The sequence below is a fragment of the Jaculus jaculus genome, chromosome 5 (assembly GCF_020740685.1).
Source record: "Jaculus jaculus isolate mJacJac1 chromosome 5, mJacJac1.mat.Y.cur, whole genome shotgun sequence".
Lineage (NCBI taxonomy): Eukaryota > Metazoa > Chordata > Mammalia > Rodentia > Dipodidae > Jaculus > Jaculus jaculus.
Genome location: NC_059106.1, coordinates 69,574,322 through 69,635,257, shown reverse-complemented (window position 1 = coordinate 69,635,257; position 60,936 = coordinate 69,574,322). Strand labels below are relative to the sequence as shown.

The window sequence follows — 60,936 nt, the reverse complement described above, 5'->3', positions numbered from 1 at the left end:
ACAATAATTCCACTTTACTATGTGCAGCTTGAGCAGTTCCTCAAAGATGCTAAACTGCTGGTGATATTTGCTCAGGAATTGTGTGGATGTGGATTATAAAGTACTCCTTACCACTATTTTCCAATCTGAACCAGAAATCCTCATAGCTATGATTGGTGGGAAAAATTTAACAGCACTCAATAGAATGTATTAGATATAAATTATTTTGTGTAACCTTTATGGCATGTGTATGCACACGTCTACAACTGCTTACATCCCATGCATGTGTGTGCACCAAGAGCGGAATGTCCAGTATCCTTTTGTTCCTCATGTGCATTTTTCCTTGATGAGTTCTCTCTCTCAACCCAGCACTACTGTCCCTCAGTAAGGCTCACCCTACCATAGACTGGGATAACCAATGTGGGTGACCATGCCATATTTTTGTGTTCTGGGGAGCTGAACTTGGAGATCTCTGGCCAGAGACCTAAATTCTTAGGCAACAAACACTCACCTTTTGGTTTTTCAAGGTATGGTCTCACTGTTGCCCAGGCTGACCTGGAATTCACTATGTAGTCTCAGGTTGTCCTCAAACTCCCCCATCCCCCAATCCTGATAACCCTGAGTGTAGTGGAATAAATGACCCCACATGCACATAGAAGTCAGGGAGTCCTTGCCTTCCACTTCATTGGAGGCAGGGCCTTAGGTGTACTTGTTCACCAGGTAAGCCCAACTCCCAGACCCAATTTTTAAAATATGTACTGGGCATTTTTAGCACATGCCTTTAATCCCAGCACTGAGAGCTTCTGGGATTCTGTCTCTACCTCTCATCCCAGGCACTTGCTATTGCTTCCAGCTTTACAAGGGCTAGAGATCCAAACTTTGGTCATCAAGCCTCCTTTCCTTCCCTCCCCCCACCCTTTGTAAAAATTTTATTTATTGAGGGAAGTATAGCGCTAAGGAAAGGCACCCATGTGGCTAGCGGTCTCACATAGAGGGCTTGGAAAAAAAGCATAGGAAAAAAGTTCAAGGAGCTCCTGCCTGGAGGGGATAAAGGAGCCCATGTGGAGAGAAAAGGCTTTCAGGTGGGAAAAACTCACAGCTGGAAGTTCGATCCCAAATGGTCAGAGCCCCTCTTCCTTTTCACCCCCCTCACCCCATGTATCAGACGTGGGCTGACACCTTCTGCTTTGAGGTAGGCTGTTTTAGCTAAATGCTTGTGAAAATTGTCTGCCTCCCAGTCTCCTAGGTTCATGATTCTCTTGCCTCTAAAGCCTCTTGGAATAACTGAGACTATGAGGACTGAATATTTGATTTTTACATGTACATTTATTTTGCTAACCCATTGACTGTTTTTTACATACCCATGGGGGTTTAAGAGGTAGCAAGTTCAAAACCCAAGCGCAGATAGTTACTGCAACACGCCATGTACTTTTAGGTAAAAACTTTCATTTCTTGGATATTGGAACTGCAAGTCTAATCACTTACAAAACTCAACTTTTTCAAGACAGCCTCACCGCTGTTTTACATTCCCACAGATCAAGAGTCCATAATACACACTATACTATGTGCACATGTGTGGGTACACATGGCTTTTACTGAGGCCTCTCCAGTTAGTCTTGCTTCAGGACTCTTGTCTGTCCCACCTGGCATTAAGTACATGCCAGAGCCAGACTAACCCTCTCTCTAGCCCTTCTTTGTCGTATAATCTATGGATAGTATTTGAAGTTTTCTTTTCCCAATGAAAAAGAAGCTCCCTTCAAAACAGGATGTGTAACTTGTATTATGTGGACTGACTTCAAATTGTCATTGACATTTATGTAAATATAGTGCTTTGAAATAAGTACTTGTGAAATATCTGTATCAAGCAAACATTCAATTTAGAATTTCCAAGTTATTCACTGCATCAACTTATTTAAGTACATCTTCAATTTATTTTCTGAAATTACTATCCTTTCACCTCCACTATCTATACTCGCTAAACTTTTATTAGCCTTGGCTATTTCTGAATTCATAGCAACCCAACTGTTTCAGTCTCATATACTGGGATTATAGATAATGGCACCAGGACTTCCCAAGTAGGTTTTCGAAGGCTATGTAGTCTCAGGATGGCCTCGAACTCATGGTGTTCCTACCTTTGCCTCCTGAGGGCTACAACTTTCCAACTTTGATGACACACTGAAGCTATTAAATTTTAGTTAACCCTTTGTCCCTTCTTTTTTGTTTGACCTTTTTCGTTCTGTTTTTGAGATAGGGTCACACTCAAGCTCAGGCTAACCTGGAACCCACTATGTAGTTTCAGGGTGAACCCAAACTCATGGTGATCCTTCTACCTCTCTCTGCCTTCCAGAGTGCTGGGATTAAAGACATGAGCCATCACACCCAGCTTCCTTTGTCCCTTTTCTTGCCATAACAACCTCTCCTTTCCCAATTACTTTAATTCTCTAAAATAGTTTCATATATATTTTATGTGTGTGTGTACTCATACATACAGTCCTAGAAAAAGAGATGGCTTAGCACTTAAGGTGCTTGCCTGTGAAGCCTAAGGGCCCAGGTTCAATTCCCCAAGGTCCCATGTAAGCCAAAAGCATAAGGTGGAGCATGCGTCTGGAGTTTGTTTGCAGTGGCTGGAGGTCCTGGTGCGCCCATTTTCTATCTAGCTCTACCCCCCCATCTCTAATAATAAAAATAAATCCTTAAAAAAACCCAAAAATCAGATTTTTAAACATCTTTAACATCTTTATTAATAGCAGTTAGGTTCATTTCTTCCTTTGTACTCATCTTGCCTGATTTTCTGGACACAGCTCATCTGATCCTGCCAATTAAAACACATAATTAATCCATCAAGTTTATTAATATTCCTTATCAGCACCAACTAACATTTATCAGGGAATATGGCATTAGCAGTGATTTCAACAGCAAGATTGGTTTCTGCAGGTATTAATAGTGGGCATATAGCCCAACTGGCAGAACGTTTGCCTAGCTCTAGGTTTGATACCTAACACTATGGAGGTCGGAGCAGTTAATATTTATATACATAAGTTTGAGGCTAACTTGGGATACAGGAGATCCTATATTCTATCATCAACTTACCTATACACTTTGGCAGTCAGCAACTTCTGGCTTGCTTTTTGATTGGCCCATGCTGTGTGGTCTTGAAAGCAAATACCTCATCCACCTGTAATTAAATACTTGTTAAAATGACAGCCCATAAACTTTCAAGTGTGTACATTTCTAAGGTTAAGAAGACAGTGCTGGGGCTGGAGAGATGGCTTCAACGGTTAAGATGTTTGCCTGCAAAGCCAAAGGATCCCGGTTTGACTCTCCAGGACCCACTTAAGCCAGATGCACAAGGGCTCATGTATCTGCAGTTTGTTTGCAGTGGCTGGAGGTTCTTTCTCTAGAGCAAGCCTAGACCTTTTAGGTTTGGGCAAACACTGTACCTTACCCCACCTTCACACAATTTTGAAAAACAATAAAATAGGGATTCACAGGGCAGCAGAGATAGCTTAGTGATTAAGCTGCTTGCTTGCAAAAGACTAAGGTTCAATTCTCCAAGACCCATGTAGGCTATATGCACAAGCAGAACATGCCTCTGGGGTTTGTCTGAAGTGGCTGGAAGCACTGGAGATCCCATTCATTTTCTCTCAAATATTTTTAAATAAAATTTTAAAAATAAGAGATCACAAAGACAGACACAATTACTCGCATGATGGCACATGCCTTTAACACCATTTGGGAGGCTGAGGTAGGAGGATCACTATGAGTTCAAGGCTACTGAGATTAGAGTGAATCCAGGTCAGCCTGCTAGCTACCACAAAAAAATTAAGAAATTTTTCTTTTAAGCGAGAAGCAGTATCCTTGTAGAGGTAAACATCAAGGGCAAGAAAGTCTCATTTCACACAGCTACTTAATTTACTTAAGTGAATATATCCCACCAGGCCTCAAAACCTACTATATTAAAATGCCTAAGGAGAGGCTGAAGAGATGGCTTAGCGGTTAAGCGCTTGCCTGTGAAGCCTAAGGACCCCGGTACAAGGCTCGATCGATTCTCCAGGACCCACGTTAGCCAGATGCACAAGGGGGCGCACCCGTCTGGAGTTCATTTGAAGTGGCTGGAAGCCCTGGCACGCCCATTCTCATTCTCTGTCTCTGTCATTCTCAAATAAATAAATTAAAATGAACAAAAAAATTTTTAAATAAATAAAAAATAAAATGCCTTAGGACACTTACTTGATGTGAATGTGCACTCCAGCATCAGCCAACATCTATCATTCTTACCTAAAGAATAATAAGAAAAAGTTAATATAAAAGACAAGGGCATACAATTAAGGCTCGAAAATGCTAGTTTACTTCAAATTTTAAGAGCAAAATTCCAGAGACAAAGATTGGGATAAGTTATAGCATAAAAAAAATAGGAAGAAACTTCATGGGGGAGGAAAAAAATCTAGTATTATTCTTTATGTGAGCAGTAAGATACCAGAAATAGAATGAGAACTATCTTCTTCAAAATGCAAAAGCCTGACTCCTTTCACCAGTCTGAGCACAATGAAGTTGGACTGCAACCCAAAATATACTATCCCTTATGTGAAGGTATGTGACAACCTTGACTTCACCAAATGAGTTTTATCAGCTCTTTTCATATGAAAGCACATACCCTGTCCCCATTCAATCAAGTATGCCTTCCATTCTCAGGTGGGCTAACCACCTTCAGCATGAGTCCTCCATGAGTGTCCCCCCCTTCCCACATCACACACACTGCAGTTCTTTACTCTGCAATCCTATGTATTTGCCTCTCTTTCCCTTCCAAGACCTCGCTGTGGTTTAAGTTAGGGAAGCAAAGTTTTTCTGAGGGAGAAGACATTCACCATCACTGTATACCTGGCATAGCACACAAGAAACTACTCAGCCTTAGTTCAAGTTCCAGGTTGTTCGTCCTCCCTGTATCATTACTGCCACAGGTATTATGAACTAGAATTCCCTGTTGCACATGTACCATCCATAAGGGATACTATATTGTTTTGCACTTTTTCCCATTTCTCAAGATTATTCTTTCCTATTCTATGTCCAGATCCTTTTCATCTTCAAAAAACCAGGAAGGAAAAAAAGAAAACTTTTGAGCACTGGTGTTAAAAACATGTCTATGGTTGGTGGTTATCCCAACTGTGAGATCTGCACAGTTGAGTCTTAAAAATTGCCAATCATTATCTAGCAGCAATGAGATGATAAGGAACAGTTAAATCCTCAATTCTTTCTCTAGGGAGGCAGCCATTTGAGAACTGTACTAGCTAGACAGCACTCAAACATTATCAGCTAAGTCAAAACCAAGTAAAGGCCCAGAACAAACACCCCAACTTTCTAAAACCTGTCCAAATCATTAAGGCAAAGGCAGGAGTAAATGCAGGATCATGGATCATGTCACTGCAGCTGACAATGATTAACAATAGGAGACATGCAACCCCCTTTAAGTTTAAAAGTCCAAAACTGATCACAGGCATCTCTATTAGGGAGAGTGAGATTATGCATTGTTTGTAGGCTTGCAACTTTGTGTGAAGAGTGCCCACTGCAGTTCTTTCATCTTTCAGAAAGCACCGGTATCTTTTCCAAGGGCCTAACAGTACGAAAGTACATTCTGGCACCACACCTCTGAACTCACTGTTTGATTCAAAAAGAATTAATTTTGGTTTAAGTAAGATTATGAAATACAATGCAAGCACCTCAGTATATATGTATATATACATAATATTACTGATTCCCATTTAAATCCCCAGCTTTTTTATTTGAAGGCTTTTGGGAAAAAAACCCACTATACTAAGATTCACAATTTATAGCTACATACAAACTAAAACTAGTAAGAATCTACTGAAGTCAATGGTTTCTCATTCTGAAGCATAAAAGCAAAAATTGACCCCTCCCAACCCCATTTTCCCTGAGCCCAGAAAATATAACAAGTACATTCTGTATGAATTGTTGCTATTAAGAAATAATCTTGAGTTAATTCTCAGCACTCAAGCACTAAATCACGGTAGCAAGCACTGGCCACCGATTTAGTAGAAGGCTGACACCAAACTGTCCCCATCAGGGTTCTACGCAGGTTAGTGCTAGTTCAAGTCACATTGTTTGATCTGCATTGTATTTATGGAGGAACTACTAAACTAAACACCATTTACTGTCACTTATCAGTAGAGTCACAAGTTGTTTGCTTGAATGGATTAGAGTACAAATCTGCCCCCACCATGTGCCTTGCTTGCCAAAAAGCAAGCCATTATTCTTGATACAGTGATAGAAAATTCCCATAGTCATGATGTTTTCACCATAATTTATATGAAATAAACCAAACTTTCCAGTTACAGAGCAGAAAGCAAAAGTGAAAGCTGTTTTTCATGCATGCTAGCTAAAAAAATTTCAGAGACCAAGGTTAAATTGGGTTGAGGTCTGGAATAGATGGTGCAAAGCTTAAGCCCTAACAACAAAAGAGGGTGCACTTGAAGACTTGTATATTTTGCTAATTAAAATTTTGGACTGTAATATCACATCCCTAAAGCTAGGAAACCAAGTTCAAAGAACTACTCTGAACAAATGCACTCCTTCTACAGAATACGACGGAGTCATGACTGGGAATAATTCCCAACGTGTATTCAACTATAGGCAAAAGTCAGTATTTTGCATCACTTTCTCAAGTTTTGAGTATAAGCATATTTAGACAAGCCATACATATCTTGAACTATTCACATAAAGTTCCCATCTAAGCCCAAGTTAGTAACAAAGGTTTTCCCATGAAGCCCATGTTTAGAAAATTTTCTGATCACATTACAAAAAAAAAAAAAAGGAAAAACCTGTCATTTGGTCTTTAATTCACTCAACTTTCTGTTGAAACAGAACAATTACCAAGATTTAATAATGAAATTAGACATTGCTGACCTATGACCTACAGGCAGGCCAGTTTGCTACAATGGAGACTAAGTATCACACTAACAGTCCATATCAGGGTGCTAACAGCACCCTGGTTTTCAAGTATGGTTCCATTCCCTCTCCCCACCAGATGTGCTGTTACTTTCAGTTATACAATCCTACTAAAAAAACACACAACTGAGTCAAGAGATACCAAAGAATCAAGTTTGCGTTTTATCTAAGAACTGCAACAGCACTGAGTTCAACCTAACAAATTACAGCTCTGACCCCAGACCCAGAGTTTTGATATAAACTAGCTTTACCATACAATTAGGTGCTGCACTGTAATTTCATTGTCAGAAGTGTGATGTCAGAATGCCCACTAAATAAAAGTACATAGCAAGTCACCAAGTTAGATTATATTGCTTGTTACCTACCTGTATGCAGTCGGCAATGAGAATCTTGGAGCAAGCAGGAATACTACATCCGGGTCCTAATGTCCATTGCCATTTGCGGTACTACGTTCCTCACAGTTACGCACTGCAGAAATGCTGGCTAAACGCAGTTATGTAGCAGGCCACTACTTTAATAGTGCACAATTGCAGTCCAAGAACACCACAGAACATTCAGCCACAACTTCGTGGCTTGCCCAAGCCAAGTACCTAAATTTTTATCTGCCATGTCACTTGTAAGAATTGCACAGGCGTAACATTACAATTTCCCAAAATTATCTGCTTATATTGCTGCTTTAACACTTTAGAGTGGTGGGTTTTACAGTTTCTTTAGTTTCATGTTCTAGGGACAAAGGATTATGGATTCACCAAGCAATGTGAGCCAATAAACTTGTATGATACCTATTCTACACTATTAGTGTCTTAAGAGAATGTAATTTTTAAAAAATAAGTGCTCTTAATAATGAGGTGAAGTAGAAGTAGGGGCAAGTGGATTCTTCAGAGAAAAATGGCTAAAAATACTTCCAAACTACTACCTTTTCTTTCCCACCCCAAGCTTCATTATCAACTTTTAGGAAACCACTCATTAAGATGATTTAAATTCACATTAGTCTAAAACCATCACATACATTCCAAGACTTAAAGTCTTTGAGTAGCTTACAACCCTTGGTACAGTTAATTCAGTTATCAAATGTCGGTTGTCAATAAGCAACCTTATTTGCTAAACAATGTTTAGCAAGTCTAAAGCCCACAGTCAAGTTATCTAAAGCCCCAACTTTTCAGATTATCCTTTAGCGTCCTTCACCACTCTTTAAAGGGTCAGTACTACCAAAAGCTATCTTAGGGTCTGTGCCAGCATCCCTTATAAAGAAAGGCATGTAATCTGAAAAATAAACTGAAACATTAATTTTATAGGCAGATTTTTCCCATTTCCCCTCCAGCCCCCACCCACATACATTCACGTTCACCTTCTGCAGGTGTCCCATGAACACCCATCTTCTCATCATTAGAGTCCCTACGGTACAATTCAACCAAATGGTCTCCTTTCAAATTAAGATCTTTGTTTCCGTACAGAAAACCTCGTACGTATGTATCACCAATTAATGATTTGGACCAAAAACTTTGGTAATATGGTACAGCACTACCCATTTCCAAGTGTTGGTGAACAGGTGTGTGTACATTTTCTAAGGAGCCTCTCCCTTATTTAGTATACCATGTACCTGTCAGTCATACAACTAGAATTTGGTGATATGCCTTTACAATCCACTTATGTTTTTACTTACATCATACTATTTTCCTAGGTATAAAGTACTCAATTATTCCAACAGTAAGTCTCTCCTTTTGTACTCAAGCACAAACTAAACTTCATCAAATGTAGAATTTTTCATTTGCCAATTAGCACCAAGGACAGAGGTGAAAGGGATGAAGATATTCCATAGTCAGAGTTCTATAATGTACAGACTTGAATGGAAGGAGATATAACTAAGAACAAAGCCAAACCATTCAATTACTTTACCTACATTTAGGAAGTTGTTCCTCTAATAAAATTTATGCTGGGAAGGAATATCAAGCTCCCATTATACTAACAGACAACAGTGAACAATGTATTATGGAGTCAGAAAACTGTCTCTTTCTAATGGAAGAAGATTCAATGAGGTTGGCAATTAACTGACAACACCATCGAAACATTCCAAAGCTATGGTGGAGGGAGCATTTGTACTATGTAGCATGATCAACTCTCCAGATTCAGTGCTACAGCAAAAAAAAAGCCATGTAAAACAGGTCAACAAATTTATAGTGAGAATGGTTATCTGCAACCCTATTCATTAGCAGTCACCACTAGGTCTTAATGAGAAGATTTTTTAGTCCTACAGGCTTTGCCCAACAGAAAAGAGTAGCACTAGGAGGTATGAGTTACAGAGTACAAATATAGAGCTCAAACTACATTATAGTTAACACTAAGCCTTAAGTCGAATTTTTCACACTAACCCCATTATCTTTGTAAAATCACTTAAAAGTAATACATGAAAAGGCTTCATGTGTAACAATCTTTAATTCAAATGTAAAAGTTCAGTACAAGCCATTTGTAGGGCTTGGGATGTTTTGTTTTTCTTTTTAAAAAACAAGAATAGGGAAAATGCAACAAAATCATCTTTCCATTTTTCAAAAACTTTCAAGGGAAGGATAGATCATAGGGCCATAAAAGAGCTCTTTAACCAAACCCACTTTCTCTCACTAACAGTTTACACTCGTTCCATAATCTTAATACAGATTCCTGAATTAAGATACAGTTCAGCTTTGCTTATATAACCATTTAAAAATACTTAGCACCAGCTTTGCTTCCCTAAAACGCCAAACAAATCATGAACTACTTCAATTTGCATGTCTTCTTTCCAAAGCAAGGGGCCATTTATTTATAGAAAGCATTACTTAGCCTCCAGATACATTTCCCAAAATTGGCAAGTGCCATTCCAAGGCCTAGACACTCTCTAGACATGCTTACAGAGTGGAATACCTAGCCTAACTGTGCATAGAGCATAAGAGCATGAATGGCAAAGTTGAAGATCAATATTATGACTATTTTTCTATTTATTTGAAGCACAGTAAAAAAAAAAAAAAAACTGGTACACTTTGGAAATTCAGTGGCACAACGTACACTGCCATTAACTTGAGGAACATTATACAGTTAAAAAAAAGGAAATAAAAAGAAAATTTTCCTGTTTCGAACACTGCATTACATAATTTTACCTGCCCAAACAGACCATTTACAAATATCAGGTCAATAAACTGCTAACATCCATAAAAAGGTAGCTTTCTTACTAAAATGCAAGAATTTAAAAGTGGTATCTAAACAAGACAAAAACCAAAAACTGGAATGAAAGCCTAAGTATCACATCTAAAATCGGGGTTTTTTGTTTGGCCCTTCATACTCTTCTCTCCCTCTACCATATCCTGCTGGAGTTCCAGGCCCCATTCCTCTAGGACCCTGTCCACCCACAGGCCCCGCACCTCCCTGCCCAAAGCGCTCAGTACGCTATTGGAACAGTAATTAACAGTTCATTAAAATGTAGTTGATGTCCATGTGTGTTAAGTAATTATTTTAGAAGGTTCCGTAGTCAACGTTCGTCGATACAATCACCAATGAGTCGATCCACAGGTACCGGGAACATAGAAAGGAAAAAAGGGTAATTTGAAAATTAGTTTACGGTAATACATGCCTTGTGGTATGTTCCCACTTGAGCCATTCTCATACACCTGTTTCAAAGGATAGATCTTCCCTGTAGTGCTAAAAAGTTCAAGAATTAGTACAGATGTGAAAACTCATTCCAAATGAGTTAAGAAATTTCACATCAGATTAATCCACTGAAACACTTGCAAACTCTCACTTTCAAGGTCTAAACAGAAAATTTGGATCTCCAAGTAAAGCCTAACAAGGCCAACCAGACAGTCAATTCACTCAATGAAGTGACAAAGACCTACTCACCAGTTAGTGCCATGTGCTGCGTAAGAAACTTTGTGCTTTTCAAGATCTTAAGACACATCTGCAAAGTTGCAGAAATCTTAAAAAAGGTTGAAAATTTAATAAAATTCTACCAAACTACAAAAAAGAAAAGGAATAAAAACTAACAGACTTAGTTACTTAACCAGCACAGTAAGTAGATCAAAAACGTATTGCCATAGTCTCACAGTATACAACACCTTAAGAGCCATCACTATAAAACCAAAGGCTATTGTGTTCACAGTACTATTTCTGCATTATTGCAAACTAAATGATACACCCCACCTGTATAACAGCCCAAAATTTCCCCTTAAATCTCTGAAAACCTTTGAAGCAGACACTGCACTATGATTCCATGTTTTGGGCATCTCCCAAAGCGCCCTACACCAAGCTAAAATAACTGTAATAGAGCAGTATCTTCATTATTCCATCTGGCTTTAGTTACATCTAAACTTAAAAGAAATGCCACAAACTGCAGACCCCTATAGGTATGCAAGCATAGCAGCCTACACTATCAAGCCCACTTAAAACAGCCCACTGAGATAAATATCTCAACTAGCATCAGGGTTTTACTGTTCCCTAATATAATTTCAGTATTTTTTAAACAATGAACTACTTGAGAACACTAAAGCTCAAGCTTTTACTTTTGAACTGCATGGTTTCTACACAAGAGTCAAATGGAAAATTTTAGATGCTTCTGGATTGTTATTACAACCAATGAACTCAGGAGCTGAGTACTACAGCTAAACTGAGGGAACACCATGTCAAACTACAGTTCACAAACTTGATATAATGTTTAAGAAGCACAGAAACCAAAATATTAACAACTCACTTAAAAAAATTGATTTGATGAAAGCTGATAGAACTACAGTAGTCCAACCAGTTACTTAAATCTAACTTTATTATTTCTCAAAAAACCTTAGGTAGGTTTTAAATTTTGAGTTCTTAAGCTAAGTCCAAAAGTTTATTTATAATATGAACCTGGTGAGCTACAAAATACAGCTTGCTCTTGAGCCAAAACCCATTTTTAGCTGTAAAATGTACAAGTCTAAACCCACCAAAACTTGGGCCTCTAACAAACTGAAAAGCCCAAATGCAGCCACCTGATTTTAAGCATCTGACCTGCTCCCTGTAGCTCAAACACGATTGCATCAAGAATGTTCAGAACAAATGCACAACTAGTGTGCTTCAAATTAATTGCTTTTGCTACCTGTAGCAAAGTAGAAATATTTTATTTTTAGGTTATCTCCAGACAGACCCAGCAAGTGGGAAACGACGAGTCAAAACACTAGAGTCCCCTTTTCATGGGCTAGAAACCACACCAAATTAGGTCCTATACATCACTAAAAGGTGTTTATAGCTACAAACTACAAGTCTGATTCCTTGTTATGGCAAATACCAGCTTTAAGAATGACAGCTTGCCATTTCATTACTCTCTCGGGTGTAGAAAAATCATACAATAAATATCTAACACCTACAATTTGAATTTGCCATGCATTGGAGGTTCCAAAGTGCACAAGCAATAAAACAGAAAATACCTTATACTTATTGCCAAAGATAGCTCCACATATTACTAACAGCACTGACTCCTTGTTGGCAACCTCATCTGTTTAGATTGCCAGGTCTACATTGCCAAAGTATTCCTCAATATTACGTTTACACGATGGGAAGGGAGGGGGGACTAAAAGAAGTCCAGTCACCTACTTAAAAAAAAGAGAGAGAGAGAGAGAAGAGGGAGGGAGAACACTTAGGTCATGAAAGTGAGAATTTCCTTTGTACTATGTCCCACTGGATACATTACCATGTCGCTTCCCATCATGGAGCCACTCATGGTTGCTGGTGGAACTCCTGGATTAGCTTCATAACCTATGCCACCACCACCACCTAGAGGTGGAAATTTCTGTGCTCCTGAGCCATAGGGATCTAGGAAATGAAAATAGTGGTTACAACTCCCACAAATACTGTTCTGCGATGATACTATCAATTTAATCTTCACACACTCACCTCCCATGTTCATTGCTCCTCCGCCACCCATTCTCATGTCTCTTTCTCTCTGAAAGAGAAAAAAAAAATCATTTATAAAAATTTTCAAAACTTAATTAACACTATCCTTGCATTTCAGAAGTAGCCAGGAAGATCACCAAGTTTAAGGCCAGCAAAAGCTACAAAGACCCTATCACAAAAAAGCTTAAAGGGTATATTTCCACCAACCCGATTTCTCTGATGTTAGTGAGAGAAACAGGTAGATAGAATGGGCATGCCACTGAAAGCACACTCCAGGCACATATGCCACCTTGTGTGTTTGGCTTATGGGGGTACTAGGGAAACAAATCTGAGTCCTTAGGCTTCAGGCTCATGCCTTAACTGCTAAGCCACTTCTCCAGCCCAACTTTTGTTTGTTTGTTTTTTTGTTTTCAAGGTAGTCTTGCTCAGGCTGACCAGGAATTCACTATGTAGTCTCAGGGTGGCCTCAAACTCACGGCTATCCTCCTACATCTGCTGGAATTAAAGGTGTGCACCACCATGGCCAGCTCAACCCAAAGGCTCTACAAAAATCTTGTTAAACATTAAATCCACTGAAATACTGCTGCTCAACCATGTAGCAAGAACAAAAAACTCATTGTTACTTGCAAACAACTTATTTGTGGGAAAGAAACAAAGTAATAACTATACTGAGTATACACTTAAGTAAATACTTCATTCTAAGGTACCTATGAGTTCCATAAACGACTGCATTTAGATCTTGTAGGCCTCTTAACTGTAGTGCCTGCCTTTAATTCCAGCACTGGGGAGGCAAAAGTAGGAAGATTCAAAGCCAGCCTGAGACTAGCGTTGAGTTTCAGGTCAGGTTAGACTAGAATGAGACACCACCTGGAAAAAAAAAAGGCAAAAAACTCACAGGATCCATGTAGCCCATCCTGCTGTAACTTTCCTCTCTTTGGCGTCTCATTTGTTCTTCCATCTCACGTTGACGAATCATCATTTCTTCTTCTCTTCTACGGCGCTCCTCCTCTTGCCTAAAAACATTTATCATGCGTATAAACCCAATAACCCATAAGTGTGAAATTGTTCTAAAATTAGACTTGGAAATCAGCTGGTAGTAATACTGAAGTTTCTAGAACATACCACTAATATGTGCACTGTTTTCTACATGTCAGAGCGAGTGCAGAGAAGCTAGCTTAATTTAACACCATACCTCAATTGCATTTCTTTACGTTTCTGCATTTCTTGATTGTGAAGTTCTTCCATGCGTCTTAATTCTTCCTGGCGTCTCATCAGATCTGAACATTGGAAATATTAAATTCATATTAATGAGGTTCTAAGTAACTTCAAAATGCAATTGCTCCTTGTTAGTAAATTTGGAAGCTTTTCTTTTACCTTGGCGCAAAAGATTTGCCTGGTGCTCATGGTAGGCATCCTCCATTTCACTTTCCAATTTATCTTTTGCATCCTTCATGTTTTTTTCAACTTGCTCCCTTTGCTGTTTTTCCATTTCATCCAGGGATTTCCAACGCTGTGAATATTCATACTCGAATGTGCCATGCTGAGCAAATCGAGGCGGTGTTTCTCTCTCCCTGACAACACAAAATGAAAGATATGAATACTACCTGGCGGCACAACTTAGCCTTGGGGAGACTGAGGTAAAAGGACAAAGTGGGGCTAGAGTTCCAGGTCAGGCAGGGCTTCGTGACACCAGGTCCTGAAAAAGAACAAAGAGCCCAGGGCACATCTTTAATCCCAGCACTGAGGAAGCAGAACTAGGAATTTGGGGCCAGCATGGGATTGACGTTCAGGTTTAGCCTGCACTACCCTCAAAAAAAGTGCTTTAATGAGTACATATTATATAATACCCTGGATTTGATTTACAGCCCACAACTTACAACCTGCTTTACCTCTAGTCTAAATCATGAAAGTGCCAAACTTGTACTCTTCTGAACTTCAGCCTCCTCACTGTTGGGATTACATGCATTAACATCACGTTAGGCCACTAGCACATCACTGTGGAGACTGGAAGTGGCTTAAAAAAAAACCAGGAGGGGTGCTGGAGAGGTTGCAGTGGTGAAGGCACGTGCCTATAAAGCCCAAGAACCCAGGTTCAATTCACCAGGACTCACATAAGCCAAATGTCCAAGGTGGCACATGTGTCTGAAGTTCATTTGCAATGGCTATAGACCACTTCTCCATGTGACTTTGTCTCTCTCTCTTTCTCAAATTTTTTTGTTTTTTTTCAAGGAAGGGTCTCACTAGGTAGCCCAGGCTGACCTGGAATTCACTATGGAGTCTCAGAGTGGCCTCACACTCACTCCTATCTCTGCCTCCAAAGTGCTGCAATTAAAAGTGTGCACACCACCACACCCAGCTCAATGAAGATTTTTTAAAATGCTTTAAAAATTAAAGTGAAAGAGTGCTTGAGAAGGCATGCAACACCAACCTCTGCCCCCCATTGGCAATCCCAGCACTTGGGAGGCATAAGTTGGGAGGACTGCTTTCAGTTCACAGCCACCCTCAAACTACAACAGTGAATTTCAGGTCAGCACCACACCCAGATGCAATTTTAAAAAAGGTTGTTTTTGTTTTTCCTTTGAGGTATAAGCATATTAAAAATTTTAACAATTTTAATAAGATAAGCATAGTGATTTATGTCTGTAATCCCAGCAGATTGGACTGCCACAAGCTCTAGGCCTAGCCAGACACATAGCAAAACCCTGTCAAGACAAATGCAGACATTTTGTGACCTCAAACTCACCTCAACCTCTCTCCCCCCAGTGCTGGAATTAAAAGGGTGTACCACCACCTTGCAAAGCTAAAACGATATATTCAAAGAACCTTTGTATCTTTTAAGCAAAATGAAAAACTGCAAGTGCCCAAGTTGCTTGCAAACCCTGCCGATACCTTAGTACCCAAAAGGGGCTAACTGAGATGTATCAGTGGTTAAACGCACTTGCTTAGGATTGACATCCCCAGTTCAAATCTCCAGAGCACCAACATCAGGATGGATACAACAAGAGAGCCTGGTGCCCACAAATTGTTTTGTTTTTCAAAGTAGGGTCTCACTCTAGCCCAGGCTGACCTGGAATTCACCATATTGTCTCAGGGTGGCCTCGAACTCAGGGCAATCCTACCTCTGCTTCCTAAGTGCTAGGATTAAAGGCATACGCCACCATGCCCGGCTCCACAAATAATCTATTCTAATGCCAAAAAGTTTAATCAATCTTACTTTTGATACATTGGGTTCTTCTGTGCAAGTTTTTCTGGAAGACCGTCTTCATCATCTAACTGTTCAAGTGGTTCCACAATGACGGGCCGAGGAGTTCTAAAAGTAACAAAGTAATTCACCTTAACCTTTTTGGTATTTCATTGCAACATCACACACACACAAAAAAATGTTATAGACCGTAGACAACTTACGTTGTCAGTAGAAAAACACCTTCACTGCATCTTTCAAATGCTTTTCTTGCAGCTGGTTTTGAAGCAAATTCAACAATGCCTTTCCCTGTAGATCTTCCACGATCATCCACAATTACAACAGCCCTTTCAATTGGTCCAAATTGGCTAAAGGCTTCTTCCAACAGTTCGTTTGAAACGTAAGGTGAAAGATTACGAACGGAAAGGGCAGCAGCATGTGTGGCAAATCTAACCCGCAGCTGTCTACCTCTCATAGGTGTATCATCAAGTTCAGCCTTGGCAATTTCAGCCAAAGCTCTAGATTCCTGTAAACAAGATAGTCACATTAACAGTAGTGAAATTGCCAAATGGTCTCTTCTCGATTTGCCATAAGCCTTTCTACTCCTTCCTCGAGCTGAATCCAACCAGCCTTCATTCAGCCCTCCAACATGCCTTTGTGTTAGGTAACAATTACTATGTCTTGATTATACTCTTCTTTAAGGAATTTTTTAAATTTTTTTTATTATTTATTTGATAATGACAGAGAGAATGGGCGCGCCAGGGCCTCCAGCCACTGCAAACAAACTCCAGACGCGGGCGCTCCCTTATGCGGGTCCTGGAGAATGGAGCCTTGAACCGGAGTCCTTAGGCTTCACCAGTAAGCACTTAACCGCTAAGCCATCTCTCCAGCCCAGGAAATTAATTTTTAAAGCCCATACTTCCTGCTTTAAAACGAAGCAGCGGCTGGTTTCAATTCCCCAGTACCCACGTAAAGTTAGATGTACAAAGTGATGCACGCGTCTAAGAAAAAAGGGCCTGCCTTGCTCATACTCAAACATTTATAAAACCAAGTCCTAGTCTGCAAAAACAATAACGAAAACCCTCACTTTAGTTTGTATGTAATACTAATTACACTCACAAGTTTAATAAACCCGAATCCTTTGCCTTTATTAATAAAGACTTCTCCTGGTTCTCCGTATTTAGCAAACAGTCTTTTGAATTCATCCTCTGTGATATCAGCAGGTAGATTGCCCACAAACAACCGACAGCGCTGCGTGTAAGTTTTCTCTCCAGGCCGCCTCAAGAGAGACAAGTTGGCTTTAAACCCCTAGAGGAGGAGGAAGGGAATTTTCAGACGCCAGTGATCAAGGGGGGGGGGGGAATCCAAGAATAAACTTTGATTTTGCAGAATTGGTCCTATCACCGGTTGCTTTTCTGTTCCATGCAAAATCTCAACTAGGGGGTAATCCCCACTCGCAACACAAAGCGAAGCTACACACCCCAACCCCACCCCAATCGACAGATGCACCAATGCAGTAATACACAGGATGATGCCGTGCGCATCCCCAACACACACGACATAGACGGTTGTCCACCGCGGCACCACGTCCCCGGAAATGCCCTTGCCGTGTTTCTCGCAGTTCCCCACCTCCCTACCCTAACAGACTCTTCCACTCGCTTGCCGCCAGCCCGCCAGGCGGGGACGGCCAATCCCCGGCCGACCCAGGACCGGGCGACGCGCATGCCCCGCCTCCACGCAGGCGCTCTTCCGGCCGCCAACAAAATGGAGGCCTAGCGCGGCACCGGGCGGGGAGGGCGAGGGGAGCGCCGAGGCGACGCCATCTTAGGGGAACGGACGCGTAGCTGGGGGGGGGGGCGGAAGACACTTACCTCCGAGTCGGAGATCTTCTCCTCGCTGCGACCTCCGGGCCCGCCGGGAGGGGGCCCCTGATGGTGCTGTTGGTGATAGGGCGGGTGATGCTGACGACCCCCGCGGGGCTCCCCGCCACCTCGGTGCGGCGGTTTAGGATGACCACCAGGAGCGCTCATGCCCGGGCCGCCGCCGGGTTTCGGACCACCACCGGGCATCTTGCCACCTTTAGGACCACCGGGACCTGGACCTTGTTTAGGCCCGGGACCGGGACCACCAGCAGACGGAGGTGGCGGGCCACCTGTTTGAGGTGGAGTGGTCGTTACCCCGCTGCTCGACGTCGCGGGCGGAGGTGCCCCGGGAGGAGCCGAGGTGACTGCGGGCGGCGGGGTCGGGGTGGGGCCTGGTCCCGGCGGAGCTCCTGTATTTGGGGGAGTGGAGGGTGGAGCGGGACCGGTGGCCGGCGGCGTGCTGCTTACTCCCGGCGGCGCGGAGCTGGGCCCCTGCGGGGGTTTGGACGTGTCCTGTGGCGGAGGCGGAGGTTGCGGATGGGGCGGCTGGTGCGGCGGCGGCTGCTGGTGCGGCGGCGGCTGCTGCGGAGGAGGTTGCTGCGGCGGCTGCTGCGGTGGCGGCGGCTGCTGCTGTTGCTGCTGGTGCGGAGGTGGCGGCGGGATCGGGGGTTTGGGACCGCCCGGGCCTGGGCCCATGGGACCGCGGTTCTGATTGAGGCCCATGCCGGGCGGCGGAGAACGGAAGTCGTGGAGTCCGCCACGGCCACCGCCGCCTCCACGCCTGTGGAAACCACCGCCGCCACCGCCTCGACTCCGGAACCGATCCCGAGACATGATCGTAGTCAAGGGGCGGTCGAGGCAGAAGCGAAGAAGACGGTCCGGGAACGTGGAGGCCACTTTGCTGCGCACAAAATGGCGGATGACACAGGCGGCGCGCCGCCTTTGTCCTCTCCTTATATAGACCGGCGTGGCCCGGCCCCGCCTACGCCTCGATCAACATCCCCAAGAACCAATCGCAGAGGCGGTCTTTGATGACACTAAGTTACGAAGCTCTAATCGTCCCTATTGGCTCTCGGGTGGGAGGCGGGACTAGGGAGTTTCCAGTAGACCAATAAACGGGGATGGAGTGGGCATTAGGCTTCTGTGATTGGTTTGAAGAAATTTGAAAGGGTTAGCCTGCCAGGGAGTTTGCCCCATGAAAGCCAATAACTAGGGCCTTATCGGCTCCCCGGGAGAGAGGGAGTTTGCTTTTATTTCTTGATTGCTTAGAAAAACATGTTTTCTGCTTCAGAGTTATAAATAGGGTTCCTGTCCATCTATACTGCAGTATACTAAGGCAATGAAATTAGGAAAAATCTCACCGAATTCAAATACATATTGAACCGAAATTATTTTAGTGAAACTCTATAGGAACCAGGTTTGGGTAGTTTACACCTATAATCTTAGCACTTGCTAAAGTCATCCTTGGCTATCTATCTTGCACATCGAAACTTTGTGCCCAACAAAAGGATAAAAGGTAAAGGCTGAAGAGATGGTTCAATGTTATTAAAACGTTGTTTGCATAGCCTGATGGTCCTGGGTTCAATTCCCTAGTACCTACATAAAGCCAGATGCACAAAGTTCTGATGCACCCATCCCCCCCTTGAAAAATAATTTAAAAAGAAAGAAGAGAAAACAGGAACACAGGCTTGTTGTAGCTTTGCTATTTAGGCTTGGATAAATGTTTTCAGAAGGTCAGGATTCAATCCTCAACACCAAAACGAGGATAGTCCAGGCTGACCTGTAATTCACTATGTAGTCTCAGGGTGGATTTGAACTCATGGCAATCCTCTCACCTCAGCCTCCCCAGGTGCTAGGATTAAAGGCTTGCACCACCACGCCCAGCCCTGGATAGCTGTCTTTAGTGTGATATGAAACCATGTAGGACCTTTAAGTAGAAGATGTGAGATAGATAGATAGATAGGTAGATAGATGGATGGATAGATAGATAGATAATTTTTTGTTTGTTTATGAAGGTAGGGACTTGCTCTAGCCCAGGCTTGCTCTAACCTAGGTTGTTGGACCCTTGCAGGCAAACTCTTTAACCTCTGAGCTACTCTCCAGCCCTGGAGCTCTTGATTGCATTAACCTAACCATTCCTTCCCCAAACTTCTGCAACAAAATAAATAGATACTAATGATCTGTTAAAAACAAAAACCTGCAGTGGCTGGGGGGATGTTACATTCATTCTCGTTATGAAATCCAAAAATTCTCCATCTGAAGTTTATCCTTCATCCATATACTTTACTCATACAATTCTTTTTTTCTTTTCCTTTTTTTTTTTTTTTTTTTGGTTTTTTTTTTTTGAGGTAGTGTCTCAGTCTAGCCCAGACTGACATGGAATGGAATTCACAATGTGGTCTCAGGGTGGCCTCGAACTCACGGCAATCCTCCTATCTCAATTAGCTTCATTTACTTTTCTCCAACTCTGTTAATACACACTGCTTTTTTTCCACCTTCATCTCTCACCTAAACTATTACAATAAGGTATTGTCTCCTGCTCTTTCTGGAGCCTCTATGGCATCTTCCATTTTGTAACAAGAAAGATCACTTTTTAAAGAATAAAGTTTGGACCAGGCATGATGGTTCATGCCTTTAATCCCAGCACTGGGGAAGCAGAGATAGGAGGATTGCCATGAGTTTGAGGCCACCCTGAGACCACATTGTGAATTCCCGGTCAGCCTGAGCTACAGTGAGATCCTACCTCAAAAATAAATAAATAAGTAAATAAAGTTTGGGGACTGGGGAGACGGCTTAGCAGTTAAGGCACTTGCCAGCGAGGCCTAAGGTCCCAGGTTCAGTTCCCTAGAACCCACATAAACCATATGCTCGTGGTGACCCATGCATCTGGAGTTAGTTTGCAGTGGCTAGACGCCCTGGGGCACCTTTTCTTCCTCTCTCTCTCTCTTCCTAACAAATTAAAAGGCAAAATACTAATTCCAGGTCAGTCTGGGACTAGAGCAAGACCCTACCTTGGAAAGCCAAACAAATAAAAATAAAAAAAATTAATAACCAGGCATTGTGGCACATGCCTTTTCCCAGCACTCCTAATGCCAATTTAGGAGGATCATCATGAGTTTGAGGGCACCCTGAGACTACAACATTGTGAATGCCAGATCAGCCTGGGCTGGAGTAAGACCCTACCTCAAAAAAAAAAAAAAAAAAAAACTGGAAAACAAAACAAGAATAGAGAGTTTAGGTGGACAGTCAAGACTGGAGAATGTTCTGAGCTGAAAGATATAGTTCAGTTGGTAGAGTGCTTGCAGGAAGCTCTGGTTTTGCTACCCAACCCTATATAAACTGGGTATGATAGTGCATGCTGGATTATTCCATCTCTCCCGAGATGGAGGCAGGAAGATCAGAAGTTTAAGATCATTTTCTGCTATCCAGCAAGTTTGAGGCTAGCCTGGGATATTAAGCAGGCAGGGGTTAGACCAAGTCACAGCTTATAAACCTTGGATAGCTATTTGTTGTTTGTTGTTTTGAGGTAGGGTCTTGCTCCAGCCCAGGCTGACCTGGAATTCACTATTTAGTCTCAGGGTGGCCTCAAACTCAAGGCAATCCTATCGCTGCCTCCAGAGTGCTGGGATTAAAGGCATGCACCACCACACCCTGCTTCTTCCTCCCTCCCTTCCTTCCAGTTTTGTTTTGTTTGTTTTGAGGTAGGGTCTCACTCTAGCCCTGGCTGACCTGGAACTCATTATGTGGTCTCAGGGTGGCCTCCAACTCATGGTGATCCTCCTACCTCTGCCTCCCAAATGCTGGGATTAAAAGCATGTGCCACACCCCCTCCTTCCTTCCTTCTTCTCCCCACCCCTCTCTTCCCTCCCTCCCTTCCCTCCCTTCCCTCCCTCCCTCCCTCCCTTCTTTCCTTCCTTCCTTCCTTCCTTCCTTCCTTCCTTCCTTCCTTCCTTCCTTCCTTCCTTCCTTCCTTCCTTCCTTTTCTAGGTATTTGGGCTGGAGAGATGGATTAGCAGTTGAAGGTGCTTAAAAGTCCAACTCAGCCTGGACTAGAGCTAGACCCTACTTGGAAAATAAATAAATAAATAAGCAAATAGGGCTGGAGGGATGGCTTAACGGTTCAGGCTTTTGCCTGCAAAGCCAAAGGACCCAGTTTTGATTCCACAGGTCCCACGTTAGCCAGATGCACAAGGGGACGCATGCATGTGGAGTTCATTTGCAGTGGCTGGAGGCCCCGGCCCGCACATTCATTCTCTCCTTTCTCTGTCAAATAAATAAATAAAAATAAAAATATTTTTAAAAATCAAATAAATAAACTGGGTGTAGTGGCACACGCCTTTTTAATCCCAGCACTTGGGAGGTAGAGGTAGGAGGATCACTCTGAGTTCAAGGCCACCCAGAGACTACATAGTGAATTCCAGATCAACCTGAGCTAGTGTGAGACCTTACCTTGAAAAACCAAAAATAAGTACACTAGGGAGGCAGAGGTAGGAGGATCACCGTGAGTTCGAGGCCACTCTGAAACACAGTGAATTCCAGGTCAGCCTGGGCTAGGATAATTAAATAAATAAATAAATAAATAAATAAATAGTGCTCCTGTAAAACCTATCTCCGAACCAGGCAAGGTGGCACACACCTTAATCCCAGCACTCAGGAGGCAGAGGTAGGAGGATTGCCATGAGTTCTAGGCTACCTTGAGAACATATAGTGAATTCCAGGTCAGCCTGGGCTACAGTAAAACCCTACCTCAACCCCCCCCCAAAAAAAATCTGTTTTTATCATCTATCTATCTATCTATCTACCTACCTACTACCTATCTTCTGTGCTGGAGGGATGGCTCAGCAGTTAAGGGTGCTTTCTTACAAAAACTACTGGCCTGAGTTTGATTCCCAGTATCCACATAAAGCCAGATGCACAAAATGGTACATGTGTCTGGATTTTGTATGCAGTGGTAGGAGGCCCATTCTCTCCCTTTCAAATAAATAAGTAATATTTTAATGTTATTTGCTTGTGAGAAGAGAGGGGGGAAATGGAGAGAATTGGGAGCACCAGGGCCTCTTGCTGCTGCAAATGCACTTCAAATACATGCCTCACATCGTGCATCTGGCTAAAGCAGGAACTGGCAATTTGAACTCAGGCTGAACCTGACCTGACAGGCTTTTGCAAGCAAGAACCTTTAGCCAGTGAGCCATCTCCTAAGTCTGTGAATACATTTCTTGAATAAAATCTTACCCTCACTCCCACCCTCCTTTTAAAATTTTTATTTATTTATTTATTTGAGAGCGACAGACACAGAGAGAAAGACAGATAGAGGGAGAGAGAGAGAATGGGCGCGCCAGGGCTTCCAGCCTCTGCAAACGAACTCCAGACGCATGCGCCCCCTTGTGCATCTGGCTAACGTGGGACCTGGGGAACTGAGCCTTGAACCGGGGTCCTTAGGCTTCACAGGCAAGCGCTTAACCGCTAAGCCATCTCTCCAGCCCCCACCCTCCTTTTAAAAGAAGCGTGTGTGTCAAAAGGATAACTCTTAAGCCAGTGTGGTGGCTCATACCTTTAATCCTAGCATTAGGAAGGCTGATGTAAGGGGGTGGCCAGGAGTTCTAGACCAACCTAGGGTACAGAGTGAGTTCCAAGTCATCTTTGGCTAGAGTGAGAACCTACCTCAAAAATCAAACAAGCCTAGCGTGGTGGCGTGCACCTTTAATCCCAGCACTCAGGAGGCAGAGGTAAGAGGAGCACCGTGAGTTCAAGGCCACCCTGAGACTACAGAGTGAACTCCAGGTCAGCCTGGGCTAGAGTGAAACCCTACCTCAAAAAAAAAAAAAAAAAAAAAAAAAAGTTGATAAAGAGAGCTGGAGAAATGGCTCAGGGTTTAAAGAACTTGCCTGCAAAGCCTAACAACCTGGGTCTGATTCCCCAGTACCTATATAAAGCCAGATGAACAAAGTGGCCCATGCACCTGGAGTTCATTTGCAGTGGCTAGAGGCTCTGGCATGTCCATTCTCTCCGCCTGTCTCTCTTCTCTCTCTCTCTCCTTGCAAATAAATAAATATTTAAAAAAAAAAAAAAGAAAAGAAAAGGATATGATAGGGCTGGGAAGATAACTCAGTGGATAAGGTACTAACCACTTGAGCTTGAGTACCCAAGTTCAATCCCCATGTAAAAAGCCAGGGCTGAAGAGATGGCTTAGCAGTTAAGGCACTGGCCTGAAAAGCCAAAGGACCCATGTTCGATTCTCCAGGACCCACAGAAGCCAAGCGTACAAGAATGCACATGTGTCTGGAGCTTGTTTCCAGCAGCTGGAGGCTCTGGAGTGCCCAGTCTCTCTCTCTCCCTCTCTCTGTCTCTCTCTCCTGCTTTCTCTCTCACTCTCAAATAAAAATAAAAAAGTCAGAAATTATGCTGGAGAGATGCTTTAGAGGTTAAGGTGCTTGCCTGCAAAGCCTAAGGGCACAGGTTTGATTCCCCAGCACCCATGTAAGCCAACTGCACCACATATTTTATTTTATTTTATTTTATTTTATTTTATTTTATTTTATTTTATTTATATATATGTATATATATTATATATATGTTTTGCAAGGTATTTGTGTAGATATATATATGTATATGTATATGGGTTTTGTTTTTTTTTGGGGGGGTTGAGGTAGGGTCTCACTCTAGTCCAGGCTGACCTGAAACTCACTATGTAGTCTCAGGGTGGCCTTGAACTCATGGTGATCCACCTACCTCTGCCTCCCAAGTGCTGGGATTAAAGACATGCGCCACCACACCCGGCTGTATATGTATATGTTTTATTTTAATTTTTTTATTAGCAATTTCCATGATTATAAAAAGTACCCCATGATGATACCCTTCTTCCCCCCCACTTACCCCTTTGAAGCTCCACTCTCCATCATGCCTCCTCCCCATCTCAATCAGTCTCTCTTTTACTTTTGATGTCTTGATCTTTTCTTCCTCTTATGATGGTTTTATGCAGGTTGTGTCAGGCACTGTGAGGCCATGAATATCCAGGCCATTTTGTGTCTGGAGGGAGCATGTTGTATGGAGTGCTGCCCTTCCTTTGGCTCTTACATTCTTTCCGCCACCTATTCCACATTAGACCCTGAGCTTTGGAAGGTGTGATACAGATGTTGCAGTACCCAGTACTGAGCACTGCAGTCATTTCTTTCCATCACAATTATACCTTCTGAGTTGTCCCAAGGTCACTGCCATCCGAAAAGAGAAGATTCTCAACCAAAAGTGAGAGTAGCATTAATATAAGGGTGTGAACATTAACAGAAGTGCTTACTGGGCAGTTTGATAAGCATAGGATATACATTTGGCCAGACAACAGCAGACGTTACACCCCTAGGGCTCATGACTACCCGTTTTAAATTTTCAGTATCAGGGATGTATTCATTTCCCATGGAGCGGGCCTCCAGTCCAATTAGAGGGCAGTTGGTTTCCCCCATAACAGACATGTCAATATTGCACCCATTGGCTCATTTGGCCTGGCTGGCCAACTATAACGCTTGTAGTGTCCACTAATGAGTATCTTCCCTGGTGATTTCTCTTTCTCCCATTGAACTGCATGCAGAATGGCTTCTTCCAGCTTTCTGTCAGCTAGTCTACACGGAGGAGGTATGTATATGTTTTTTGAGGTAGGCTCTCACTTTAGCTCAGATTGACCTGGAATTCACTATGTAGTCTCAGGGTGGCGTCGAACTCATGGTGATCCTCTCGAGTGCTGGGATTAAAGGCATGTACCACCAAGCTCGGCTGTTTATAAATATTTTATTTTTTTATTTATTTACGAGGGAAATAGACTCACGCGCACAAGAGAGAGAGGGGCTGGAGATAATGAGCATGCCAGAGCCTCTAGCCACTGCAAATGAGCTCCTGTTGCATGAGCCACCATGTGCATCTGGCTTACATGGGTCCTGGGGAATTGAATTTGGGTCCTTAGGCTTCACAGGCAAGTGCCTTAACTGCTAAGCCATTTCTCCAGCCCATTTTATTTACTTATTAGAGGGGGGACACACCTTTAATCCCAGCACTTGGGAGGCAGAGGTAGGAAGATTGCCATAAATTCAAGGCCACCCTGAGACTACATAGTGAATTCCAGGTCAGCCTGGGCTACAGTGAAACCTTACTACCTCAAAAAACCAAAATAAATAAATAAAAAATAAAATGCTGGGATTAAAGGCATGAGGCACCATGTTTGGCTTTACTTTGTTTTTCTGAGACAGGATTTCATGTAGCCCCGGCTGATCTTAAACTTAGTATGTAGCTGAGAATAACTTTGAATTCCTGATTTTCCTTCCTCCACCCTCCAAATTCTGAGATTACAGGTGTGAGCTATCCCAGACTTCCACTATCTTATTCACTGTTTCACGGTTTTCCCTTGTGAGTGTGCTTTGGTACAGAGCCTTGCTGTGGAGCCCAGGCTGACCTCAAGTTCATGGCAATTCTCCTGCCTCAGCTTCCTCAGTGTCCTTGAGTGCTACAGTTCCAGGGCACCATGGTTGCTTTTCACTGCCCAGTTTTAAACTCATTGGCTAAATGCTCTGAGGGGCGCTGGAAGTTGCAACTAGTCAGGAGGTTGAGGCAAGAGAATCATTGGAGCTTGGGAGGTCAGGGACAACCTAGGCAGCATAGTGAGATACCACCACTACCCCCCCCCCAAAAAAAATAAAAAGATGGGCTGGAGAGATGGCGTAGCCATTAAGTGCTTGCCTGTAAAACCTATGGACCCCGGTTCGAGGCTCGTTTCCCCAGGACCTGTGTTAGCCAGATGCACAAGGGGCGCACACGTCTGCCGTTCACTTGCAGTGCCTGGGGGCCCTGATGCACCCATTCTCTCTATTTCTCTCTATCTGCCTCTTTGTTGCTGTCAAATAAATAAATAAAAGGAAAAACAATAAAACCAGGGTCTGTGCTTGTAACTCACTTGGCAGAGTGCTGGCCTAGCATGCACGAAGCCTTGAGTTGGCTCCCCAGCCCACTTTTTTTTTTTTTTTGGTTTTTCGAGGTAGGGTCTCACTCTAGCCCAGGCTGACCTGGAATTCACTATGGAGTCTCAGGATGGCCTCAAACTCATGGCGATCCTCCTACCTCTGCCTCCCGAGTGCTGGGATTAAAGGCGTGCGCCACCACGCCCGGCTCCCAGCCCACTTTTACCTTAAATATCTAGTCCTCCTGCCTCCACTTTTCTAGTGTTGGAATTGCAATCTTCTCACTGTCTCCTCATTGCCATTAGGAGAAAATACAAGCTCCTAAACTCTGAAGTTATCCCTCTATCCCCTAAACACCACCATCCTCTTCAGCCTCCTCTCTCTCTCTTACATTTGGCATAGACATGCCAACTATCTCCTAGTTCTTTTAACTTTCTGCACTCTGAGCTGAAATACTTTCTCCCCGACCACTGTCTCCCAGGTTTTCAGTTAGCATTTATCCATCGTTTGGGACTTATACTGGCCTTGTCTGAAAGCCTTGTATGACTCCCAAGGACTAAGTTATTTGATTTGATTAGCATCCAGAACTTAGAGTCTTTTTATTTGTTTTTGTTTATAATTTTATTTATTTCCAATGAGAGTATGAGAGAGGAGGGAGAGAGCATAGGCACACCAGGGCCGCTTGCCATTGAAAACAAACTCCAGATTCATGAGCCACTTGGTGTCTTTGACTTCACATGGGTTCTGGGGACTCAAACCAGGGCCATCAGGCTTTCAAGCAAGCGCCTTTAAGTGCTGAACCATCTCTCCAGCCCCTTGATTTTTTGTTTTGTTTTGTTTTTCGAGGTAGGGTTTTGCTCTAGTCCAGGCTGACCTGGAATTCACTATGTAGTCTCAGGGTGGCCTTGAACTCATGGTAATCCTTTTACCTCTGCCTCCTGAGTGCTGGGATTATTAAAAGTGTGTGCCACCACGCCTGGCTCTTTATTTTTTGAGACAATATTCTTGATATATAGCCCAGGCTTACCTCAAACTCATGATTCTCTTGCCTTTGCCTTCCAAGGGCTAGGACTTTATGCCACAATGTCTGGCCAGTGTTTAGTTTCGTGTATGTATGTATATTGGTTTTTTCAAAGCAGGATCTTACTCTAGCCTAGGCTTACCTAGAACTCACAATGACCCTTCTACCTTAGCTTCCCCAGTGCTGGAAGTAAAGATATATGCAACCATGTCTGGCCTTTTATTTTATTTTGGTTTTTCGAGGTAGAGTCTCACTCTAGCTGATGGGATTAAAGGTGTGCACCACCATGCCCAGCTTGGCCGTGTGTGTGTGTGTGTGTGTGTGTTACGAATGTATCAGGATCTCTTGCTGATGCAAATGAATGCCTGTCTGGCTTTACATAGGTATCTAGGGAATTGCACCCCAGCAGGCAGGCTTGTAAGCAAGCACCTTTAGCCACTAAGCCCATCTCCCCAGTCCCCTGTGTTTAGATTCTCATAATAGTCATTCCACTTTGTTGTACAAACTTGTTAAGGTGTACTCAACACTGTAATATAAGGGCTGGAGAGACAGCTTAGTGGTTAAGGCATTTGCCTGCAAAGTCAAAGGACCTCAGTTTGATTCTCCAGGGCCCATGTAAGCCAGATGCACAAGGGGGTACATGCATCTGGAGTTTGTTCACAGTGGCTAGAGGCCATGGCATGCCCATTCTCTTTCTCTCTCTCTCTCCCTCTCACTCTCTCTCTTCCTCTACCTCGTTCTCTCTCTCAAATAAATAAATAAAAATAAAAATATTAGGAAAGGGCTGGAGAGATGGCTTAGCGGTTAAGCGCTTGCATGTGAAGCCTAAGGACCCTGGTTCGAGGCTCAGTTCCCCAGGTCCCACGTTAGCCAGATGCACAAGGGGGCGCACGCATCTGGAGTTCGTTTGCAGAAGCTGGAAGCCCTGGCGCGCCCATTCTCTCTCTCTCCCTCTATCTGTCTTTCTCTCTGTGTCTGTCGCTCTCAAATAAATAAATAAAAAATTTAAAAAAAAATTAGGAAAAAAACTGTAATATAGGAAGCTGGGCATGGTGGCACACACCTTTAATCCCACCCAGCACTCAGGAAGCAGAGATAGGAGGATTGCTCTGAGTTCAAGGTCACCCTGAGACTACATAGTGAATTCCAGGTCAGTCTGGACTAGAGTGAGACCCTGCCTCAAAAATCAACAACGACAAAAAACTGTAAAATAGAGTTCTAACCACCTGAGTTTGATTCCCAGTATCCACTTAAACCCAGAGGCTCAAAGTGTCTCAAGCCTCTGGAGTTCTTTTGCAGCAGCTGGGGGTTCTGGCACCCCCATTAGCTCTGTCTCTGTTCTATCTCTCTGCTTGCAAATAAATGCATAAAATTATTTTTTAACTGCAGTGAAGTCAGGTGTGGTGGTGCACGCCTTTAATCCCAGCACTCGGAAGGCAGAGGTAGGAGGATCACCACGAGTTCAAGACCATCCTGAGACTACATAGTGAATTCCAGGTCAGCCTGAGCTAGAGTGAACCCTACCTCAAAAAAACAAACAAGCAGACTGGAGGGGTGGATTAGCAATTAAGGCACATGCCTGTGAAGCGTAAGGATCCAGGTTCAATTCTCCAGGTCCAATGTAAGCCAGATACTCATGGTGGTACACGCACCTGGAGTTCATTAGCAGTGGCTGGAGGCCCTGGTGCACCCATTCTCACTCACTCTCTATCTCTCCGTCTCAAATAAATAAAAATGAATCTTAAAAAAAAAAAAAAACTGCAATGAGAGCAAATGACTATGCTGCTCTCTTTTCTTTTTTGGGATAGGGGCTCACAAAGTACCCCAGGTGAATCTTGTATGCCTGACAATCCTCCTGGCTCAGCCTCCTGGGTGCTGGGATTACAGGGATGAGCCGGTATGCTTGCATGGCTCTCTCTCGCACGCTCTCTCTCTCTCTCTCTCTCTCTTTTTTATAAGGTAGAGTCTCACTATAGCTGAGGCTGACTTGCAACTCACTCTATGGTCCCAGGCTGACCTCGGGCTCATAGTGATCCTCCTACCTCTACTTCTCAAGAGATTAAAAGCGTGTTCTCAGTCTCTCTTTCTTTTTGTTCTTTTCCTTTTTTGTGGTGTTTATTGTTTTTGTTTTTTTTTCGTTTTGTTTTTTCAAGGTAGGGTCCCACTCTAGCCCAGGCTGACCTGGAATTCATATGTAGTCTCAGGGTGGCCTCAAACTCATGGAGATCCTCCTACCTCTGCCTCCTGAGAGCTGGGATTACAGGCTTGCACCACCAGGCCCACCTTCAGTTTCTCTTATTTAAAAAAAAAGATAAGCTGGGCATGGTGACACACACCTTTAATCCCAGCACTCGGGAGGCAGAGGTAGGAGGATTGCCATGAGCTCAAGGCCACCCTGAGATGACAGAGTTAATTCCAGGTCAGCCTGGACCAGAGTGAGACCCTACCTTGAAAAAAAAAAATGAAAAAAAAAAAAATATATATATACAACTTCCATAATTGTAGACAATAGCCCATGGTAATTCACTCCCACCCCCACTTTCCCCTTTGCACCTCCACTCTCCATCATATCCCCTCCCCTCTCAATCAGTCTCTCTTTTATTTTGATGTCATGATCTTTTCCTCCTATTATGATGGTCTTGTGTTGGTAGTGTCAGGCACTGTGAAGTCATGGATATCCAGGCCATGTTGTATGTGGAGGAGCACGTTGTAAGGAGTCCTACCCTTCCTTTGGCTCTTAACATTCTTTTAAATATTAATTTTTTCCATTTTTATTTATTTATTTGAGAACAACAGACAGAGAGAGAAAGAGGCAGATAGATAGATAGAGAATGGGCGGGCCAGGGCCTCCAGCCACTGCAAACGAACTCCAGACGCATGCACCCCCTTGTGCATCTGGCTAATGTGGGTCCTGGGGAATCGAGCCTCGAACTGGTGTCCTTAGGCTTCACAGGCAAGCGCTTAACCACTAAGCCATCTCTCCAACCTGACTCTTACATTCTTTCTGCCACCTTTTGTGCAATGGACCCTGAGTCTTGGGAGGTGTGATAGAGATGTATCAGTGCTGAGCACTCCTCTGTCACTTCTCAGCACCATAGTGCCTTCTGAGTCATCACATGGTCACTGCCATCTGAAAAAAGCTTCTCTAACCACAAGTGAGAGTAGCATTAATATATAGGTATGAACTGTAAGAGAAGTGCTTGCCAGACCAGATAGTTTGGTAAGCATAGTATATATATTTAAACAAACACCAGAAGACATTACACCCCTAGGGCTCATGACTTCCTGTCATAGGATTTTTTATTATTAGGCATGTATTCCCTCCCATGGAATGGGCCTCCAGTCCAAATAGAGAGTGATTGGTTTCCCCCATAACACATTCTACTGTTGCACCCATTGGCTCATTTGGCCTGGCTGGCCAAATTTAAGCCTTGTAATGTCCACTGTTGAGTGTCTTCCCTGGTGATTTCTCTCTCCCATTAAACTGCATGCAGTATGGCTTTTTCCAGCTTTCTGTCAGCTGATCTACATGGAGATTGTTTTCAGCTCAGCTCCAGCAGGATTTCTCAGTGGCCTTGCAGCCCAAGTATGTGGAGTCTTCAGCAATAGGGTCTTACCATCTGTTCCTGGTGGGAAGCCAAGGGCCTCGGCAATGGCCTGTATTTTGGGAAGCATCAGTGACCTTCCTGGTCAACAACTTATTGGAAGGTATCCCATCCCTGGCACTGAAAATGTTTTAGTAATACTCTATGGCTTCTGGGTGTGCCATTGTCCAAAAAAGTAGGTTTCCATATGACTTATTCGTATACTCTTAGACCTTTATATATATGTATTTTTTTATTTTTTAAGGTAGGGTCTCACTCTAGCTCAGGCTGACCTGGAATTTACTACGTAGTCTCAGGGTGGCCTTGAACTCACAGTAATCCTCCTACCTCTGCCTCCTGAGTGCTGGGATTAAAGGCGTGTGCCACCACACTCAGGTACCCTCTTAGATTTTGATTAGCCCTCCCTTCCCACCTTTCCTTTACTCAATCTCTTCCCCTGACCTCATTTAGGCCTTTCCACCCCCATTCATCTGTTCTACTCACATATATACAATACTATCCTATTAAGTTCCCCCCCCCTTTTATATCCCCTTTCTAGTTTACTGGCCTCTGCTGCTGAGTTTTATCCCAGCTCACACAGAAATACAATCATCTGTAGCTAGGATCCACATATGAGAAAGAACATGTGACATTTCACTTTCTGGGCCTGGGTTACCTTACTTTGTATAATCCTTTCCAGATCCATCCATTTTCCTGCAAATTTCCTTTTTCTTTACTGCTGAGTAGAATTCCATTGTATAAATGTGCCACATCATCATTATCCACTCTTCAATAACAGGACATCTAAGCTGGTTCCATTTCCTAGCTATTGTGAATAGAGCAGCAATAAACATGGTTGAACAAATATTTCTAAGGTAGTATGATGAGTCCTTAGGATATATGCCTAGGAGTGGTATAGCTGGGTCATATGGTAAATCTACTTTTAGCTGTCTCAGGAACCTCCACACTGATTTCCACAATGGCTGGACCAGGTTGCATTCCCTCCAATAGTGTAGAAGGGTTCCTCTTTTTCCACATCCTCGCCAGCATTTATGGTCATTTGTTTTCATGATGGTAGTCATTCTGACAGGAGTGAGATGGAATCTCAACATAGTTTTAATCTGCATTTCCCTGATGGCTAGGGATGTAAAATATTTTTTTAGATGTGTATATGCCACCTGTATTTCTCCTTTTGAGAATTCTATATTTAGTTCCTTAGTTTTCTATTTAGTTCCTTTTTTTTTAAGATTTGAAATTCTTTTATTCATTTTTTCTTTTCAATTATTTTTATTAACAACTTCCATGATTGTAAACAATATCCCATGGTAATACCCTCCCGCCCCCACTTTTCCCTTTGAGACTCCATTCTCCGTCATATCCCCTCCTCCTCTCAGTCTCTCTTTTATTTTGATGTTATGATCTTTTCCTCCTATTATGATGGTCTTTTGTAGGTAGTGTCAGGCACTGTGAGGTCATGGATATCCAGGCCATTTTGTGTCTGGGGGGAGCACATTGTAAGGAGTCCTACCCTTCCTTTGGCTCTTACATTCTTTCTGCCACCTCTTCCACAATAGACCCTGAGCCTTGGAAGATGTGATAGAGATAGTTCAGTGCTGAGCACTCCTCTGTCACTTCTTTCCAGCACCATGATGCCTTCTGAGTCATCGCAAGGTCACTGCCAATATGAAAAGAGAAGATTCTCTACCAAAAGTGAGAGTAGCCATTAATATATGGGTATGAACATTAAGAGAAGTGCTTACTGGGCAGTTTGATAAGCATAGTGTTGCAGTCCGGTTCGCATTGCTGGTAGAAATCACCCAACAAGAGTAGCTTCTGGGTAAAAGAGATTTATTTTGGCTTACAGGCTTGAGGGGAAGCTTCACGATGGCAGGGAAAATGATGGCATGAGCAGAGGGTGGACATCACCCCCTGCCCAACATAAGATGGACCACAGCAACAGGAGGGTGTGCCAAACACTGGCAAGGGGAAACTGGCTTTAATACCCATAAGCCCGCCCCCAACAATACACTCGCTCCAGGAGGTGTTCATTCCCAAATATCCATCAGCTGGGAACCTAACATTCAGAACATCTAGGTTTATGGGGGACACCTGAATCAAACCACCACACATAGTATATACATTTAGCCAGACAGCAGCAGACGTTACACCCCTAGGGCTCATGGCTACCCCTGTTTTAAATTTTCAGCATCAGGGGTGTATTCCCTCCCATGGAGCGTGCCTCCAGTCCAATTAGAGGGCAGTTGGTTTCCACCATGACAGATGTGCCACTATTGCACCTATTGGCTCATTTGGCCTGTCTATAGCCCTTTTTTTTTTTTAATTCAGTTGTTTTATTTCTTATTATTTAGCTTTTTTGAGCTCTTTGTACATCTGGGATATAAATCATCTCTCAGATGTATAGCTGGCAAAGATTTTCTCCCATTCTCTAGGTTGCCTCTTTGCTCTATTCACAGTGTCCTTTGCTTTACAAAAGCTTTGTAATTTCATGAGGTTCCAGCAGTTGATCTGTGGTTTTATTTCCTGAGCAAGTGTTGATATATTCAGAAAGTCTTTGCCAATACCAATATGTAGAAGCATTTCTCCTACTTTTTCTTGTAGCAGTTTTATAGTTTTGGGTCTGATATTAGGGTCTTCAATCCATTTGGATTTAATTCTTATGCATGGAGAGAGAGAAGAGTCTATTTCCATCCTTCTACAGATACATATCCAGTTTTCCCAGTACCATTTGTTGAAGAGGCTGTCTTTTCTCCAGTGAGTGTTTTTGGCACTTTAGTTGGCGATCAGGTGGGTACAGCTGCCCAGAGCTACACTGGGTCCTCTATTCTGTACCATGCTGGGTTTTTTTTTGTTGTTGTTGTTGTTGTTTTTACTATTGCTCTTTAATACAGGTTAAAATTTGGTATCTATATTTGTTGCTCAAAATTGTTTTAGATATTTGAGGTTTTTTGTGCTTCCAAATGAATTTTTGGATTTTTTTTTTCTATTTCCATGAAGAATACCATTGGAATTTTGATGGGGATTGCATTATATGTGTACACTGCTTTTGGTAAGATTGCCATTTTCACATTATTGGTTCTTCCAATCCAAGCACAAGTGATGTTTTTCCATTTCTTACTTTCTTTTGCAATTTCTGTCTTGCATATTTTAAAGTTTTCATTGTACAGATCCTTCACTTCCTTGATTAGGTTTATTCCAATGTACTTTATTATTTATTTTTTATGCAATTGTGAATGGGAGTGATTCTCCGATTTCATCCTCTGCGTGTTTGTTGTTAGCATATAGGAAAGCTACTGATTTCTGTGTGTTTATTTTGTGTCCTGCTACATGGCTATAGGTGTTTATCAGCTCTAACAGTTTGGTGGTAGAGTCTTTAGGGTCTTTTATGTATAGAATCATATCATCTGAAAATAGTAATAATTTGATTTTTTCTTTCCCAATTTGTATACCCCCCCCCCCTTTTTTTAAAGGTTTTTCAAGGCAGGGCCTCACTGTAGCTCAGGCTGACCTGGAATTCACTATGTAGTCTCAGGGTGGCCTCAAAATCATGGCAATCCTCCTACCTCTGCCTCCCAAGTGCTGGGATTAACTGCATGTGCCACCATGTCTGGCTGTATCCTGTCTCTTGCCTTATTGCTCTGTCTTCCAGTACTACATTAAATAAAAGTGGGGACAAAGCTGGACGTGGTGGCACATGTCTTTAATTCCAGCAAACGGGAAGCACAGGTAAGAGGATCACTGTGAGTTTGAGGCTATCCTGAGACTACATAGTAAATTTCAGGGCATATTGGGCTAGAGTGAGACCCTACCTTGGAAAAAAAAACTGGGAACAGTGAACACTCCTGACTTGTTCCTGATTTTAGTGGAAAAGCTTCAAGTTTTTTTCCATTTAGTAATACGTTGGCTGTAGGCTTGTCATAAATACCCTTCATTATATGGAGATATGTTCCTTCTATTCCCAGTCTCTGTAGGACTTTTATCATGAAGGGATGTTGGATTTTGTCAAACGCTTTCTCTGCATCTAATGCGATGATCATGTGATTTTTGTCCTTCAGTCCATTTATATAATCTGTTACATTTATCGATTCATGTATGTTGAACCATCCCTACACCTCTGGGATAAAGCCTACTTGGTCATGGTGAATGATCTTTCTGATATATTCTTGTATTCTGTTTGCCAATATTTTGTTGAGAATTTTTGCATCTATGTTCATGAGGGAGATTGGTCTGTAATTTTTTTTTTAATTGTATCTTTGGTTTTGGTATCAGGGTGATGCTGGCTTAGTAGAAGGAGTTTGGTAGGATTCCTTCCTTTTATATTTTATGGAAAAGTTTGAGAAGCATTGGTGTTAGTTCTTCCATGAAGGTCTGGTAAAATTGACCAGTGAATCCATCTGGGCCTGCACTTTTTTTAGTTGGAAGATTTCTTATAGCTGTTTGCATCTCTGTACTTCTTATAGGTTGTTAATTTCATCTTGATTTAATTTTGGTTGGTCATATAAATCAAGGAAATCATCCATTTCTTTCAGATTTTCAAACTTAGTGCAGTATGTGTTCTTATAGTATGTCCCTATGATTTTTTTAAATGTTTGTTTGTTTTGGTTTTTGAGGTAGGGTCTCACTCTAGCCCAGGCTGACCTGGGATTCACTATGGAGTCTCAGGGTGGCCTTGAACTCACGGCAATCATTCTGCCTCTGCCTCCCAAGTGCTGGAATTAAAGGCATGTGCCACCACGCCCAGCTGTCATAGTGCCTTTTTTATCTCTAATTTTATTAATTTGTGTCTCTTCTTTCTTTTGGTCAGATTTGCTAAGGGTTTATCAATCTTTTTTATTTATTTATTTTGGTTTATTTTTATTTATTTATGTGAGAGCGACAGACAGAGAGAGAAAGAAGCAGATAGAGAGAGAGAGAGAGAGAAAGGGCATGCCAGGGCTTCCAGCCACTGCAAACGAACTCCAGACGCATGTGCCCCCTTGTGCATCTGGCTAACGTGGGTCCTGGGGAATCGAGCCTCAAACCGGGGTCCTTAGGCTTCACAGGCAAGCGCTTAATCACTAAGCCATCTCTCCAGCCTAGGTTTATCAATCTTGTTTATCCTTTCCAAGAACCAATTCTTTGTTTCATTGATTCTTTGGATTGTTTTTTAGGCTTCAATTCCATTAATTTCTGCCCTAATCTTTATTATTTCAACCCATCTACTGATTTTTAGTTTGCCCCCCCCTTTTTTTGTCTTTTGAGGTAGGGTCTTACTCTAGCCCAGGCTAACCTTGAATTCACTATGTAGTCTCTGGGTAGCCCTGAACTCACGGCAATCCTACCTCTGCCTCCTGAGTGCTGGGATTAAAGGCATGTGCCACCATACCCAGCTAATTCTTCTTTTTCCAAGGCCTTAAGGTAAAACATTAAGTTATTTACTTGAGACCTTTGTAAGTTATTTATATATATATATTTATTTATTTTTGGTTTTTCAAGGTAAGGTTTCACTCTAGTGTCCAGGCTGACCTGGAATTCACTATGGAGTCTCAGGATGGCCTCAAATTCACAGTGATCCTCCTACCTCTGCCTTCTGAGTGCTGGGATTAAAGCCATGTGCCACCATGCTCAGTTTCTTTCCTTCTTTCTTTTTTTCTTTCTTTCTTTCTCTTATTTTCTTTCAAAGTAGGGTCTTATTGTAGCTCAGGCTGACCTGAAATTCACTGTGTAGTCTCAGGGTAGCCTTCAACTCATGGCAATCCTCCTATCTCTGCCTCCCAAGTGGTAGATTAAAGGGATGTGCCACCACACCCAGTTTCTAATTTCTTTTTTTTTTTTTTAATTTTTTTAAATTTATTTATTTGAGAGTGACAGACACAGAGAGAAAGACAGATAGAGGGAGAAAGAGGGAATGGACACACCAGGGCTTCCAGCCTCTGCAAACGAACTCCAGATGCGTGCGCCCCCTTGTCCATCTGGCTAACGTGGGACCTGGGGAACCGAGCCTCGAACCGGGGTCCTTAGGCTTCACAGGCAAGCGCTTAACCGCTAAGCCATCTCTCCAGCCCTCTAATTTCTTTTTTTTTTTTTTAAATTTTTATTAACATTTTCCATGATTGTAAAATATATCCCATGGTAATTCCCTCCCTCCCCACCCCCACACTTTCCCATTTGAAATTCCATTCTCCATCATATTACCTCCCCATTACAATAATTGTAATTACATATATACAATATCAACCTATTAAGTATCCTCCTCCCTTCCTTTCTCTTCCCTTTATGTCTCCTTTTTAACTTACTGGCCTCTGCTACTAAGTATTTTCATTCTCACGCAGAAGCCCAGTCATCTGTAGCTAGGATCCACATATGAGAGAGAACATATGGCGCTTGGCTTTCTGGGCCTGGGTTACCTCACTTAGTATAATACTTTCCAGATCCATCCATTTTTCTGTAAATTTCATAACTTCATTTTTCTTTACCGCTGAGTAGAACTCCATTGTATAAATGTGCCACATCTTCATTATCCACTCATCTGTTGAGGGACATCTAGGCTGGTTCCATTTCGCAGCTATTATAAATTGAGCAGCAATAAACATGGTTGAGCACGTACTTCTAAGGAAATGAGATGAGTCCTTTGGATATATGCCTAGGAGTGCTATAGCTGGGTCTCTAATTTCTTAATATAGGCACTTAAAGCTATAAATTTCCCTCTTAGGACTGCCTTCATTGTTTCACAAAGGTTTTGGTATGTTGTGTTCTCACTGTCATTTGATTCTATGATTTTTTTTATTTCCTTCTTGATTTCTTCATTGACACATTCATCATTTAGTATTGTTTAGTTTCCCTGATTTTGTGTATGCTCTATAGCTTTTCTTGTTATTGGTTTGTAGTTTGATCCCATTGTGATTAGATAGAGTGTAAGGAATTATTTGAATTTTCCTATGTTTGTTAAGGTTTGCTTTGTGTCTTAGAATATGTTCTATTTTAGAGAATGTTCCATATGCTGCTGAAAGGAATATGTATTCTGCAGCATTTGCATGAAATGTTCTGTAGGTATCTATCAGGATCATTTGTTCTATGACCTCATTTAACCTAGACGCAGCTCTGTTTATTTTTTGCCAGGATGACTTGTCAATTGATGAGAGTGGGGTACTGAAGTCACCCACTACCACTGTGTTTGGTGTTATCTGTGACCTTAGTTCTAATAGCATTTGTTTGATGAAATTGGGAGCCCCCATGTTAGGTGCATATATGTTTAGGTTTGTAATGTCCTCCTGTCAGAATGTTCCTTAAATCAATATAAAGTGACTGTCCTTACCTTTTCTAAATAATGTTGTTCTGAAGTCTACCCTGTCAGATATTAGGACAGCAACTACTACTTGTTTCCTAGGTCCATTTGCTTGAAACAACTTTTTCCAACATTTCACCTTAAGATAGTGTCCATCTTTTGTAGAAAGGAGAATTTCTTGGAGGCAACAAATTGAAGGATCCTGCTTTTTTTTTTTTTTTTTTTTTTTTTGGTTTTTCGAGGTAGGGTCTCACTCTGGTCCAGGCTGACCTGGAATTAACTCTGTAGTCTCAGGGTGGCCTTGAACTCATGGCGATCCTCCTACCTCTGCCTCCCGAGTGCTGGGGAAGGATCCTGCTTTTTAACCCAGTTTGCAAACCTGTCTCTTTCAGTTGGGGCATTGAGGCCACTAATATTAAGAAGTATGTGTTTATTTTTGCTATTTTTCTTATTCTGTAGTTCTTCCAGCTTTACCTTTGCTCTCTCGTATTAACTAGTATTTGAGTATGGTTTTTTTCCAGGTTCCTTATATGTGTGCTTTTCTTTCTCTTCAGCATGGAGGATCCTTTCAAGTATCTTCTGTAGAGCTGGTTTTTGTCTTCATATATTCCTTTAGTCTGCTTTTGTTATAGAATGTCCTTATTTCTCCGTCTATCTGAATGGATTGCTTTGCAGGGTAAAGTAACCTTGGTTGACAGTTGTTATCTTTCAGAACTTGGAATACATTAGTCTAAGCCCTTCTGGTTTTGAAATTTTGTGTTGAGTAATCTGCTGTCATCCTGATGGGCTTGCCTTTGTATGTGACTTGATTTTTCTCTCTAACTGCTTTCAATATATTTTCTTTGGTTTTTGTGTTGTACCTTAATTATAATATGGCGAAGAGAGGATCTTTCCAGATTTTGTCTGTTTGGTGTTCTATAGGCTTCCTGTATCTGTACTGGCATCACTTTCCCTACTTGGGGGAAGTTTTCTTCTGTGACTTTGTTGAAAATACCTATTTTGCCTTTGGAGTAAAATTCTTCTCCTTCTACTATGCCCTGAATTCTTATGTTTGATCCTTTCATAGTGTTTTGAATGTCTTGAAATTCCCATTCATGCCTTCTTATTAGTTTGTCTTTCTCTTTGTTGGACTGAATTAGATCTGCCACCTAGTCTTCTCATTTAAATATTCTGTTTTCTCCTTCATCTATTTGACTGGTGAGACTTTCTACAGAGTTTTCTATTTGACTTACTCTGTTTTTGTTTTTTTTTTTTAATTTCTGATTGGTATTCTTTCATTATTTCTATCTCCTTACTCATGTTTTTTTCTTTCTTTCTTTCTTTCTTTTTTTTTTTTTTTCGAGGTAGGGTCTCACTCTGGTCCAGGCTGACCTGGAATTAACTCTGTAGTCTCAGGGTGGCCTTGAACTCACGGAAATTCTCCTACCTCTGCCTCCCGAGTGCTGGGATTAAAGGCGTGTGCTACCACGCCCAGTTTACTCATGTTTTGTATTGACCTCCTTATTTCATTAAGTTGGGTTCCTGTGTTCTCCTTCAGGTTTTTGTTTTCTTCTTTGATTCCTTTCATTTCTTCTTTGATTTCTTTGATGATAAATATAATCTTTTTTTTTTTTTAATCTTTGCCAGGAATTTCATCTAAAGCAGTTTCACTGGAGGTCATTTATGACAGATTTATAATTTTGGTGGGATTGTATTGTCTTGATTTTTTTGTTTCTTATATTATAAAGATTTTTGCATTTTGACTTAATTTGATGCTTGGGTTTTCTAATTATCTGCAGTGTTCTTAGCCATGTACATCTGACTTTATATATCTTCAGTGTAGGAGTTTAAGGTGCCAGGTGCAGTTTTTATGCTCCAAGGGAAATAGCAGAAGTGACCCTAGGTGTTGAGTTTGCCTGTTATTCAAGTATTGTAGTAGACTGGGTGAAACAAGTTACTGGAAAATTCTAAAATTCAACTGATCAATATAGACATTCGATCAAAACCAGCACAGAAGGCCAGGCATGGTGGCACATGCCTTTAATCCCAGGACTAGGGAGGCAGAGGTAGGAGGGTTGCCATGAGTTTGAGGCCACCCTGAGACCACATAGTGAATTCCATGTCAGCCTGGGCTAGAGTAAAACCCTACCTCAGGAAAAAAACAAAAAACAAAAAACCCACAATACAGAGCATTTATACAAGTGTATAAAAATCAGGAAACATCAAAGGCAGCAATAGTCAAAACCAAAATACCGCTCACTTGAAAAGGGTATAGCCAAGCAAGAATATATCATTCAGCACTCAAAAGGCAGAGGTAGGTGAATCACTGAGTTCAAGGCCACCCTGAGACTAGATAGTGCATTCCAGATCAGCCTGGGTTAGAGTGAACCCTACTTCAAAAAATCAAAACAGGAACGGGGCATGGTGATGCACGCCTTTAATCCCAGCACTTGGGAGGCAGAGGTAGGAGGATTGCCATGAGTTTGAGACCACCCTGAGACTACATAATGAATTCCAGGTCAGCCTGAACTAGAGTGAGACCCTACCTTGAAAAGCCAAAAATAAATAAATAAATAATAAATAAAAATAAAATATTCAAAGAACAAGGCTGGTGAGATGGCTTAGTGGTTAAGCGTTTGCCTGTGAAGCCTAAGGATCCCGGTTCAAGGCTCAATTCCCCAGGACCCAAGCTAGCCAGATGCACAAGGGGGTGCACGTGTCTGGAGTTCATTTGCAGTGGCTGGAAGCCCTGGCACACCATTCTCTCCCTCTCTATATCTGCCTCTTTCTCTCTCTCTGTCTGTCACTCTCAAATAAATAAATAAAAATTAAAAAAATATTTAAAAAACAAAAAGCAAATACATACATACATACATATACATATACATATACATATACATATACATATACATATACATATATATATATATATATATATATATATATAATTCAAATGTAATACATAACCTTTCCTGACATGGAAAGAGAGATTAGCACTTCCAGTGCAGGCCTACATACCTGGCTTTGTATAAATAGGCCCTGTTACCTTTTGGGATGGCTTCCAGTCTCACTAATGCTGAGTGCCCACCTTGATCTCTTTGGGTGTGGGGCAGCCAGGGGTGAATGAGTTATGGGGAAGTTCTCAGCCCTGACCATTGGGGGAGGGAGACTTTGCAGCGTGCCTGGAGTTGAACCAGAGCTGCTCGGCTGGTCTGTTTGTTTTCTCCTTCAGCAGCCGCTCAGCTGGTCTCTGCTGACTTCTCCTTCAGATTTCTTGACTTTGCGCGGAGGCTGATGTGAGTGGAAAATCCTCTCACCTTGTTTCTGCTGCTGCCGCTCTGTACCACTGGCCTGGCAGGCTCACAGTTCAGGGCCGCTGGCACCTCACTGGACTTCTGCCTGGCTTCCTCTTTCTGGGAGATCTTGGTCTCTCCTGCTTCTCTGCAGTGGTTGATAATAATTTGTAGACTTTTGCTTTTCAGTAGCAGGGTTTATTTTGCTGTGTTTCTGTTTATTGCCCTCCCTAGGCTGCTTTGGTGTGGCCAGTATGCTGCTGTCTTACCAGGAAGTCCCAGTTGCTCTTTTAACAAGCAAATCCCAGAACCCAGTGCTGAGAACTTCCTACGTGTTTGAATGAATGAGGCCATTAGATTTTCCTCTTCTAAAGCCATTGAGGAATGTGCCAGGTATAAATGATTAATTTCTGATGTTTAACACAACTGTAGTTCAAATGTGTGGTCAATTATTTTTCTTGAATGGCATGCACAGCAATCTTCACCTTGCAGTACTATGAACACGGGTGATCTTACAATGCAAAGCCTATAATTACAATAAATGGAAGTTGTAATTATCCTCTGGTCTAAGTTTTTATGAGGCCTGAAAGGATAGAGGATGGAGATAATGTGCTCGATGGAACACATTGCTGCTCCCTAATGAATATTAATTGAATGCATGAAATTTACACCTTCCACGATCCTGGAGGGCTTGGGAAACAACAGCATTGGTTGCTTAATTTGGCGTCAGTTTTCCAACTTTCCTAAGGCTATATACTTTTGCAGAAGTTTCACTCACCCAATAGAGCCCTAAAATTCTTTTGTTTAGGGCAGGAAAAGGGAGATGTGAAAGGGGAACATTTAAGGTTCCCTAATTCATTTTCTTATTACTAACCCCTCAGAGAGTGGTCGCAGCATGGACCCTCCCGGAAAACTTGAACAGAGCAGTGAAGATCCTCACCGCTAGGTGTCTCCGTGGCCGCGCCTCTTCCTCCATCCCGCCGGAAAGCGGCTGCTGGCCGCGCACACTCCCTCACTCCATTGTTACTGAACTCCCAAAGCAAGTGACCCTTCTGAAGGGCTATTCCAGGGCTAGGGAAAACTTTCCAGCAGATCTCTATCAATAGCTAGCTAGCTAGATTCTCTTAACAGAAACAATGAATTAGCAGCAGTGTCCTCAAACTCATAGCAATCCTTTTACCTCTTCCTCTGGGATTAAAGGTGTGCACCACCACACCAGCTCTTCCAGGCTTTTCTTTTCTTTTTTTTTTAATTAAATTTTTAAATGTATTTTTATTTTTATTCATTTATTTGAGACTGTGAGAGAGAATGGGCATGCCAGGGCTTTTAGCCACTTCAAAAGAACTTCAGACATATGAGCCACTATATGCATCTGGCTTACATGGGTACTGGGAAATCTAGCCTGGGTCCTTTGGCTTTGCAGGTGAGTGCCTTAACTGCTAAGCCATCTCTCAAGCCTTTTTCTGGGCTTTTCTACATGTATTTTCATCTTTTTAAAAATATTTATTTATTTATTTACTTGAGAGAGAGAGAGACATAGAGTATGGCATGCCACCCCTGCAAATAAACTCCAGATAAATGTACCACTTTGGGCAACTTGCTTTATGTGGGTACTGGGGAATCAGGCTTTGCAAGCAAGCACCTTTAACCACTGATCCATCTATCCTGCTGTGTGGAATCATTTTTTTAAATTTATTTATTTGAGAGTGACAGAGAAATAGACAGATAGAGAGAGGGAGAAAGAGAGAGGGAGGGAGAGAGAGAGAGAGAGAGAATGGGCTCTCCAGGGCTTCCAGCCACTGCAAATGAATTCCAGACGTGTGCGCCCCTTTGTGCATCTGGCTAACGTGGGTCCTGGGGAATCGAGCATCAAACCAGGCTCCTTAGGCTTCACAGGCAAGTGCTTAACCGCTAAGCCATCTCTCCGGCCCTGTGGCATCATTTTTGCTCTAGATTCTCATTCTGTTGCTCTTTGCTGGCTCTCCTTGAACTTCTGGAAAATTCTCATATCTTTGCCTCCTATCTCACCATCAACATCAGCCATCAATTACAGAAGCCTGACATTTTTTTGTCTTTTTTGTTTGTTGTTTTGTTTTTCTGAGTTAGGGTATCACTCTAGCCCAGGCTGACCTGGAACTTGAGCAAGGAACACTTTATCCACTAAGCCATCTCTCCAGCCCTTTTTTTTTTTTTTTTGAGTTAGGGTCTTGCTGTAGCCCAAGCTGACCTGGAATTTACTATGTAGTGTCTCAGGCTGGACTTGAACTCATGGCAATGCTCCTGCCTCAGCCTCCTGAGTGCTGAGATTAAAGGCATGTGCCATCACACCTAGCTTTCATTTATTCTTTGTTAAAAAAAAATAGGGCTGTGGGCTGGAAAGATGGCTCAGTGGTAAAGGTGCTTGCCTACAAAGCCAAATGACCCAGGTTCCAGTCCTCAAGATCCATGTAAGCCAAATGCACAAGGGGACACACACATCTTGAGTTCATTTGCAGTGGCTGGAGGCCCTAGTGTGCCATTTCCTCTCTCTTTCTCAAATAAATAAAGAAAAATAAAATATTTACAAAATAGAGAGCCAGGGTTGGAGAGATGGCTTAGTGGTTAAAGCATTTGCCTGCAAAGCCAAAGGATCCCAGTTCGATTCTCCAAGACCCACATAAGCCAGATGCACAAGGGGGCACATGCATCTGGAGTTCATTTGCAGTGGCTAAAAGCCCTGGTATGCCCATTCTCTCTCTCTCTCTCTCAAATAAATAAATAAAAATATTTAAAAAAAATAGAGAGCCAAAGGAAGGATAGGACTCCTTACAACATGTTCCTACAGACACAAAATGGCCTGGATATCCATGTCCTCACAGTGTCTGACACTACCTACACAAGACCATCATAATAGGAGGAAAAGATCATGACATCAAAATAAAAGAGAGACTGATTGAGAGGGGAAAGGGATATGATGGAAAGTGGAGTTTCAAAGGGGAAAGTGGGGGGAGTGATGAGGGAATTACAATGGGACATTGTTTACAATCATGGAAGTTGCCAATAAAATTAATTTTAAAAAATTGGGCTGGCTGGGCATGGTGGTGCATACCTTTAGTCCCAGCATTTGGGAAGCAGAAGTAGGAGGATCACCCTGAGTTCAAGGCCATCCTGAGACTACATAGTGAATTCCAGGTCAGCCTGGACTAGAGTGAAAAACCATAGTAATAATAATAATAAATAATGAATAATTAAAATAAAAACATAATGCTTATGGGGCTGGAGAGATGGCTTAGTGATTAAGGCATTTGCCTACAAAGCCTAACAACCTGGGTTTGATTTCCTAGTACCCATGTAAAGCCAGATGCACAAAGTAGCACATGGATCTGGAGTTCCTTTGCAGTGGCCTGAGACCCTGGTGTGCCCATTCTTGTCTGTCTCTTTCCTTCCTCTCTCTCTCCCTTGCCCCCCTCTCTCTTTGCTTGAAAATAAATAAAATAAAAAAAAAAATAGTGCTCATTTCAGCACATACACTAAAATTGGAACAATACAGAGAAGATTAGTATGGCCCCTGCATAAGGATGACAAGCAAATTTGTGAAGCAATCTGTTTTTGGTAAAAGTTAAGGTCTGGAATGAGATTCAGTGAAGTAGCCACACAGCATAGTGAAAATAAAGCCAGGCACGGGGTCGACTTGGGTTGGAGGACCAGAAGACCCATTGTGGGACCATTTCAAGAAGCGGCATTTGCCTTGCCTGTAAATGGACTGGACAAGCCTCTGTTTACAGATCCACCAGGTAAGACAAAATTTGAGCTGGACATAGTGGTGCACACCTTTAATCTCAGCACTTTGGAGGCAGAGGTAGAAGGATCACCGTGAGTTTGAGGCCACCCTGAGACTACAGAGTAAATTCCAGGTCAGCCTAAGCTAGAGTGAGACTCTACCTTGAAAAACAAAAAAGAGACAAAATTTGGATGTCATATTATTATGGTTAAAGGGAGAAAATAGTATGAAAGCTAGAAAATACACACACACACACACACACACACACACACACACACCCTGGGCTGGAGGGATGGCTTAGCGGCTAAGGTGTTTGCCTACAAAAGCCAAAGGACCCAGGTTTGGTTTCCCAGGACCCACGTTAGCTAGATGCACGGGAGGGGGGGGCACGCGTCTGGAGTTCATTTGCAGTGGCTGGAGGCCCTGCCATGAGCATTCTCTCACTCTCACTCTTTCTCTGTCAAATAAATAAATAAGTAAATAAAAATAAAATATTAGCCGGGTGTGGTGGCATACACCTTTAATCCCAACACTCAGGAGGCAGAGGTAGGAGGATTGCTATGAATTCGAGGCCACTCTGAGACTCCATAGTGAATTCCAGGTCAGCCTGGGCTAGAGTGAGAACCTACCTCGAAAAACCAAAAACAATTAATAATAAAAATAAAAAATAAAATATTAAAAAAGAAACCTCTATGTGCTATTAAGTCCTAGAATCTTCCATAAATTCTAAACACAGAAGCAATTTATTGTCTCAACACAACTAATGTATGTGTGTGTGTGTGTTTGTATTAGGATAAGCCTGACAGACTGGCCTTTTATTATTATTTATTTATTTTTATTTTTTGGGGGGGGTTGAGGTAAGGTCTTGCTCTAGCCCAGGCTGACCTGGAATTCACTAGGTAGTCTCAAGGTGGCCTTGAACTCATGACAATCCTTTTACCTCAGCCTCCCAAGTGCTGGGATTAAAGGCGTGCGCCACCACACCCAGTTTATTTATTATTATTGAGGGGGAGAGTGAGAGAGAGAGAGAATTGGCATGCCAGGACTTGCAGCCACTTCGAGCAAACTCTAGACGTGCTCCATCTTGTGGCACGTGCGGCCTTGCGGGCTTGCACCGTCTTACGCATCTGGCTTGTGTGGGACCCGGAGAGCCAAACGTGGGTCCTTAGGTTCTGCAGGCAAGTGCCTTAACTGCTAAACTATCTCTCTAGCCCAAAAATATGTTTCTTTATTTGTGTGTGTGAAGAGAGTATGGGCATGCCAGGGCCTCTTGCCACTGCAAAGGTACTTAAGATGCATGAGCCATTTTGTGCATCTGGCTTTACATGGGCACTGGTGAATTGAACCTGGGCCAGCAGGTTTTGCAAGCAAGTGCCTTTAGTGGCTGAGTGATCTCATCAGTTCCCAATTTTGTTTTGTTTTGCTTTGCTTTGTTTTGTGTGTATGTGAATGAACATGCTGATGGGCTGTCAGGGTCTCTTCCCACTGCAAATAAGAACACCAGATGTTGTCCCCCAACACTTTTAAAATATTTTATTTATTTATGGAAGAGAAAGAGGCAGATAGCCAGATAGAATGGGTGTGCCAGCATCTCTAGCCATTGCAAAAGAACTCCAATGCATGTGTGACCCTGTGCATCTGGCTTTACGTGGGCACTGGAGAATTGAACCCAGGTCCTTAGGCTTTGCAAGCAAGTGTCTTAACTGCTGGGCCATCTCTCCAGCCCCTCCCTTTCTTTGTTTCTATTTCTTTTTTCAAGGAAGACTCTCACTCTAGCTCAGGCTGACCTAGAATTCACTATGTAGTCTCAGGCTGGCCTCAAACTCACGGCGATCCTCCTACCTTGGCCTCCTGAGTACTGGGATTAAAGAAATGTATGCACCACCATGCCCAGCTCCCTTTCTTTGTTTTTTGAGATAGGGTTTTGCTATGTAGCTCAGATGATCTAGAACTCACTATGTAGTCCAGGCTGGCCTTAAATTTAAGGCCAACTTCCTGTCTCAGCTTAACCAGTGTTGCGATTTACAGGTATGAGCCACCATGCCTAGCCGGCCCTTATCTGTTCCCCTGAAACTGTGAGGTAAAATAAACCTCTCCTCTCTTAAATTATCTATCTTCCTTTTCACTGGAACTACAGCAGGTTAGCCTTAGTCTCATTGGACTTCTGTGGCCGTGACTTTCACTCTTCTGGGACAAAGCCTCTTACCAGAAGGACAGCATTTATTTCTGGCTGCAGTTTCAAAGGGAAGTTTCATGTTGGCAGAGAAAGCAAGGCAGGAGCACACAGCCAGACATCATATGGCCACAGCAGTTGGGAGAAAGTAGCGAGAGTCAGCCAAGTGCACCAAATGGGCTGGGCTATTAACAGCCCAATGCCCCACTCCAGTCACTCCAGTCACTCCAGTGACACTTCTTCCAGCAAGACTCCACCTGCCCAAAGGCTCCACAACATTTCCAAATACCCTTCCAACTGATGATTAAGTATTAAAACACATGGGGCTATGGGGGACATTTTATACTCCAATTACCACATACCAAGGGGCTACAACATGGGAGGCAGCATGCCCGGAAATCTCTTTGCCTTCTTTCAAAGCCCAGTCATGGTTCAGGTTGTAAACATTCTGTAAGGACACACACACACACATTTCTATTTTTTGAGAGAGAGAGAATGGGTGCACCATGGCATCCTTCCACTGCAAAGGAACTCCAGACAACATGTGAAACTCTGTGCATGTGGCTTTACGTGGGTACTGGGGAATCAAACCCAGGCTTTTAAACCTTCCAAGAAAGCTCCTTTAACCACTGGGCCATCTCTCCAACTCCAACATACACACACACGCACATATACACAATTTTTTTTTTCATTTTTTAGAGAGAATGAGTATGGGTCCACCAGGGCCCCCTGTCACTGCAGAGGAACTCCAGATGCATGCACCACTTGGTGTATCTAGGTTTACAAGGGCACTGGGGAATTCAACCTGGGTTGTTAGGCTTTATAAGAAAGTGCCTTTTAACTGCTGAGCTATCTCTCCAGCCCAACACACACACACACACACACATATTTTTCAGACCTGAAATTCACTATGTAGTCTCACGGTGGCCTGGAACTCATGGCAATCCTACTACCTTTGCATCCAGAGTGCTAGGATTGAAAACATAAAGACGTGTGCCACCATGCCTGGCTCCCAACACACACACATATATATTTCAAATATGTTATTTATTTATTTGAGAGAAAGAGACAGTGTCTGTGTGTGTGTGTGAGTGTGTGTGTGTGTGTGTGTGTGTGTGTGTGGACACTACTGACTTCCTGTGGGTACTAACTAGGGAATTGAACCTGGACCATCAGGCTTTGCAAGCAAGCACCTTGACTGCTGAGCCATTGCTCCAGCCCAGATGACACATATTAACTACAATGCCCATCCGAAATATAAGCTCTTATTCTGTCCCCCCACGGTCCACATGACTGGAAATGCAGTGGGAGTTCACTGGTTAAAGTACAGCTTCCCCAGACTGCTCAAGTAGAGCCTATTGCTTGCTTGTTCAGGCTCCTAAACGCCTTGTTCTTGGAGTCACTCTACACCATGTTTCAGTTATCTGCTGGCTTGCACATTTTTTCCACAAGGCCAGGAGTTCTCTGAAAGCAGGGATTATGCCCTTCATCTTTGAATTCAGCCTATGATTCATATCATTGGTGCTTAATGAAAGTTTTGTTATTATTGAATAAACAAAGTTTGTGTTGGGGGGGGGAGTATGCATTTCCCAATCTTTGTAGGGCTAGATTTTAATCCCAATCTCCCCCAAAAGAGCTGTGTGCCCCTAGTATGTTGATTTCAGTGAGATGGGCCCCATAAACTCATGTACTTTGAATGCTTGGTCCCCAGGTGATGACATTTCGGGAAGTGGAGCCTTACTTGTGTTGTTGGGGGTGGACTTAGGGGTGTGATAGCCAGCTCCCCCTTGCCAGAGTTTGGCTTAGTCTCTTGCTGCTGTTTTCCACCTGCCGTGACAGAAGTAATATGCAGCCTCTGCTCACGCCATGTTTTCCCCTGTCACCATGGAGCTTCCCCTCAAGTCTAAGCCAAAATAAGCCCTTTTCCCCATCAGTGGCTTTTGGTCAGGTGTTTGTTTTTGTTTGCTTGTTTGTTGGGTTTTTTCGAGATAGGATTTCACTGTAGTCCAGGCTGACCTGGAATTCACTCTGTAGTCTCAGGGGGGCCTTGAACTCACAGTGATAACCCTACCTCTGCCTCTCTAGTGCTGGGATTAAAGGTGTGTGTCACCACACCAGGTCTGGATTCTTTTTAAGAGTTTTGTTGTTTTGTTTTGTTTTGTTTTGTTTTGTTTTGTTTTGTTTTGTTTTGTTTTGTTTGAAGTAGGGTCTTGCACTAGCTCAAGATGACCTGAAATTCACTATGTAGTCCCAGAGTGGCCTCAAACTCACAGTGATAACCCTACCTCTGCTTACCATGTGCTGGGATTAAAAGTATGTGCCACCATGCCCAGCTTTTTAAAAAATTATTTTATTTATTTATTTATATGGGGGGAGGTGGCAGATAGAAAGAGCATGGGCCCATTGGGGGCTCCAGCCACTGAAAACAAACTCCAGATGCATGTGCCACTTTCTGCATCTGGTTTATGTGGGTACTGGGGAATTGAACCCCAATCCTTTGGTTTAGCAGGCAAGCACCTTAGCTGCTAAGCCATCTCTCCAGCCCTAGTCAGGTGTTGCAGTCAAAGGTAACTACAAGACCTGGTAAGTTTCTTCACTAAGAGTTTCTGTTTCTTCATCTGAAAACAGGGGTAATACTATGCTCTGAGGGCTAGACACTATCCATAATAGAGAAAAGAATGTGGGGTTGGAAAGATGACTTAGTGGTTAAGGCATTTGCCTGAAAAGCCTAACGAACTTGGTTCCTATTCCAGTATCCACATAAAGTGGTGAATGCATCTGGAGTTTACTTGCAGTGGCTAGAAGTCCTAGAATGCCCATTCTCTTTCTTTCTCTCTCTGCTTACAAACAAATATTTTTTTAAAAAAGGATGTGGATAATTTAAGGTACTCAGTAAATTAGTTCCCTACCCCCTTGGAGCTATTAGCAATAAAAAGGAGGGCTAAAGAGATTGCTTAGTGGTTAAGGCCCTTGTCTGCGAAACCTAAGAATGCATGTTCCAATCTTGAGATCCTAACATAAACCAAAAGCAGTGATGCAAGAATGCAGTGTTGCACGTGCACCACAAGGCGGCGTACGTGTCTAGAGTTGATTTACAGCATCTGAAAGGCCCTGGCACCTCTCTCAACCTCTTTCGTTCTCTCACTGTTTCTCTCTTAAAACAATTTTTTTAAGTAAGGCCAGGCATGGAGGCACACACCTTTAATCCCAGCACTTGGGAGGCAGAGGCAGAAGGATTGCCATGAGTTTGAAGGTTTGAAGCCACCCTGAGACTACATAGTGAATTCCAGGTCAGCCTGAGGTACAGTTAGACTCTACCTTGAAAAACCAAAATAATAATAAGTATATAAAAAAGAAAGAAACTGGGTCTTTAATCCCAGCACTCGGGAGGCAGAGGTAGGAGGATTGCCGTGAGTTTGAGGCCACCCTGAGACTCCGTTGTGAATTTCAGGTCAGCCTGGGCTACGGTGAGACTACCTCAAAAAAAAACACCTATTAAAATACACTCTTCTACTAAAACGTGAAGGTGTATAAGAGATTATCAACTGCAGCAGAGGAGTAGGAAAGACCCAGAGCATCTAGAGTCCACAGAAGCCGGCAGAAGTGGCTCCAGCAGCAGCGGAACCAGGTCCATGTGGCCACAGCCACAAGGCTAGCCCTGAGCCACAGGAAAAGCCAGGTGAGGGGATTCTCCACTCACACCAGCCTCCTGGCAAACTCAACAAACATGAAGGGAGAAGAGCAGTGAGCAGCGGAGTGGCTCGTGAGGAAGAGGATCACGAGGACCAGTGGGAGAACTTCAGCCACCATTCACAGCCTCCCCTCCCCTCATCACCAGCACAAGCCCAGCAAGAGCCAGAGACCTGGGGAAGAGAGCTCACCTACACAGCACCCGGCACAGGCAATCAGAGCAGCGACCCACTGACCCAGCCTGCTTACCTGAGTCCATAGCCCAGCAAAGAGGGACCAAAGCAGGTGCGGAGCATAATTGAAACCAAAGCCATCCCAAAAGGTAACGGGGATTACTCCAGGTCAGTACCTGCCAAATAAGCCTGGTGTTGCAGTCAGAAGTGCTAATTGCATCAGAAGTGCTAATTGCACCTTCCATGTCAGGGTAAATTATATGTTAAATCTGATGGATGGTCAGATTTGCCGTTTTTTCATGAGTAATAAGTGGTTGCATATTTTGTTTCCTACTTTGCTGCATAGCTGCTGCTTCACTGTATAAAAATAGCAGCAGGAAATGCAGTATATGTAAAATTAAAGTAGCACTGCCTTCATCCGACAGTGTAAAGCAGACCCTTCCCTTCACTCCCCGTCACTTCGATGGGAAGATCATTAGGCCTCTTAACTGAATTTGACTGGATATAAGCATGTTACAGTATTACGTAGGGCTTATGATTACAATGTTACCCTGAAATTTACAACTCTTATAAGGGCTTATGATTACAATGTTACCCTGAAATTTACAACTCTTATAACCATTGTTTTCCATAGGTGATTCACAAATTCTGAACATCACAGTTTAATATGCCTCGTTTAAGTGACAAGTCTAGAGTATCATTGTGCTTACCTGCAACCATCAGGAAGCCGACAGGGACTCCTTCCAGTGGCAGTGCTGAGAATCGTCTCTTTTCCATGGTGTTGCTACCAGTTATTTTGTCTTCTGTCTGCTACCTGGACGCAGCTATGCTGGAGGAAGTTGCTCCACACTAGTTTACGTGGGACACCACGCTCACTCCTCAATAGACTTCGTGTATTTCTCAAAGGCATCTCCACTCAGTTTATCCAGTTCCGAAGGGCTGCACAGTGTCATCTTGATCATCTGACCCTCTTCATAACACGACTTATTGCCAAGTCCTGGATTTTCCGCCAATGCTTCGTTGACGCCAGTCACCTCCCCAGACAGAGGAGAGGACAGTTTGCTTGCAGCTTTGACGCTTTCCAAAGCTCCAAACTCATCTTGCCTTTTCAATTTTGTCCCAATTTCAGGCAGATGTTTGCTCTGGTTGTTTTAAATCTTGTATTGGCTGAATATTTCTTTGCTATACTCAATGCCATCTTTTGCACTGCAAATGTTTATTCTGTGCCATTATGTTTGTTTGGTTTTTTTTTAGGTTATTTTTTGGTATTATGGCTCAGTTAAAAGATGTTGGATTATGGGGATTTAAGAACATCATTGGAATTGGTAAAAACTATGTGGACTTTTAAAATTGGATGAATGCATTACATTTTACATCATGTATGGTTATCAGTTTATGGGGAACAGGGATGGAACGTGGTAGTTTGGTTCAGATGTCCCCCATAAACTTAGGTGTTCTGAATGCTGATGGAGATACGGGAATTAACACCTCTTGGAGGCAGTGTATTGTTGGGGGCAGGCTTATAGGAAACACAGCCAGTTTCCCCTTGCCAGTGTTTGGCACACTCTTCTGTTGGTATTGTCCACCTTATGTTGACCAAGGGGTGATGTCCACTCTCTGCTCACGCCATGATTTTCCCTGCCATCGTGGAGCTTCCCCTCAAGTCTGCAAGCCAAAACAAACCTTCCCCCCCACAAAAGCTGCTCTTGGTCAGGTGATTTCTGTCAGCAATGTGAAACTGACTACAACACCAGAAGAATTACAAAACAAGAAAAATGGCAAAAAAAAAAATACACTCCTTTCAATAATAACTCTTAATATCAACAGCCTCAATGCCCCAACTGAAAGACACGGGTTTGAAGACTGGGTTAAAAAGCAGGATCCTTCAATTTGTTGCCTCCAATAAACTCACCTTTCTACAAAGGATGGACACTCTCTTAGGATGAAAGGTTGGAAAAGTGGTGTTTCAAGCAAATGGGCCTAGGAAACAAGCAGGGGTTGCTATCCTAATGTCTGACAGGGTAGACTTCACACCAACATTAGTTAGGAAAGATAAGGACAGTCACTTTATATTGATTAAAGGAACATTCCAAAAGGAGGACCTTACAATCCTAAACATATATGCACCTAACATGGGTGTATCAAACAAATACTATTAGAACGAAGGGCACAGATAACCCAAAACATAGTTGTAGTGGGTGACTTCAACACCCCACTCTCATCAATTGACAGGTCATCCCATCAAAATTAAAAAGAGAGTCAAGCATGGTGGCACATCCCTTTAATCCAAGCACTCGGGAAGTAGAGGTTAAGAGGATCACCATGAGTTTGATGCTATCCTGAGACTACATAGTGAAATCCAGGTCAGCCTGAGCTAGGCTGAGACCTTGCCTTGAAAAACCAAAATAAATAAGTAAATAAAAATAAATTAATTAATTAAATAAATAAAGATGCATCTGGATTAAATGAGATCACAGGACAAATGGAGCTAACAGATAGCTACAGGACATTTCATCCAACTGCTGTAGAATACACATTCTTTTCAGTAGCACATGGAACATTCTCTAAAATAGACCACATGTTAAGATACAAAGCAATTCTTAACAAATGCATAAAAACTGAAATAATTCCTTGCACTCTCACTGATCACAATGGGATCAAACTACAAATCAATAGCAAGAAAAGCTATAGAGCATACACAAAATCATGGAAACTAAACAATGCACTACTAAATGATGAATGGGTCAATGAAGAAATGAAGAAGAAAATTAAAAAAATTCATAGAATCAAATAGCAATGAGTACACAACACACCAAAACCTTTGGGATGCAATGAAGTCAGTTCTAAGAGGGAAATATATAGCTTTAAGTGCCTATATTAAGAAATTAGAGCTGGGCATAGTGGTGCACACCTTTAATCCCAGCACTCAGGAGGCAGGCAGAGGTAGGAGGATTGCTGTGAATTCAAGGCCACCCTGAGACTACATAGTGTCAGGTCAGCCTGGGCTAGAGCAAGACTCTACCTTGAGAAAAAAGAAAAAAGAAAAGAAAAGAAAGCAAGGTTGCAAGAAAACAACTTAATGCCTTGGAAAAAGGCAAACCAAAAATCAAATGGGGAGAAATAATAAAGATTAGGGCAGAAATTAATGAAATAGAAACCAAAAAAATAATCCAAAGAATCAATGAAACAAAAAGTTGGTTCTTTGAAAGGATAAACAAGATTGATAAAGCCTTAGCAAATCTGACCAAATGAAAGAGAGAAGAGACCCAAGTGAATAAAACTAGAGTTGAACAGAATGGGAAAAAAATCTTCACCAGCTATATATCTGATAGAGGATTAATATCTAGGATATACAAAGAACTCAAAAAGTTCAATAATAAGGAATCAAACAAGCCTATCAAAAAATGGGCTATGGAGCTAAATAGAGCATTCTCAAAGGAAGAAATACTAATAGCATATAAGCATCTAAAAAAAAATGTTCTACGTCACTAGTCATCAGGGAAATGCAGATTAAAACTACATTGAGATTCCATCTCGCTCCTGTCAGATTGGCCACCATCATGAAAACAAATGATCATAAATGTTGGCGGGGATGTGGAAAAAGAGGAACCCTTCTACACTGCTGGTGGGAATGCAATCTGGTCCAGCCATTGTGGAAATCAGTGTGGAGGTTCCTAAAACAGCTAAAGATTGATCTACCATATGACCCAGCTATAGCACTCCTAGGCATATATCCTAAGGACTCATCTCATTTCCTTAGAAGTACATGCTCAACCATGTTTATTGCCGCTCAATACATAATAGCTGGGAAATGGAACCAGCCTAGATGTCCCTCAACTGATGAGTGGATAATGAAGATGTGGCACATTTATACAATGGAGTTCTACTCAGGTAAAGAAAAATGAAGTTATGAAATTTACAGAAAAAGGATGGACCTGGAAAGTATTATACTAAGTGAGGTAACCCAGGCCCAGAAAGCCAAGCGCCACATGTTCTCTCTCATATGTGGATCCTAGCTACAGATGATTGGGCTTCTGGGTGAGAATGAAAATACTTAGTAGCAGAGGCCAGTAAGTTAAAAAGGAGACATACATAAAGGGAAGAGAAAGGAAGGGAGGAGGTTACTTAATAGGTTGATATTGTATATATGTAAGTACAATGATTGTGATGGGGAGGTAATATGATGGAGAATGGAATTTCAAAGGGGAAAGTGTGTGTGGGGGGGGGAGGGAATTACCATGGGTTATTTTTTTATAATCATGGAAAATGCTAATAAAAATTAAAAAAAAAAAAAACTAGAGTTGAAAAAGGCACCATCCAACAGATACCCAAGAAATTCAAAAAATCACAGGAACATATTATAAGAACATATACTCCACTAAGGTTGAAAATCTGAAAGAAATGGAAGATTTCCTTGATTTATATAACCTACCTAAGTTAAATCAAAATAAGATTAACCACTTTAATAGACCTATAACAAGTATGTAGATCCAAGAAGTTATAAAAAAATCTCCCAGCTAAAAAAAGTCCAGGCCCAGATGGATTCACTGATCAATTTTACCAGACCTTCATGGAAGAACTAACACCAGTGCTTCTCAAACTTTCCCATAAAATAGAAAAGAAAAGGGCTGGAGAGATGGCTTAGCGGTTAAGCGCTTGCCTGTGAAGCCTAAGGACCCCGGTTCGAGGCTGGGTTCCCCAGGTCCCACATTAGCCAGATGCACAAGGGGGTGCATGCGTCTGGAGTTCGTTTGCAGAGGCTGGAGGCCCTGGCGCGCCCATTCTCTCTCTCTCCCTCTGTCTGTCTATCTGTCTTTCTCTCTGTGTCTGTCGCTCTCAAATAAATAAATAAATGATTAAAAAAAAAATAGAAAAGAAAGGAATCCTACCAACTCTATGAAGCCAGCATCACCCTGATACCAAAACCAGACAAAGATAGAACAAAAAAAGAAATGACAGATCAATCTTACTCATGAACTTAAATGCACAAATTCTCAACAAAATATTGGCAAACAGAATACAAGAATATGTCAGAAAGATTATTCACCATGAACAAGTAGGCTTTATCCCAGAAATGCAGGGATGGTTCAACATATGCAAATCGATAAATGTAATACATTATATAAATGGACTGAATGACAAAAATCACATGATCATCTCATTAGATGCAGAAAAAGCATTTGGCAAAGTCCAACATCCCTTCATGATATCAGTTCTACAGACACTCAGACTAGAAGGAACATATCTCAACATAAAAATAATAAAGGCTATTTATAACAAACCTACAGCCAACATAATACTAAATGGAGAAAAACTTGAAGCTTTTCCACTAAAATCAGGAACAAGACAAGGGTGTCCACTGTCCCCACTTATTTAATATAGTACTGGAAGTCTTAGCCATAACAATAAGGGGAGAGACACACATAAAAGAGATACAAATTGGAAAGGAAGAGATCAAGTTATCATTATTTGCAGACGATATGATTCTACTTGTAAATGACCCTAAAGACTCTACCAGCAAACTTTTAGAGCTGATAAACACTTATAGCCATGTATCAGGATACAAAATAAACACACAGAAATCAGTAGCCCTCCTATATGCTAACAACAAACACACAGAGGATAAAACCAGAGAATCACTCCCATTCACAATTGCATCAAAAATAAATAAACTGAGGCTGGGCGTGGTGGTGCATACCTTTAATCCCAGCACTTGGGAGGCAGAGGTAGGAGGATTGCCATGAGTTCGAGGCCACCCTGAGATGGCATAGTGAATTCCAGGTCAGCCTAAACTAGAGTGAGACCCTACCTCGAAAAATCGAAAAACAAAACAAAAATAAATAAATAAACTGGGTATGGTGGTGCACACCTTTAATCCCGGCACGCAGGATGCAGAGGTAGGAGAATTGCCATGAGTTCAAGGCTACCCCGAGACTCCATAGTGAATTCCAGGATAGCCTGGGCTACAGTGAGACCCTACCTCAAAAAACCAAAAATAAACAAATAAAATAAATAAATAAAGTATCTTGGAATAAACCTAATCAAGGAAGTGAAGGATCTCTACAATGAAAACTTTAAAATACTGAAGACAGAAATTGCAGAAGGCACTTGGAAATCGAAAGACATCCCTTGTTCTTGGATTGGAACAATCGATATTGTGAAAATGTCAATTTTCCAAAAGCTATCTACACATTTAATGCAATTCCCATCCATATTCCAATGGTATTTTTCATGGAAATAGAAAAAAACAATCCAAAAATTCATTTGGAATCACAAAAAAAAATCAAATATCTAAAAACAATTTTAAGTAACAAAAATAAGGCTGGTGGGCTGGAGAGATGGCTTAGCAGTTAAGCGCTTGCCTGTGAAACCTAAGGACCCCCGTTCAAGGTTCGATTCTCCAGGACCCACGTTAGCCAGATGCACAAGGGGGCACACACATCTGGAGTTTGTTTGCAGTGGCTGGAGGCCCTGGCATGCCCATTCTTTCCCTCTCCCTCTCTCTCTCTCTTTCTGCCTCTTTCTGTCTCTGTCACTCTCAAATAAATAAATAAATAAATGAAAAAACAAATTAAAAAAAATAAGGCTGGTGATATCACCATACCTGATTTTAACCTATACTACAGAGCCATAGTAACAAAAACAGCATGGTGCTGGCGCAAAAACAGACATGTAGATCACTGAAACAGAATAGAGGACCCAGATATAAATCCGGGTAGTTATAGCCATCTGATCTTCAAAAATGCCAAAAATGGGCTGGAGGGATGGCTTAACAGTTAAGGCATTTGCCTGCAAAGCCAAAGGATCCAGGTTCAATTCTCCAGTACCCACATTAGCCAGATGCACAAGGGGGTACATGCATCTGTATTTCCTCTGCAGTGGCTGGAGGCTCTGGTGTGCCCATTCTCTTTCTTTTTCTCTCTCCCTCTTTCTCTGTCAAATAAATAAATAAAAACAAAATATTTAAAAATTCCAAAAATACACATTGAAGACAGCCTTCAGCTAATGGTGCTGGGAAAACTGGATATGTATATCTCCATGCACAAGAATTAAGTCCAAATGTATCAAAGATCTTAATATCAGACCCAAAACTCTGAAACTGCTAAAGGTAAAAGTAAGGGAAACACTTCAACATACTGGACTTGGCAAAGATTTCTGAATATAACCCCAATTGCTCATGAAAAAAAAAAAAACAACCCACAGATCAACTGCTGGGACCTCATGAAATTACAAAGCTTTTGTACAGCAAAGGACACTGTGAATAGAGCAAAGAGGCAACCTACAGAATGGGAGAAAATCTTTGCCAGCTATACATCTGATAGAGGATTAATATACAAAATATACAAAGAACTCAAAAAACTAAACAATAAGAAATCAAGCAACCTAATTAATCCCAGCACTCAGGAGGCAGAGGTAGAAGGATCACCATGAGTTTGAGACCACTCTGAGACTACATAGTGAATTCTAGGTCAGCCTGGGCTAGAGTGAGACCCTACCTCTAACCTTCCCCCCCCCCCCGGCCCAAAAAAAGGCTGTGGAACTAAATAGAGAGTTCTCAAAGAAGAGCTACAGAGGGCATATAAGCATCTAAAAAAAATGTCCTGGGCTAGAGAGTTGGCTTAGCGGTTAAGCACTTGCCTGTGAAGCCTAAGGACCCTGGTTGAGGCTCGATTCCCCAGGACCCATGTTAGCCAGATGCACAAGGGGGCACATGCATCTGGAGTTTGTTTGCAGTGGCTGGCGGCCCTGGTGTGCCCATTCTCTCTCTCTCCTCCCCCTCCTCTCTGTCACTCTCAAATAAATAAAAACAAACAAAAATTTTTAAAAATGTCCTATATCCCTAGCCATCAGGCAAATGCAGATTAAAACTACATTGAGATTCCATCTCATGCCTGTCAGAATGGCCACCATTATAAAAACAAATGACCATAAGTGCTGGTGAGGATGCGGAAAAAGAGGAACCCTTCTACACTGCTGGTGGGAATGCAATCTGGTCCAGCCATTGTGGAAATCAGTGTGGAGGTTCCTAAAACAGCTAAAGATTGATCTACCATATGACCCAGCTATAGCACTCCTAGGCATATATCCTAAGGATTCATCTCATTACCTTAGAGATACTTGCACAACCATGTTTATTGCCACTATATTCACAATAGCTGGGAAATGGAACCAGCCTAGATGTCCCTCAACTGATGAATGGATAATGAAGATGTGGCACATTTAATAAAATGGAATTCTACTCAGCAGTAAAAATGAGATTATGTAATTTGCAGGAAAATGGATGGATTTGGAAAGGATTATACTTAGTGAGGTAACCCAGGCTCAGAAAGCCAAACGTCACATGCTCTCAGTCATATGTTGACCCTAGCTACAGATGATTGGACTTCTGTGTGAGTAGGAATAAAACTCAGTAGCAGAAAAAACAAACAAACAAACAAAAAAACCTCAGTAAGCAGAGGCCAGTAAGCTAGAAAGGATATACAAAGGACATAGAAATAGAAAGGTGGGGGGACTTAATAGGGTGGTATTGTATATATGTGAGTAGAAGATTAATGGGTGTGAAAAGACCTAAGTGAGGAGAAAAGATTGAGTAAAGGAAAGGTGGAGGTAGGGCTAATCAAAATCTAAGAGGAGGGCTGGAGAGATGGCTTAGCAGTTAAGGTACTTGCCTGCAAAGTCAAAGGATCGCAATTTGAGTCTCCAGGACCCACATAAGCCAGATGCACAAGGGAGTGCATGCATCTGGAGTTCATTTGCAATGGCTGGAGGCCTTGGCATGCCCATTCTTACTCTGTCTCCCTCTCTGCTTCTTTTTCTCAAATAAATAAGTAAATAAAAAATATTTTTCTAAAAAGTCTAAGAGAATGTAAATAAGTCATATGGAAACCTACTTTTTTGGACAATGGAACACTCAGAAGCCATAGATTGTTACCTGAAAATTTTCACTGCCAGGGATGGGATACCTTCAGTCAGTTGTTGGCCAGGGAGGTCCCTGATGCCCCCAAAACATTATAGGCCATTGCCAAGGCTCTTGGTTTCCTGTCAGAAATAGATGGTAAGACCCTATTGCTGAAGACTCCACATACTTGGACTGCAAAGCCACTGAGAAATCCTGCTGGAGCTGAGCTGAAAACCTCTCCTTGTAGACCAGCTGACAGAAAGCTGGAAAAAGCCAGCTGT

General features: G+C 42.3%; 2 protein-coding genes and 1 non-coding gene across 4 annotated transcripts; 2 read left to right on the top strand and 1 right to left on the bottom strand.

The window, feature by feature from the left end:
- Nucleotides 1–2,694: 2,694 nt before the first annotated feature.
- Nucleotides 2,695–18,786, bottom strand: Sfpq (splicing factor proline and glutamine rich). Of its 2 annotated transcripts, XR_006637282.1 has the most exons (12): nt 17,875–18,786; nt 17,123–17,311; nt 16,228–16,529; nt 16,037–16,132; nt 14,197–14,393; nt 14,015–14,099; nt 13,718–13,835; nt 12,823–12,871; nt 12,620–12,741; nt 4,210–4,257; nt 3,070–3,154; nt 2,695–2,791 (listed from the first exon to the last, which is right to left on the bottom strand). XR_006637282.1 is itself a non-coding variant. In XM_004665236.2 (10 exons), exons 1-10 carry the CDS (start codon nt 18,697–18,699, stop codon nt 10,216–10,218), a joined length of 2,121 nt encoding a protein of 706 aa, XP_004665293.1. In that variant the 5' UTR covers nt 18,700–18,786; the 3' UTR covers nt 9,354–10,215. The 2 variants fall into 2 exon arrangements, 1 of the variants encoding a protein (XP_004665293.1); XM_004665236.2 differs by lacking the exons at nt 2,695–2,791; nt 3,070–3,154; nt 4,210–4,257 and adding an exon at nt 9,354–10,353.
- Nucleotides 18,778–45,945, top strand: LOC123460667 (peptidyl-prolyl cis-trans isomerase NIMA-interacting 4-like). The gene is made up of 4 exons (XM_045149133.1): nt 18,778–18,889; nt 42,195–42,274; nt 45,559–45,733; nt 45,899–45,945. The coding sequence occupies exons 1-4, from the start codon at nt 18,778–18,780 to the stop codon at nt 45,943–45,945; spliced, it is 414 nt and encodes a 137-aa protein (XP_045005068.1).
- LOC123461113 lies at nt 45,449–45,550 on the top strand. Its single transcript, XR_006637431.1, has one exon. It is a non-coding gene; the product is annotated as a U6 spliceosomal RNA (small nuclear RNA).
- Nucleotides 45,946–60,936: the final 14,991 nt, after the last annotated feature.

Excerpts from the sequence above, each read along its gene's own strand:
- Sfpq (XM_004665236.2), bottom strand. The coding sequence starts at position 18,699 with ATGTCTCGGGATCGGTTCCGGAGTCGAGGCGGTGGCGGCGGTGGTTTC. Across the intron at positions 17,312-17,874 it reads AGAAGATCTCCGACTCGGAG|GGGTTTAAAGCCAACTTGTC; the intron begins GTAAGTGTCTTC and ends CTCCTCCTCTAG. Across the intron at positions 14,100-14,196 it reads GGCAAATCTTTTGCGCCAAG|ATCTGATGAGACGCCAGGAA; the intron begins GTAAAAGAAAAG and ends TCCAATGTTCAG.
- LOC123460667 (XM_045149133.1), top strand. The coding sequence starts at position 18,778 with ATGGCGGATGACACAGGCGGCGCGCCGCCTTTGTCCTCTCCTTATATA. Across the intron at positions 18,890-42,194 it reads AAGAACCAATCGCAGAGGCG|GCTGCTTTGGTGTGGCCAGT; the intron begins GTCTTTGATGAC and ends TGCCCTCCCTAG. Across the intron at positions 45,734-45,898 it reads TCTGTTTACAGATCCACCAG|AGACAAAATTTGGATGTCAT; the intron begins GTAAGACAAAAT and ends AAAACAAAAAAG.